The sequence below is a fragment of the Leuciscus leuciscus genome, assembly GCF_965113295.1.
Source record: "Leuciscus leuciscus genome assembly, chromosome: 11".
NCBI classification, from domain to species: Eukaryota; Metazoa; Chordata; class Actinopteri; order Cypriniformes; family Leuciscidae; genus Leuciscus; species Leuciscus leuciscus.
Window position 1 is genome coordinate 31,329,594 of NC_138735.1, and position 72,089 is coordinate 31,401,682.

The following is a 72,089-nucleotide window of genomic DNA, read 5'->3' on the forward strand; positions in this document are numbered from 1 at the left end:
AATATGTATGCGGAGTATATTTAAAAATAATATTCAAAATCAAATGTCAGTGCAAATGCATGCTTCTGCTGGAGTTCTGTGTATGTAGCAGGTTTAATGTTCAGTGCTCTTCTAGGTTGTACGTGACACGCATCACACACATGACCAGCGTTCGGCCAATAGTGAGCCTACGTGTGACGTACAACCCAGAAGTGCTACGCAGTTATACTACGTGAAAAAACTCGAGGCCCAGAGAGAAGGAAATGAATAGTGGAATAAAGTCGTTATTTTTGTTGTTTTTTTGCGCACAAAAAGTATTCTCGTTGCTTTATACTTATACTTCACTTATTACTAACCAGATTGACTTTATTTCATACGTGTCCAAAAGTTCTTATTGAGAATTAAAGAAGGTTTAATGCCAATTTGATGTTTTGTGGAACATAAGTTTTGTTTAAAAAAAATAAAAGCAGAGAATAACAAGACAATTCAGCTGAATAAATTGTTCTTTATGCATGCTGGGAGGTATGAATGAGTTTTGTACTCTGCACACAGCATCATTGTAGCAAAAAGGTTTTTATTATTTTATTTTTTATTGTTGATTGGTGATGTCTCTGTGTGTATAACTGGAAACAGCAGTTGAAAGTTTTTTGCATATACGTTTTTTTTTTTTTTTTTTACTTTTTACTTTCAGATTATATGAGTCACAGCATTGTTGGGTCTCACCCTGTTTTATCAAAGAGATGGTAGTACAACTACTCTGAGTATATTTGAAATGTTATAATTAATATTCAAAAACATATGCCAGTGCAAATGCATGCTTCTGCTGCAGTTCTGTGTATGTAGCAGGTTTGATGTTCAGATCTTCTAACCACATCCTGTGGGTTTTGCAGAAGAACAGACATTTTCTCAAGAGACGTGCCATTGGCAGGTTTGGCAAAAAGTTTGTTTTAGGCCCTATACTATGTCAAACCGTTTGCACTTAAAATATTCCCAGCGTTTTACTAGTAAATTCAATTCAAAATTCAATTAGAGGGCTCTACAACTAAATTCTTACTAGTAACAATTATGATTAGAGAGCTCTCAATACACGAACCGCAAACTTTTTGCCAAACCTGCAATGGCACGTCTCTTGAGAAAATGTCTGTTCTTCTGCAAAACCCACAGGATGTGGCTAGAAGAGCACTAAACATCAAACCTGCTACACAGAACTCCAGCAGAAGCATGCACTTGCACTGACATATATTTTTGAATATTAATTTTAACATTTTAAATATACACAGAGTAGATCAAATGGAAATATTTTGCATTCATCTTGGTCTAACATTAAAATAGGGTTGAAATTCAGGAAATTCATCTTGACTTTTGGTGATCACAATACCTGAATATATTCCTTAAGATTTAACTGGAATATTATAAAAAGAGGGTAAAGCTATTAACTCACATTTATTAGTTTAACTGAAAGCCTGAAGTCTCAAAAACAATTTATATGATCAAAAAGTGAAAAAAACAAAACAAACAGCTGTGGTTGCCAGTACTTTCGGGGGCAGTTCGATGCGGCATAGAGATCACGCCGGCCGGATCATGTTTCTCACGAACACAAACTTGTCAGTTCTGACTTTGCTAATACCTCTTAAGTCGGTTGCCTACTGCTCACTTGTACAAAAAAAGTGTAGTTTATTTTAGCCACTGCCATAACTTACTAAATCAGTGATAGACAGAAATCAAAAGGTCTTCAGATGATGTGTATCCGTTCATACATGTGCCTTTAGTTTGACCTACCCTAACTAAGATTTGCGGTAGCACCAGCCTCCTCATAATCTACTAAAATAATGATTTCAGAAAACTTCAGAATAAATCAAGATGTAACATTTATTTGTCAGGTAAAAATGTATCATGCTAATTACACAAGTAAATGATTAAAAGCCAATTCAGAAATAATAAATACATGACATCATTTACTCAAAGATAACTCTAAAAGTAAGTAATGTTTTCCTGACAGACACATACAGTGGTGTGTGAGTGTTTTCCAAGTGTAAGACTTGAGAAAACACTGAAACATCACTGTATGGTTTTTTTTCCCTGGTTACAGGTTCCCAAAGACTGCTCTGTCACTTCCCCTTAAATACCCAGACCAGAACAAAAGGGTTATACCAATATTTTTTAGAGTTGTTTTGGGTCTATTCATGTACCCCAGGGGGGTAGCACCTGGTTTCGGGGGAGATATCTTGAAGAGACATCACCCAAAGAGGAGAACAGGTCTCCTAAGTTCTCAATCTTTCTCATTAAACCAATGACTGCAATGAAATTAAGACCATTTTACCAATCGCACTGAGACACTTAAAATGATACCAAACATGAAAAGGAAAAACAATAGATTCACAAGATACATCATATGTGATATATAGACATTCTTAGTGAACTTTTGGTGACTTGACTCAGGGGGAGAGGAAGAGAGGAGGCAGAGGGGGATGCGGAAATAAGGAAGGAGAAAAGTTTGGACAAGACAATGTCCTGTGCTCTTTCTTTGAGATCTTCTGTCCAGGGTGCGTTTTATTGCTTTATTGTAGGGTGAGTTTTATCTCAGCTTTTGTCTTAGCAGGAAAATCAATTGTTACATGATCACTGTACAGTGTGCACAAAGAAGCAAAAATATATGTAACAAAGACAAAGGAGAAGAGAACATATGAAGATTTAAAGCAGAAATACGAAGACAAAATAAGGCACAGTATGTCTGTGGTCAGTAAATAACTGCGAGAATTAGAGAAAGAGAAAGTAAAGCTTTTGATGGGAGCTTTTGACTGTGTGGAAACACAGATAAGAGATATTCGCACTCAACACTGATTCTCTGATCACACTTCTGTACGTTTTTCTTTTCTGATTGAGAAGTTGAAGGAAAAAAACAAGCCTGAAAAGGCTGAAACACTGGAAAACATCAAGAAGAGAGGAGGAAAGAAAGGAGCACTGGGATTCAGCCTGCTACGCCCTGGCTGCCTGCTACCTCCGTCTCCAGTCTTTCCTCCTCTCCACAGACCTGGCCCTCCATCCTGCCCCCTGTTCCATCTCTGCTCTGCCTCCCTCCTGGACTTTTCTATCTATATTAGGAGCGTCTGGAAACCACTCCTTAGGAGGGGGGCTATGTAACAATCACCAGTGAGAGTGCCCGGGATTATCATCAGAGGGCACTCCAACCCAGACTATTACCACACCTTCACAGACTCCAATCCCCATAATCGTTTGCATGGATTTATCAGCCATGATTACATACAGCTGTTAATCATTAGCCTCATTAGCTCTGCATATAAAAGCCTGGTTCAACCTATCACTCACTGCAAAGTTTTGTATGTTGTTGTGCTGCATTTCTCTGGTTCTATGTATTTTGGTATTTGGACTCTCTGCCTGCCTTTGAATTACCCATTTGCCTTGTTCCCAGCCTTGTGTGTTTTGTTTGTTTGGATTGTCTACCTGTGTTTTGGCCTGTTGCCTGTACATTGAATTACGTGTCTGGATTGTCCCATTATTAAAAGCTGCTTTTGGATCTCCAACCTTTTGAGTCTCGGAACAGTTCATAAACACCTATACTGACAAGCCGTTTACGCTTAAAATATTCCCAGCGTTTTACTAGTAAGAATTCAAAAACAGGGCTCAATTAAATTCTTACTAGTAACAATTATGATTAGAGAGCTATCAATACATAGTTCCCACAGGCCAAGTCACGTGACCTCCCGGGAGACGCCATCTTTGAGGGCATAAGCTGCTGTGTTTACAAAGTTTTAACATAGACAGTATAGAGTTTTACAAGCAAATTTCGAATATTTCTTTCTATTTATAATGTTACGAAAATCATGAAGAGACAAAGTGACAGAGATTATAAAGAGACTCTATTAACACAAGACAGAGAGAGGTACAATGCGAACATTTCAGTCATAAATGGTGTGGATCCGTATGCGCTAAACTGAGCACTGATTTTGCAGCTTTGCCTCAGATACAGTATTATCCATGTGTACCATTATCTGGTATTGGCTAGGAGTTTTAACACATGTGAGCAATTCCGAGCCTGGATATATGTGCATGAATATGAATACACGGCATGAAAATAAACAAAACTCGCGTGCAAATTAATTAATGTAACGGTTAATGCGGAACTACTTTATACGCGGGTTCTTTAGGGACATAATCTGAGATTGCAAGGCTGGAATGTGTGTGTGCGTCAGGTGTGTGTGTGTGTGTGTGTGTGTGTGTGTGTGTGTGTGTGTGTGTGTGTGTGTGTGTGTGTGTGTGTGTGGCAGAGTGAAAGAGAGAGTCGCGGGCGCGATCGAACAGTGGAAACAATGTTGTTTTTGTATGTTTTTAATACCTCGTCATTTTGTATAGAGGACATCATTCAAACTGCAAAGTGTTAACTTATATTTGTGTACACTCGCAATAAAACACAACAAATTCTTGCGTGTTTTGAGGGAGTTTCTTTCCTGTTTATCCTCGCCAGCCATAACCTCCATCGTTGTTCTGACGCTTAACGTCACATTCATGAAGTCTAATGACGGGTATACTGTAAAATCCAAATTTAACTGAATCTCCGGCACGATTTGAACATCCATTGACCCAGCAGGAGATGACCATTTTCACTTTTTATCACGAAATTAACTCTTTTCAGCTTCTTCTTCTAATGTTCTGCCCACAGCATGCCCACAGAAATGGCGCCGGGTTGGCAAATGCCCGTATGTTGTGACGTCATGTAGGAACTATGTATACACGGACTGTGTATATATCAAAGTTTTTGCCAAACCTGCCAATGGAAGGATGTGGTTAGAAGTACATTGAACATTAAACCTGCTACATACACAGAACTCATGCATTTGCACTGACATATGTGTTTGAATATTAATTTTAACATTTTAAATATACTCAGAGTATATAAAATGTTTATATTTTGCGTTCATCTTGATCTAACATTAAAAAAGGGTTGAAATTCAGCAAATCTTGATTCTTGGTGATCACAATAGTCACCTTCAAGTCAAGTCACCTTAATTTATATAGCGCTTTTAACAATATAGATTGTTTCAAAGCAGCTTGCAGTGATAATAGTAAATTACAGTAACAGAGATTGTTTTGGGTTTACAGCAGCTCTAGAATAAAGTTATTGTCCAGCTAAAGTTAGTTTTGATTGATTGATTCACTTACGTTTTTTAAAGATCATTAGTTATTAACTTAGGGGCCGCTAAAACGACACTGTTCTAACAGAAAACACTCAACGCGCTCCGGCCCGCTCATCCGCACGAAACAGTACCTGGTGGCTCGAGAATGCAGACCCTGAAAATACGTTCCAAGGTGCAAGCCTTAAAAAGGTTATCATGTGTTTGAATATACTGTATATGTGCGCAGACGTGTAGTCCTTCTTTAAAAACCAACCCATCAACAAACTACTTGTCTGGCCTTAAAAAATTATAATACAGAATTATTTATCACGCACAGCCACGTGAACCGGAATAATCCCGACAACGTTTTATCTTTACAGAGGTAAAGGGAAGGGAAGGAGGCCTTCACAGGGGAAAGACTAGTTGACACTTCAGGATTGCGTTGTTGTCATGTCCAGGCGCAGGCCCTTCATCAGATCTGGATACGGCTAGAGACTGCGGTAAACCTCGGGATAAACAGAGAGAGTAAATTATTAGCGTAGACGCCATCCTTCTTATGATGTAACAAGTACATCAGGATTGTAAGGAGTGTAAGGAAGTGTTCCCGGGTTCTGGCTGACCTAAACTATGCATCCTAACATTGAATTATAGAAGTCTATAATGTGTTGTGTGTATGCTACTGTAGGTCAAAGAGATGTGTTTTTAGTCTAGATTTGAACTTACAGAGTGTGTCTGCTTCCCGGACAATGTTAGGAAGACTGTTCCAGAGTTTTGGTGCTAAATAGGAGAAGGATCTACCGCCAGCAGTCGATTTTGATATTCTAGGTATTATCAGCTCGCCTGAATTTTGAGATCGTAATAGACGTGAAGGACTATAAAGTGTTAAGAGCTCGCTCAAGTACTGCGGAGCTAAAACAGTTAGTGCTTTGTAAGTAATCAGCAATATTTTTTAATTTATACAGTGTTTAATAGGAAGCCAATACAGTGTTGACAGAACAGGGCTAATATTGTCATACTTCCTGGTTCTGGTAAGAACTCGAGCTGTTGCGTTTCGGACCAGCTGTAGTTTGTTTATTATGGGTGCAGGACAACCGCCCAGTAGAGCATTACAATAAACTAGCCTTCATGTTATCAACGCATGAACTATCTTTTCCGCATTTGTCATTGACAGCATAAGTCGTAATTTAGATTTGTATTTTTAAGATGGAAGAATGTGGTTTTACAGATACTAGACACGTGACTTTCACTGGCCATGTTCTAGGTTATTACGTGTAGAAGTTTTTGGTCCAATAATTAGAATCTCTGTTTTTTCGGAATTTAGAAGTAGGAAATTACTAGTCATCCAGTTTTTTATATCAGCTATGCATTCCGTTAATTTTGTGAATTGGTAAGTTTTGTCGGGGTGCGAAGAGATATATCATCAGCATAACAGTGAAAACTAATGCCATGCTTCCTAATGATATCTCCCAAGGGTAGCATGTACAGAGTGAACAGCAACGGTCCTAGTACTGAGCCTTGTGGTACTCCATACTGAACTTGTGATCGATGAGACATCTCTTCATTTAGGAACCGTTCGGTATTTATGGAAGGGGCCACCGGAGGAAAATAGGGGAGGGTCATGTCTTTTTATTCTTTGTTGAGGGGAGGGTCATTCAACTTTTTTTAGTCTAGGGGGAGGGTCACCCAACTTTTATATACATGAAAACAGCAACATTTCAAAGTGGCTTGTTTGGTGATATTTTTTTCCATTTAGCTCCATGTTGATCTCGCGTTATCAGCCCCCCTTCGATATCAGATGGGTCTGACCCAACAAAAATCCAGTTTGGCGCTGTTTGACAGTGCGCGCGCACTTCAGTTCGCACTTAGAAAAAATGCATCATGTCAGAACAGAATGCCAATGAAATGTTTACCCGGCAAAGCTTTAAAGCACGAGCAAATAATGAACTTTTGTGATTGCGAATAAGTGCACAGTGTCCTGTGAGTGTAACTCTACCACTGCATTAACATGTGATGTGAACGTCGAGTTTTACAGTATTGCGACTGAGGCGCCAGAACTGCTGCTGATAGAATGTGCGCTGTAGCGCGATACTACCATATTTTAGTTCCATTCTTATTTTGTTTCCACGATGTGTAAGATGTAGGGCTACCACATCTTTAAATTACTATTAGTATTATTTAAGTTAACATAATAAAATACGTAGACCTACACCACAAAAACTAGTTGAGGATAAATTCGTTAAAATTGGGCGATTCCAGTGTTATAGACGTAACATTTGCAGTCAAAACTTGAAATATAAATTCTCAGAAAATGCATTTAATACCAATATTTTGGAGTCAAGACATTAGAAAAATAAAGGAGTCAAGACATTAGAAAAATATCAGTCTACACATTAAATTTTATATTTAATATGAGGGAAATACACATGTGACGTGACGTGACACAAAAAAATCTTTAACTTTTAGGTGGCAAAATATGTTTTAGTAATTCTTCTATAAATTACACTGTGCAAACCAAAAGATATATACCCACAGGATGAATAAAGATCGGCCTCCACAGAACATAAAATATTATTTTTATTTTATTTTTCGTGTTCGCATTTATGTAAAAAAAAAACAACAAAAAAAACAATGTTACGGGCGTGACAGTTCTCCATTACGGCATGACTGCTCTGAAAGCGACTTTAAAAATTTCACAGAGACCTCAAACAGAAAGCACAAAGCCTTTCTTTAAAGTGAATTTCGTTTTTTTATTAATTGTATCTTAATTTCAATCAATGTTTCATCTGGATTTAATAAATAAGAAGTAAATATAGTAGAAAATAGATAATCACGGAGGCGCGGGCGAGTGAACTGGACTCTTGTCTCATAAATGAATCGAAACTCAGCGTAAGGTATGCTACTTGCCTCACAGACCTGAGAAATATATAGAAAGCTTGAAATGTCTACTTTTAAACAGAACAATTCAAAACGAAGGAAAACAGACTGCTTTCTGCTTATGAAATGTGCATTTCTCTCTGGCGCGTTCTGAGAAGATCGCGACGCATCGTCAACTTCATCTTTGCAGTCGACACAGAAAACACTTGTTTATTAATAAACAATTAAAATGTTTCCTTGCTATATTTGACATATTAATAATCATTACTTTTGCTGGTTCTTTGTGACAGCTTTTAGATGCTTTATTGGCAGCCCCACCCACATGTTGAACGAGTCACAAACATCAGCACCGAAAACATGATTTTTTTCAAATCTAAAATCAAAAATCGTGATACGAACCGAATCGTAGGTTTGGTCTATCGTTACAGCCCTAGTAAGATGAGAAAGCAAGAGTTTATGGTTTAAAAACAAAACAAACAAAAAAAAAACAATGGCTATCTGAACATCTTTGCCAAGCGCAAACCAGTACAGAAGTAGGCTAATTAATAAATTATCGGGGAGGGTCATGCCTTTTTTCACAAACATTTTGGAGGGTCATAGAAAAAATTATTGCTGGCGAAGGGAGGGTCATGTCTTTTTTGACAACAGATCTCAAAACTCCTCCGGTGGCCCCTTAAATAAAAAACGAACAGTCCCTTATTGCTACAAACTGATAACGGTCAGATAAGTATGATTTAAACCATGCTAATGCAATTCCACCAATGCCAACATAATTTGCGAGTCTATTTAAAAGAATGTTGTGGTCGATAGTGTCAAATGCAGCACTAAGATCGAGTAACACTAATAGAGAGCTACAACCACGATCGGATGATAAGAGAAAATAATTTGTGACTCTAATGAGAGCAGTCTCGGTACTATGGTATGGTCTAAATCCTGACTGAAAATCCTTGCAGATATCATAGATAGATTCGAGATCGGCCTGTAATTGACTAATTCTGTAGGATCAAGTTGTGTTTTTTTAATAAGCGGTTTAATCATAGCCAACTTAAAAGTTTTTGGTACGTATCCTAATAACAAAGATGAATTAGTGATATTAAGAAGAGGATCTATGACCTCTGGAAGCATCTCTTTCAGTAGCTTAGTCGGTATAGGGTCTAACATACATGTTGTCGATTTAGATGATGTAACGAGTTTAGCAAATTCTTCCTCTTCTATAGCAATGAATGGATTGAATTTCTCCTTAGGGAGACTACAATGCACTGCCTGATGCGATACTGTAGTAGACGGTTGCATAGTTATAATTTTCTCCCTGATATTATCAATCTTATGAGTAAAGAAGTTCATTAAGTCATTACTGCTGTGCTACTTGGAAACTTCTGGGCTTGAAGCTTTATTTTTCGTTAGTTTAGCCACTGTTTCAAATAAATACCCAGGGGTTTGTTTATTTTCTTCTAATAGGGTTGAAAAATAAGCAGATCTAGCAGCTTTTAAGGCCTCTCTGTATGCAATCGAGCTCTCTTTCCATGAAATGCGAGTTTCTATTGTGCTGCCCTGGTTCACATCTGGTTCAATGACCACCCCAGGTACACCATTCTTTTTTTGCCAGCATATTCCCAATTTCTGAATCCGATTGAGGAATTTTTTTCAACATGGCGGTGGAGAGTGTATGACCAGTCCGCAACCCCTGCGCACACCAAAACCTCCTGGAAGCAATGCTGGATGCCTGTGGTGATATGTCTGTGGAGTCTATCCAGGGTTAAATAAATGCACACAATGGCATTTTTCCCACACTCCCTGGCAAGAGCAAACTTGTGACGTTGATGTGATATTATGGCCTGACCCAGACCTGAGATGAGATGAGAACGTTGATGCTGAGTAACCTGTACATTTTCTCTGTTTGGAAATAAAGCTTTTGAAAATGTAAGTATTTGACTGTGCATGGACTCTTCCTTGCATGTTTTGTCAGTGTAACATTTCAAAGGTCAGGTTTTAATATTATTTAGCAAATAAACAGTCAAGTAATTTGTGCTTTTGACAGGTTTGACCGTTGGTCAGGGAGTTTTTAAAATTGTGTGTGAAGATTTGACAAAAATGGTGAGTTCCCAGAATTGTGTCAAAGCAATTCAGATTTTTTTTTTTTTTTTATTCAGATTAGCAAGTTGGTTTTAAATTAATATTGTTTATTTTTGTTCAGGACTCCATAGTCCAGGTGTTAGTAATCTGTGTTTCAGAAAGCCTTTTTTTTTTTTTTTTTTTTTTTTTTTTTTACTACAATTAACTATTCTATTTTAAGGCCTACTCCTGCCTTAATTTAAACCCTGTTCGGGAAACCACTCCTCAATGTTTAGTTTAACCATATGCAATTAGAGTTTACATTGTGATGTGTTAAACCTGTGTAAAATGAGAGCATTTTTGTGTTTTGCAGAAATCATTAAGAAAATTGGAATGTGTGTCAAAACAATGTGTTAAGCATTTTGAGAAATGTGTCTGTTTTAATAACTGAATGCATGATTTGGGAAATTGTGCCAAATGAATCAATTATAGTGTGTTAGCAACCGAGAAAAACTGAGCACTGCCACCTAGAGGTCATATGAGAAAACACAGAGTACCATCCTGCAGGGGGAAGAAAGTCAAATGCTTCATCATTCCTCCTTGCATTGTGATTGCAGACATGTCTTTACACTGGTTTTCCTAAAAATCACATGTCTTGAAGAAAATGGGTGTTGACTTCAGAACCCATAAATAAGCGAGCTGTTCCAATTATTTGTCCAGTTCTCCTTATCAGCTGAAGAAGGACAGACTGTTTATCGGATCATATTGTAAGTAGATCCATTTTACTGAATTATAATCTTCAACTGAATTATGTCTGACTGTCAAGACACTCTTTGTATATGACTTAAGGACATACCATTGTATACAAAGTAGTATAAATATAGTAGTATAATATAATATATAACAGTGTAACTATATGTGTATGCTAAGAATTAGCATTTCTCTTCATAGTGTATTATTAAATTACATTTATTGATGTTGATCAATAATGAAGTACTACAAATATAATATTTGCTAATGCCAACACCTTTAAAATAGCATTAAGGTGAGTGGGAGCTGTAATGTTCCCATCCATTTAAAATAAATATTTATTTTATGTTATGTCTATTTTGGTATTATTTAGCATCAAATTGCCTTGTAAACTGAAAGACCCACACACCGTGAACCAGTTAAGACAGAATCTCAGTTGTTATCAGAAAGGTAAGACTATATTCAGTGTCATCTGTCTTAAATTGTAACATACTGTTCCTTTTGCTTTTTCTGTTATTTATTCATCCTGATTCAACCCATTCCAATCCCTATGTACACCATCCTCTTTTGCTGACAGCAGAAGCCTAGCCTAAATAATTTTGATGAGGGCTATAAAAAAAATCAACATTTAAATTCTGAGTTATAATTTGATTTGCAATCATGCCACCACTTTTTGAAACATCTACCTAATATAAAAGAAACAGGACATACTCAGACCTCAGCCATATGAAGACAAGGCATCATGCCATATAAGCCAGTCTCAGGAAAAACAATGTCAGGTGTCAGGTCTCATTAGGCATCAGACGAAACAGCCTCAGACAAAAAGGCATCAGACATAAACAGGGACGGACTGACAATCTGTGCGTTCTGGAAAAGTCCAGAACGGCCGTCCAACCGAGGGCCGTCGGCACAAAAAATAAAGTCTAATAAAGCAATATGAACAGCCAACAGCAGGGGCACTAAAACGATCACTTATATGCTACGTTTAAAAAAAAAAAAAAACTGAGGAAGAAGAGTAGGCCTACTAGCCACTGACAGAAAGTTCGTTTAAGGCTTACCTATAGCCTACTGCATTTTTAAATTTGCTTACATTATATTTGAATAGTTAAGTTATAGTAGCCTATATAGCAGTGGTCTCCAACGTGGTGCCTGTGAGTTGCCCGCTAAACACATTTTATTAAAAGCCCCAACTTGCCAATAGCGATCCACTGTAATTCGGGGCTCCAGACTTCGACTAAATGGTATAATTTTGCGTATAGTCAAGTATGAATCTATTAAATGTAATGCAGTAATGTTTTTGTTTAGAAGTTATGGAAGTTTATTTATTTATTTTTGCATTTCTAAATACTAAATGTTTGGGCTACTGTTTTTGATAACACATACAATAGGTTTATAGAAAATCCAAAAAAAGATCAATAAATATTTTCATTATTTTTCAGGAATTGTTGATTTAAAAAAAAAAAAAAAAATGTAACGCTTGTAAGTCTGAACCAGAATATGATGGTGAAAAGTAAAAAAAGCACCACCATGTTATATGTATAATAAATATTTTAGAGTATACACACACTCGCACACAAAAAGGTTGGAGACCCCTGGTATATAGTAACTATATGTTTTATAATTACAAGTTTGTGTAATTTGGGGTTTCTGTAGCCAGTGACATTTCATTATTTGTATTTGACAGAGGTGGGAGTAAGTCACACATGTGCAAGTCACAAGCAAGTCTCAAGTCTTAACCTTCAAGTCTCAAGCAAGTCCGAGTCAATTTTGTGAAAAGCAAGTCAAGTCAAGTCAAGTCACTGCTTTATGTCAAGCAAGTCAAGTCAAGTCGTAGCTTGGGTCACAAGTCACTGGCAAGTCATACAAACGTTTGATGATTTCACTGAATTTATATATTAAAATAAGTTAAAACTACATAAGCTGTGGACTATGGTTTTATTTGCAACATTTTTTTTTAAATATGCATTTCCACATACAGCTGAGTGGTTACTACAATAAAAAATTAAAAAATAATAAAAATTTAAAAATTTCAAACTACATAGCCTAAAATGTAAATGTAACTGAAATTAGGCCAACATTAAAGCATGAAAAATAAATATGCCTCAAACATTGCAGAAGACCATTAAAAGGTATTAAACAATTCACAATTCAAGTATAATGGTTCCTATGCCACCAAATGGCATTCTTCAAACTGGCATCCCCTTTATGGAACATGAACACATCCCAACAAGTTAGATCTTTCCTTTTTAACAAAAGAATAACAAGAAAAAAACAGTAATAATTGAATTGACACAAAACTTACACCTGTCAATCAGGTGGATTGACTATTGTACATTATTAATCTGTGTGAGTGAGTGATTTATTAATATTTGTGAATGAATGTGTGTGCATGTGTATGTGTGAAAAGTGTATTGTTTGCATGTCCATGGTTGTGTTTGACTGTGTGTGTGTGTGTGTGTGTGTGTGTGTGTGTGTGTGTGTGTGTGTGTGTGTGTGTGTGTGTGTGTGTGTGTGTGAGAGAGAGAGAGAGAGGTGATTTGATTGAGTGTGATTGATTCATTAATATTTGTGAGTGAATGTGTGTGCGTGTGTATGAGTGAAGAGTGTATTGTTTGTTTGCATGTGTGCATGGTTGTGCTTGCAAGTTTGAATTTTTGTTTTGTGTATTTGTGTATGCATGGTTCGGTTCGAAAGTCTGTATGTTTTTTTTCTTTGTGTGTCGGTGTCTTTTTACAATCTTTTAGTGGTATTAACTAGCGATTTCTTTTTACTTACTCTATGCCCTATATACTAGGGTTATAAGCTAAACAGTTTTTACAGATAAAACTCTTTACATTCGATTATCATGAAAACAAATCCCAGAGAACGGTAGACTGTACCAATGCATTATTAATTATTATTAAATTACAGTTACATTTTTTTTATATTTCTTTTAACATTCAAGTCAACCCTGGGATCATAGCAGACTATATTGGTAGCATATAACTAGACAGTACAAAGGGATGCATGCAGGTAAGAAAAACTGGAATATGGCATATTTTAACATATTTTAACCCGATTTTAATTTTAATTTTCAAGAAAATATTTTTTCTCTGTGCTTTTGTATGTAAGGGATTATTCAGATCATTAAAAAAAATCATTAACCCAAGGCACTCGAATATTATTAAAAATATATAGAAAGCCTTTATTTCATCATGGCTTTAATATTTTAAAATCAGGTGACAAGTACTTGCACAACTATGCGTTGTGGCTAATGAGCCTTTGTCAGGGTGTGTGACCAAAGCCCCTTTCACACAGAGATTCCGGAAAATACACGGATAAAGTGAACCAAGATTTGACCCGGGTTCGTTTGATTTAGGTTCATTCACACTGCCAGTTTGGCAGTGCCAGTGATTTCCCGGAATCAGAGATTGCGTTCACACACAATCCCTAAAGACATGTAATCAATGTCTTAGCAGCGTCTTAAGTTTGCTTATGAGCTGCGATCTCTCTCTCTCTCTCTCTCTCTCTCTCTCTCTCTCTCTCTCTCTGTCGAGAAACCACGCTTGTGCATTTTTTTTCTTCTTCTCTGATTCGATCATAAACTTGCGCATTACGTACCATTTCAAAGCTGGCGAACGATCCCGCGCTTCAGCGTCATCACTACGACACTGCATTATCACGGCTTTTGTTCACACAGCGCGCGTTCCTGCTGCGTCACGTGATTGTTGCGGTGCGTTCAAATACAGATATTTATTTTTAAAAAGACAAGTTATTTCGAGTCATTTACCTCAAGTCCGAGTCAAGTCTCAAGTCATGAATATCAAGTCAAAGTCAAGTCAAGTCTTTTATTAATATTTGTCAAGCAAGTCTCAAGTCCTAAAATTTGCGACTTAAGTCTGACTCGAGTCAAGTCATATGACTCGAGTCCCCCATCTCTGGTATTTGATGGCATTACACATTTTTTATTTTTTATTTGAAGGCTGAGGCTTCATTAATAAACACAACCCCAATTATCATCATTGTTTTGAGATGTTAATTACTTGTCTGATAGGCTACAGTATGTGGAATAGTATCAGAATCAGAATCAGAATCAGAAAGAGCTTTATTGCCAAGTGTGCTTGCACCCACAAGGAATTTTTCTTGGTACTGAAGCTTCCAGTGCACATATACAAATACAAATACAACAAGAAACATAGTAATACAAATTCTAAGAATAAAATATATTAAAAAAATAAAATAAAATAGTATAAAAGTAAAAAAGGGGTCACAGTTGGGTTTAGTCCGAATAAACATTTACAGATTATGAACATATTTACAGTATTTTGAGTAGTATGAATAATATAAATATAAATATCACCTGAGTTAGAGAATATTACACTAGACAGTGGGAGTCTAGTGCATGTTACAGATTATGAACATATTTACAGTATTTTGAGTATTATGAATAATATAAATATAAATATCACCTGAGTTAGAGAATATTGCACTAGACAGTGGGAGTATTGCACTTACAGGCATTTGCCTTGGGGGGCATGTTAAGTGTTCAGAAGGGAAATGGCCTGTGGAAAGAAACTGTTCCTGTGTCTGGATGTTCTTGTGGCCAGTGATCTGTGTCGCCGTCCTGACGGTAACAGTTCAAACAGGGGGTGTCCAGGGTGAGTGGAGTCTGTGATGATTTTACCTGCTCTCTTCCTCACTCTGGAAGAGTACAGGTCCTGGAGGGTTGGCAAGGGGGCACCAATAATCCTCTCTGCAGTCCGGACTGTCCGTTGTAGTCTCCTGATGTCCGATTTGGTAGCTGAACCAAACCAGACAGTGATAGAAGTGCTTAAAACAGACTCAATGACGGCTGAGTAGAACTGGATCAGCAGCTCCTGTGGCAGATTGAACTTCTTTAGCTGGCGAAGGAAGTACAGTCTCTGCTGGGCCTTTTTCACAATGGAGTCAATGTGATTTGCCCACTTCAGGTCCTGAGAGATGGTAGAGCCCAGGAACCTGAATGACTCCACTGCTTCCACAGTGCTGTTCATGATGGTGAGAGGGGGGAGTGCTGGGGATTTTCTCCTGAAATCCACAATCATCTCCACTGTTTTGAGCGTGTTCAGCTCAAGGTTGTTATAGCTGCACCAGACAGCCAGCTGTTCAACCCCCAGTCTGTAAGCAGACTCGTCACCATTTTGGATGAGACCGATGACGGTGGTGTCGTCTGCAAATTTCAGGAGCTTGACAGAGGGGTCTTTAGAAGTGCAGTCATTAGTGTACAGGGAGAAGAGCAGTGGGGAGAGAACACACCCTTGGGGGGCGCCAGTGCTGATGGTGAGGGTCCTGGATGTGAGCTTCCCCAGTCTCACTCGCTGCTGCCGGTCTGTCAGGAAGCTGGAGATCCACTGACAGATTGAGGATGGCATGGAGAGCTGAGTCAGTTTGGCTGTGAGAAGATCAGGGATGATGGTATTGAAGGCCGAACTGAAGTCCACAAATAAGATCCGTGCATAAGTCCCAGGTCTGTCAAGATGTTGCAGGATATAGTGCAGTCCCATGTTGACTGCATCATCCACAGACCTGTTTGCTCTGTAAGCAAACTGAAAGGGATCCAGCAGGGGTCCAGTGATGTCCTTCAGATAGGCCAACACCAGTCTTTCAAACGACTTCATGACCACAGACGTGAGAGCGACAGGTCTGTAGTCATTAAGTCCAGTGATTTTAGGTTTTTTGGGAACCGGAATGATAGTGGAGCGTTTGAAGCAGCAGGGAACTTCACATTGCTCCAATGATCTGTTGAAGATCTGCGTGAAGACTGGGGCCAGTTGGTCAGCGCAGGCTTTTAGACAAGCAGATGAGATGCCGTCTGGGCCTGAAGCTTTCCTAGTCTTCTGTTTTTTGAAGACTCGGCTCACGTCCTCCACACAGACCTTAAGCTCAGGTTGGATGGCAGAAGGGGGGAGGAGAGGGGTTGCAGGAGGTGATGGTGGATGTGTGAAGTGCACATCAGAGCGGGTGTGAGGTGTGAGTCTGGGCTTCTCAAACCTGCAATAGAATGCATTGAGAGTGTCAGCCAGTTGTTGATTCTCCACAGATGGGGGGGATAGTGATTTGTAGTTGGTGATGTTCCTCAGGCCTCTCCAGACTGATGCCGGGTCGTTGGCTGAAAACTGGTTTTTCAGCTTTTCAGAGTAGCTTCTTTTAGCAACTCTGATCTCCTTTGTCAGTCTGTTTCTGGCCTGGTTATACAAGATTTTATCCCCACTTCTGTAAGCATCCTCTTTGGCATGACGAAGCTGTTTGAGTTTCCCAGTAAACCATGGTTTATCATTAGTGAATGATAAGAATGTCCTGGTAGGAATGCATGTATCCTCACAGAAACTGATATATGATGTTACAGTATCTGTGAGCTCATCCAGATCGGTGGCTGCAGCTTCAAAAACAGTCCAATCAGTGCAATCGAAGCAGGCCTGTAGATCCTGCTCTGCTTCGTTGGTCCATTTTTTTACAGTCCTTATTACAGGTTTAGCTGATTTCAGTTTCTGCCTGTAGGTCGGTATAAGATGAACCAAACAGTGATCAGAGAGCCCCAAAGCTGCCCGTGGGACGGAGTGATACGCATTCTTTATCGTGGTGTAACAGTGGTCCAATATATTACTGTCTCTGGTAGGACATGTAACATGCTGTCTGTATTTTGGCAGTTCACGGGAGAGATTTGCTTTGTTAAAATCCCCAAGAATGATTAAAAGAGAGTCTGGGTACCTTTGTTCCATTTCAGCTATATGTTCAGCCAGCTGTTGTAGCGCCGCGCTCACACACGCGTCTGGAGGAATGTAAACATTCGCGAGAATGAATGAGGAAAACTCCCACGGCGAGTAGAAAGGTTTACAGTTTATGAAATGCGCCTCTAAATTAGGAGAGCACATCTTCTTCAGTGTTGTTACATCTGAACACCAACTTTCGTTAATGTAGAAACACAATCCACCACCTCTCGTTTTCCCCGTTAGTTCCGCGATGCGATCCGCTCGGAACAGCTGGAAGCCCGGCAGATGTAGTGCGTTGTCCGGTATGGCTTCACTCAGCCAGGTTTCAGTGAAGCACAGAGCAGCGGAGTTTAAAAAATCCTTGTTAGTGCGGGTGAGGAGAAGAAGTTCGTCCATTTTGTTAGGAAGAGATCGGAGATTCGCAAGATGAATACAGGGGAGTGCAGTGCGGAGGCCGCGCTCGCGGAGTTTAACCAGCGCGCCGGCGCGCTTCCCGCGTTTGCGTCTGACCGCGCGTTTGAACAACACCGCTGCCCCTCCGACGAGAATGTCCAGTAAAACGTCTGAGTAATTAAAATCTGTAAAAGAGTTGTCCGGTGTGTGTTTCCTAATGTCCAGTAGTTCGTCTTTGGTGAAACTGATAGGAAAAGAATGACTAAACGCAGAACAAACCAACAAAAACAACACAATAACTGGAGAGCTCCACACCGAGGCAGCCATCCGCGGCGCCATCTTGATCAGGACATCCTGGCTAGTGTCTGTCGCACACAGCTAGAGGCGAATGGCCGGATGATGGGCCTATTTGGGAGAAAGTCCAGGGCTGTTTTTTAGCCCCAGTCCGTCCCTGGACATAAAGGCGTTGGACGGAACGGCCTCAGACATAAAGGCTTCGAATGAAACGGACTCAGACTAAAAGGCATCAGACATAAAGGCATCAGACATAAAGGCTTTGAATGAAACAGACTCAGACTAAAAGGCATCAGACATAAAGGCATCGGACAAAACAGCATCAGACATAAAGGCGTCAGACGGAACAGCATCAGACATAAAGGCTTCGTGTAGCGGTTGTTCCTCTGCGTTGTGTTATTTTGAATGTTGTAAATAAAAGGATTTTCCACTCAAAGCTGGTCGTGCAAAAGATGAATTTAATTACAATACCTGTGTGATAAAACACATAAACAGACAGGCACTGTTAAACCGCAGCTCTTTTAACGTTACCTCTCCTCAAGAGACATTGCAGGAAAGAGGACACACACACATACACAATATATGTAATAATAGCAATAGTATAATAATAATAATAATAATAATAATAAAAATAATAATATTATTCACAAAAATGTCATTGTATGCAAATAATTCAAAACAGCATTACAGTGTTTCTTAGATCCCAATTAACATACCTGTGTGATAAAACACATAAACAGACAGGCACTGTTAAACCGCAGCTCTTTTAACGTTACCTGTTAAGCACAAAATACATGTTTAAATACACCAGTAAGTTAACTACAGAAACCAGTAAATGCAATATACAATATATATATATATATTAATAAACTAGAATATATTATTTAGTATGTGTACCAAATATACACATCTATATATAATTTAATCAAGACGTTAGCCGCTTAGCCATTAACACATCTCTCACTTGTGACGCACACACCGAGCCGCCATTTCACGCAACACACTATTCACTCATTAACAGCGCAAAAATAAACTTAATTTAACAAGTTAATGACTCGAACTAGTAGTCAAATATAACATCTCAATGAACACTCTTGCACAATTGATTATTTAAACCTGACATGAACACTTATAACTCAATTTAACATCAAGTGCACGGAGCTCATGAAATCGTACCTCTCCTCAAGAGACATTGCAGGAAAGAGGACGAACCTCCGATTGCACTGCCGTTTGAAGCTCGCTCCTACGCATGACGTCAGCCGACGTGCATACTGTGATGATTACCCTTAGTAAGAGCACGCAAACTTCTTTCAAAATAAAATGCCCCAAAACAAATAATAAAAATAAATAAAAATATAAATAAAATAGTTTATAATCTGGTGTAACAACATATCCCTGCTACATTCGGATGAAACGGACTCAGACTAAAAGGCATCAGACATAAAGGCTTCGAATGAAACGGACTCAGACTAAAAGGCATCAGACATAAAGGCATCGGGTGAAACTAACTCAGGTGGAGTTTAGAGGTTCGCATTGCCCTGCCCCATGTGACGTCACATGTACGCGGATAATTTTACATTAACGTTTGTTTAATGGCTTGAACACTATTAACTTTCAAGTTCAAATGTCTACTACTCGACGATCACACTTAGGCTATGTAGCTTATTTTTAATCAAAATCAAATAGTATTATTACTGCATTATTGCATGTCCCAGTTTCCTACACCTCAATTAAGTGGTAGTTCTAATGTCTTTGTGTCATGGTGACAGGTAGTAAATCATCATCATTCAGACTCTGGGGTATTCCTTGCACAAATTTAATGTCATACAATTTAAGTAAATCATCGTACAAAGTCTGCCAACAATCATACAACCAAACAATGTTTTAAATTTTCTTGGAAATGATATTCAAACCTTTTTCCACCAAAAGTTTTACAAAATAAGACTTTCCAGAATTGGACGGTCCGCTTATAAGACAACTAAATGGATGTTGAAGTCTGAAATCAAAATCGTAAACATCCTGAGGCCCTCTGTGCATCATCTGATCAGTAGCCATAAGGAAGCGTGGTGAAATCGGGCAAAAGTCTGCGTTTATTATAGACCACCTTAAACCTTTTAACGACTGATTTGTTGTGCAATGTGAGAGACTTCTTATTTCTGACAATGTCTTCCGTCTGAGCCAGGATGTATTTGGTTCTATCATGCGACGTCGCATAGCTGTCAACCAGACTCCCAGTCGCCGTCCATAGACACGAATACGACGCTATCTGTGTCAGAGTATAGCAGTCGGTCGCCGAGTCTGTCCATCAATTCGTACAATTCCAGTCGGGCGTGCGCAGTGGTAAACGCTCCTATAAACAGGTTAACGCGAGCCTTGCAAACATCCTCTTTGGGGGGTTTATGCTGGACGAGAGCTACGTCGTCTGAGACGAATGAGAAATACGTCAACGTGTCGGTATTGCCAAAAACGATTCTGGTGAAATCTTCAGGGTCGTTCACCAGAGTCGTTTGAGGTAAGTTCTGTCTTAAAGAGAAGCGTCCCAACAAACTATTCAAAAGTAGTTTGTTGATTGCCCTCTGGGCAGCGTTGTACTTGATCTTTTCGTGGTCGAGTTGAATCCCCTCTTTTTCAAAATACTCGCGAATGTAAGTCTCTTTCTCAGCGTCCGTGACAACATTTGACGGGTAGCCCGACACTTGTTGTTTCAAACGCAAAAACGTTTTTACGTATTCGACAAACAACGTGTCTGACCACGCATCAAACTTTTCTCGGTCTTTATCCGACATGTTATCATAGGCGTAGAACTTTTTGTCGGGGTAATTCTCATTTTCCACCCTATTGAAAAGAGCCTTTTTCAGTTGTCGTTAAGTCTAACGCCGCGGACATTTTGGCAAGAGCCATAGGAATGAAAGAGTAACTATCGATGTATCGTTGTGCAAACGAATCGTCGTACATGTAGATTAATTTGCAGCCTTGCATTATAATCTCAATCGCAATCCCGGCTTTGCAAAAATACTCCAGAATTAGAAAGGCATCAAATCTGGAGGCGTAATGCGCGATGAAGCAATAGCCTTTAAATCGGAGTTGTCTGAAGCGGTTGATTAGCTTAGCGATGCAGTAGGTACCCTCAGCCGTAAATTTCTCCCCTTTGAATGTGATTGCGCAAACAAAATTAGCCACGTGCCTACCATTTTCAAAATCATAGAAGATGTATTCTCACACATTTCCTTAGGCGCTAGGGGTTGTATGAAGCATTGGTGTACCCCATCATCCACCAGACGTTCTCGACAATGCAAGCATCTGTCCGGGGCGCATATGTGTTGGGTTTTCTTGTCACCCGGTTTGACGCTGTAACGTCTGTTACATAGTTTGCAGTATTTAATAGTATCACAAGAGGGGTATTCCTGACCGGGAGGTGGTTTTTTATGCATTTCGAAGCAATAGATCGATTTACAGTAACGCAAACAGTCGGGGCAATGTATGATTCTTTTAGGGAACCTTTAACAATCAGCGTCGAAACACACATTGCATGCATGCTTACATCGGTGGTCTCTGCGACTGGTGTAACTTTTATAACAAAATGGACAGACGTAATCCGAACCGTTGAATGCCGTCAATTTCAGTATCATGTAGTAATGATCATTGTGGAGTTGGGAGGAAAACCGTTTTTGGATGGGGTTCATCACAATTTTTGTACGTTGCTAAGACCATGGCATTAGATCTGTGAAATACAATGATTTTAATGTCTAGCGATAAGTCTGAATATTTCATCGGTCACATTTTGAATAAAGCGATCCTGTGCGTCAAATCGGCTACGTGTCTCGAGGTGTGAGGCACGAAGCTCACCGCGCAATGCGTCTAATCTGCTACGCGTTTTGGTTTGTGTCTCACTGCGCAGCGCAATCAATTTGGTGTTTATATCATCCTGTACGTCACGCAGCTCAATGTATTTGTTGTTTATATCAACCTGCGCGTCACGAAACTCTTGGCCTAATGTCTCTATTGCATTAATGAGCCTACACATCAGAGGACTATCGTTTTCCTCTCAGGGAAAATAGTTTTCCTCTCAGGACTACTCTCAGGACTGATCACCAGGGGAAAACAAACAGTTCTCTTACGAGAGGTCTCTCGTACTGCGTAAGATATCTTACGCTAGGGGAAAATCCTTTTCCGCGAGATATTGAAGCCAAAAATTATCCTTAATTTTGTAATAATGCAAAACGCGTTGCAGCAGCAATGCAGACATAGGCGAGACAGCTCGCGCGCCTATTGGCTGCTCTGCGGCAACTGCAGCAGCCTATCGAGCGAGGCCTGGCGTGACGTCAGACCCAATCAGGGCACTTCGCGCCCGCTGCGTCACGTCCCGCCGAAATGGGCGTGGTCTAGGCCTATAAATATCGCTCGCAGGCAGCTATTATCTGATTTTTCATCCTTCAAGCGAAGCACACGCATCGCTGGAGCTGGATAAGAAGCCGCGCCGTCTGAAAGAGAGCACCTTCAGCGGGACGAGTCACTGAAGTCGCTGGCCGCGCCGCCTTCCTTGCCTTCCTGCTGCGCTTTCCGGCATTATATCCTTTCTCTGCTACTGTGTTTATGTATGTGTGTGTGCTCGCCGCCGCGACACACACTCCCATTGCACTAAAAGAGCTGGGCGTCTTTTTCAAGACGCCCCTTTTTCCTGATCACGCAGCTCTCGCTCTGCCTATGGTGACTCTGAGGACTCACCTGGCATCCTTCTCCGAGACTGCTCCTCCAATTTCTCATACATATTCCCAGTTCCCTGATCATGCGACTGGAAATATCAATATTGCAGCAGGCGAGCCTGTTTTAATACCTTTGCGTTCCCCCCCTGTGGCTCAGTGGCTGAATCATTGGTTTTTCTCACGAGAGACCGGAGTTCGAATCCCGGTCTAGCGGCAGTTAAAATTATGCCGCCAATGCTTCGCTCTGTCAGTTCCCTGAAAAGCGACTGCAGACGTGCATTTTGCAGCCAACGAGCGCGTTGCACAACCCGCTCGCCTGCACCCAAACACCGTTTCTATGGTTTCCGTGCGTCACTGGCGAAAGGAGAAAAGAGCGTTTTCTGGTCCCCCCGCGGACGGACCGACCTCCTCTTTCTCGTACATTTCTCATTCCCCTCTGAAGTTCGGGCGACTGGAAATGTCAGTATTGCAGTGAGCAAGCCTGTTGTAATACACGCATGCCTGCAAACAAACGCCAGCACGTTGATGCTCTCTTATGCCGTCAATGCTCGCTCTGTCAGTTCCCTGAAAAGGCGACTGCAGATGTGTATTTTGCAGCCAACGAGCGCGTTGTACAACCCGCTCGCCTGCACCCAAACACCGTTTCTATGGTGTTCCGTGCGTCACTGGCGTAAGGAAAAAAGGGAGTTTTTCTGGTCCCGCTGCGGACGGACCAACCTCCTTTTTCCTATACATTTCCCATTCCCCTCTGGAATTCAGGCGACTGGAAATGTCAATATTGCAGTGAACAAGCCTGTTGTAATGCACGCAGGCCTGCAATAAACGCCAGCATGTTGACGCTCTCTGTTTCTATGGCAACTTCTCGCTCGTTCAGTTCCAGTAAATGTGACTGTTCCAGTGTATCCTGCAGTAAACAAGTCGGTTCTGTCACCCGCTTGCCTGCACACAAACGCCGTTTTTACGGCTACCCAGATAAATCCCATAAGTGTGAATTTTTCTGGTGTCCCGGCCACGGCCGATGGTGCTTTATGTGTAAGAAGAATGCCCACTGCCCAGTGCCCATCTCTACACACAAGCACAGCCCGTCACACAGGGCTCGCGCACATGAATCGACTCAGACCGATTGCGCTTCAAACATGGTGAATGTGCCCACTAACACCACGTTATGCATGTCTCACGGTTTCTGTAAAAACGAAACCAACGTGCACTCGCTTCACGCAAGCGAACGATGCTTTCGGTTTGATAAATGTGCCCGCTGTCCCGCGCCCACATCCACACATAGACATGACAGTTCCCACGGGAACCGCCCAGCCCTCCCCCTCGCGGTTAACCACCGCAGAGGAGTCGAGCGCGGGCAATCTGCCCGCTGTCATCAGCGCGCCCCATGCCTCAAATGTCACGAGCGCCACGCTTGTGTTACAGCACACCGAAGCTTCTCCATCGCTGAGCGAGCGGAGCGCGCTTCGTATTCAACCCCTAGCGATCCATGCAGACGCATGGGCAAAGCTACCCGGGGTTTCGAAGTGGGTGCTGAACATTATAGAAAGAGGCTATTCGCTGCAGTTTCGCCGACGCCCTCGCCGCTATGTGGCGCGCGTCGAGACCACGGTAAAAACAGAAGTAGCACATCTACTTCGAGCCGAAGTGACGAAACTATTGAGCAAAGGGGCCATAGAGCCTCTCTCTCAAGTTCAGAGCGAAGGAGGGCTATACAGCAGATACTTCCTGGTACCGAAAAAAGACGGGGGTCTCAGACCCATACTAGATCTAAGGCAACTGAACAAAGTGCTTGTGAAGCGACAGTTCAGGATGCTCACGACCAGGCAAATCCTTGTGCAGATTCGCCAAGGAGATTGGTTTGTGTCAATAGATCTGAAAGACGCGTATTTTCAAATACAGATAGCGTCACGTCACAGGCGATATTTGAGATTCGCCTTCGAGGGCCAGGCATATCAGTACACAGTCCTGCCGTTCGGTTTGTCCCTAGCACCCCGTACATTTACGAAGTGCATGGATGCGGCGCTCGCACCCCTCAGAATGAGAGGCATGCGAGTGCTGAACTATTTGGACGATTGGCTGATTCTAGCGCAATCTCGCGCAGTGCTCATAGAACACACGACCATTTTACTCGATCACCTCGAGGATTTGGGTCTGAGTGTCAATTGGGCGAAGAGCTCCCTGTCACCCAGTCAGAAAATATCTTTCCTGGGCACAGAACTGGACTCACTATCCATGATAGCGCGACTATCACAACAGCGCGCGGTAGACATTCGACGCACAGCGAACTCTTTTCGCTGCGGCGCGTCTGTCCCGCTCAAGAGATTTCAGAAGATGCTAGGTCTCATGGCCTCAGCATCGTCAGTGCTCCAGCTGGGTCTGCTCCGCATGCGCCCGCTGCAGTTTTGGCTGAAAGCGCGAGTCCCACGCGAAGCGTGGGCACCCGGTTTACTTCGCCTCAGGGTCAATCAGAAGTGCATCACAGCTCTGAAACCCTGGAAAGCGAACGACTGGTACCAATCAGGTGTAAGCCTGGGGACTTCCTCGAGGGTGAAAGTGGTGTCCACGGACGCGTCCACCTCGGGATGGGGAGCGCTGCTCGAGGGCAGACCGTTCTTCGGCCAGTGGTCAGAACGGGAGAAGCTCCTGCACATAAACTGCCTCGAAATGCTGGCAGTAGACAACGCGCTGACGCGTTTTTGTCCCCAAATAAAAGGTCACCACGTCTTGGTCCGTTCGGACAACATGTCTGTGGTGTCCTACATAAATCGCCAGGGCGGCATCAGATCCGAGAAACTGTACAGGCTGGCAGAACGCCTCCTGGTATGGGCTCAGTGCAACCTGCGCTCGCTCAGAGCAGCGCACGTGCCAGGGATCTTGAATATAGGACCGGACAGACTGTCCAGGAACAATGTTCCGGCAGGCGAGTGGTCTCTACACCCACAGACAGTCCATCTGCTGTGGGAGAAATTTGGCAGAGCGGAAGTGGACCTGTTTGCGTCTCAAGAAAACGCTCACTGTCAAGAATTTTTCTCCAAGAGCAGGAGCGCGCTGGCCCATGTGTGGCCCCGCCGCCCGCTCTATGCTTTTCCCCCCGTCTCTCTCCTGCCTCAGGTGATGGAACGGATCAGGGAAGAAGGATGCTCAGTACTGCTGGTAGCACCGTTCTGGAAAAAAACAACCTTGGTTCCCAGTCGTGATGCAGTTAGCAAGTACTGCCCCGTGGCCAGTACCAATGGGGAGAGATCTCCTCTCACAGGCCCGCGGCTTGATCTGGCATCCTCACCCGGAACTATGGTCCCTTCATGTCTGGGCCATCAACGGGTACATGTTGGACTCCCTAAAGGAGTATTAAACACGATCACGCAGGCTAGAGCTCCGTCTACAAGACGACTCTATTCTTCGAAATGGTCGGTGTTTTCGGGCTGGTGCACAGCCCGTGGTGTGTCACCCACAAACTGTGGTGTGACGGAGGTGCTTTCCTTCCTACAAGAGCTGTTGGATGGGGGCAGGGCCCCCTCCACGCTCAAAGTTTATGTGGCGGCTATAGCAGCGTTCTCAGAAACAACGCTTGGTCAGTCAATAGGAAGGAACGATTTAGTCATCCGCTTCCTTAGAGGAGCTAAGAGACTGAATCCTCCCAGACCTCCCTCAGTCCCCGTATGGGACCTTTCTACGGTTCTGGAAGCCATGAAAGGTGCGCCATTTGAGCCTTTACAGTCAATCGATTTGAAACACCTGTTTTTCAAGACGGTGTTTTTGCTGGCTCTCGCTTCAGTGAAGCGCATAGGGGATCTGCACGCGCTCTCTGTGAGCGCGGCGTGCATGGAGTTTGGGCCCAATGACTCAAAAGTTATACTCAAACCTAAGCACGGTTATGTTCCAAAATCCCTCAACACACCGTTTAGGGCGCAGGTTATCTCCCTGTCAGCCCTACCGGTCCCTGATGAGGAAAGAGACGCGAGCCTCCTTTTGCCCAGTCAGGGCATTACGAGCTTATGTGTCTCGCTCGTCTGTTTTCAGACAGACGGAGCAGCTTTTTGTTTCGTTTAGCGGACGTTCTAAGGGACTAGCCGCGTCGAAACAGAGCCTATCCAGATGGATAGTTGATGCTATAGCGCTGGCATACGCCTCCAAGGGCATGCAGTGCCCATTGGGTGTCAGAGCGCACTCCACGAGAGGCATGGCCTCTTCGTGGGCCTGGTCAAGTGGGATTGCCTTGCAAGATATTTGTATGGCGGCAGGCTGGGCCTCCCCGTCTACATTTATAAGGTTTTATAACCTAGAGGTTCCCGCCCTGCAGGCCAGGCTGCTGTCGGTCTAAATTTACCAGTATTATCTGACCTGATGCGATCAGCTCAGAATGCTGCGTCTGCTGAGCACAGCTCAATGTTCGACAGTATAAAGCTGGGCAAACTGTGTAAGACCCACATTTTCCCCATCAGTTCAGGCCGTACCCCGCCCTGTCTGTATGATGAAATTTGCGTCCCATCGACGCTACTATATGTGGAAAAGTGAGGCTGCACCCCTCCCTCTTCCCGGACTCCCTGTGAGTTCCCTGAGTGATTGTGCACTATATGTACCCCGGGTTTTCGCCCTTGGGTCTTTGGTGTCAGATCTCAGCATGCACGGCGTTTTACATTGGGTCCCCTAGCGTAAGATATCTTACGCAGTACGAGAGACCTCTCGTAAGAGAACGTACTCGGTTACTAACGTAACCTCGGTTCTCTCTAGAAGAGGGAACGAGTACTGCGTATCTTGCCGTGCATGCACACGCTCTGGTTGCTTCGATGATGAAAAACCAGATAATAGCTGCCTGCGAGCGATATTTATAGGCCTAGACCACGCCCATTTCGGCGGGACGTGACGCAGCGGGCGCGAAGTGCCCTGATTGGGTCTGACGTCACGCCAGGCCTCGCTCGATAGGCTGCTGCAGTTGCCGCAGAGCAGCCAATAGGCGCGCGAGCTGTCTCGCCTATGTCTGCATTGCTGCTGCAACGCGTTTTGCATTATTACAAAATTAAGGATAATTTTTGGCTTCAATATCTCGCGGAAAAGGATTTTCCCCTAGCGTAAGATATCTTACGCAGTACTCGTTCCCTCTTCTAGAGAGAACCGAGGTTACGTTAGTAACCGAGTACGTTTTTCTCTCAGGACTGGTCGGTGGGGTAGAACGATCCATTTTTCTAGTCTTCTTTCTCAAAGACTCTCCGCTTGGTCCGGGGGTCTGGTCTAGAGCCGAGTTGGTAGGAACTACTTGATCCTCAGCATGCGTCGGAGTGGGGTCAGGTACGGAGTGGGGTCTATCTGTTACAAGGACGGTGAGGTCTTCATTCTCTTCTTGAGCGGCGTCGTCAAGCGGGGAGCCAGGTTGCGTAATAAAATTAATGAAATCTAAAATAAATAAATAAATTAATTAATTAATTAATTAGATTTCTCATAAACGTTAAGACAAACATTACATCGGTGATGGGTCTTGTTTTACCATCCGCTGCGTTGTCTGCATCAATCACCGGAGTAGCTACTGTGAATTAAAAAAGAGAGAGAATTAAAATACGTTCATTTTTTTTATTTTTTTATAAAAGAATAGAAAAAAGATCAGTCCTCACATGCATCGACAGCGTCGCTTTCAATATTCGAACCTGAGGGTAAAAAAATCCTGTAATGAATGGAAACAGTTGTGAGTCGTTTTATATGCAAAAAAAAAAAAAAAAAAATTCAACATGTTATATCACCCCGGTGCGCTAGGGGGCGCAATTTCGCTATAACAGACTGTTATATCGCCCCGGTGCGCTAGGGGGCACAATTTCGCCATTACAGGATGTAGTTTTAACTCCGGGACACCAGGTGGCGCCGGAGAGCTGATTGATTCCCGTATCAATAACATGCTTGAATGCTGTGTTTAAGACAGTGGCTAAAACAAGCTTTTATGTTTTAAAAGAATCTGCCAATATATCAAAAACAGACCGATCTGCCTTGTGAAACAGATACACATCAAAACTAGTTTTGATACACTATATCAAACAGATTTAAGAGCAGTTAGCAACGTAGCACGCGCTGCTTAGCTATGGCCATGCATTCCTAACCGGGGGCGCTAACAGGAACGCAGCGGGCGTGTCCAAGATGGCCACCTGAACTGATGCTTTTTGTCGAGCTCTTCATCACAAAAGTTATATATTAGCCTAATTTGGTTTTAGAGACTACACTTTTTGATTTGTAGTATTGTCTTGCTAGCTTTCCATCTTAAGTGAATTTTAACGTCACTTTGGATGGGTGGGAAGAAAAGAAACCGACATTTAAATTATTCTTCAAAAGACAGAACTAGCGACAGCATGCAGCTTGGCTGTGATCACGACTACAGTCAAAGCTGTACTGAAGGGAAAGTGCTAGAAGAGATGATCATGGATGAGAAGGAATTTCCGAAGTTACCGGTGACCCCGAGCGAATCACCTGCTGCGAAGAAAAAAACAGTGAAGTCCATCAAGACTGCTTGACGGGTCCGATTGGTCCGATTGCAGGTCCGATTGCATTGAAAAGTTGGTGAGTGGCAACACTGAAAGAATTGATGAGCTGAGTAAGAAAGTTGACACTGCTTTTGCTGAAATTAAAGAGATGGAGAATAAGATGTGCAAGATGGAGGGTCGCATGCTTGCCTTGGAAAAGCCAGTCAAAATGCTTGAACAGCGAATGGATGAGATGGAGTCTTACTCCAGACGATGGAATCTAAGGCTATATGGTGTTTCAGAAGATAAGGATGAGAATGTGCGTCTGCTGGCCATCAAGATCTGCAAAGCTGTTTTACCTGAAGTTTCAGGGCGGCTCTTGGAAACGATTGACATTGCACATCGATTGGGCAAGAAGAGCGCAGCTGACTCCCGACCCATTATTCTTCAGTTTACATCGCGAATGATAAGAAATGAAATCTGGAAGCAGGCTAAGACTTCTACCTTTCTCCAAGCTAATGGACGTCTCTTCAAGGAAGACTTCTCAAAAGGTGATCGTGAGAGGCGCTCGAACCTGTGGCCATTGGTGAAACAGGCTCGGGATGCCGGGAAAACGGCTTTCTTCGCGGGAGCTCGTGCATTTATTCACGTAAAGGAGAAATTAAGATATGAATCTGTTTGTCTTTAACATCCTTTTTTTTTCAGTCAAGTGATGGTTCTCGAGTTTTTTCCCTTTAAACTAAAAGACTTAAAGTGTAACTTGCAGGTTAACCACCTCAACCAATTAATGTGTAAATTAAAGTGCTCAATATGTATATATGTAAAAATTTCTGTCTTAAAATGCGTTAAAATAACATTTATTTGGGGTTTCTTCAAAGGTAGCGTGTTTTTACAGCAACTGGGTGATGACGTCATAAAAGGAAGTTGCAACCATACTCTGCTAGACAAACAGCTACTGTTTGTGGCTTGATTATAGAGAACGACTGGGAGACTGAGGAGGTGGGAAACTAGTGTTGTCAAAGTACCGGTACTTTGGTACTGAAAATGTGACGGTACCAGCATTTCTGTAGTACCGGGTATATTCGGTACCCAGTAATAGGCAGCTGCGTTAAGTCGCTTCCATGTTTATCTAAGCACGGGGCTCCAGACTAACTTTCATTACTATGAGCACTGTAGCCGATATATACCACGATATAGTGTCTGTGTATATTAAACTGCAGAAATACTATTTAAATATTAACCTTGCATGTTCTGTTTGTCTCTGTGTGAATGAATGGCGCAGACGCGCGTGTCATTTACCACACACACACACACACACACACACACACTGAAGCACGAGTGATGCTCGCGCTGTTTTCAGTCTAGCTGCTGCCAGTCACGATATGATGACATGATGAAATTCATCTCCAGAGCCACTCTGAGTCATTTTACCGTTTCATTTGAGAAAAACTATCGTCATATCATACACGCACAGAAACTCAAAGGTCTTCACGGCAACCCGTCAAAATAAAAGTTCGGTTTAATTTTGCGTGCATGCTGCCTGAACCCGTTTGTTTTGCGAATAGCTTACTCTCATTTCTGGCAGGATCACGGTCCTCTTGAAGCCAGCACACACGATTATGTTTACAATTGAGTTATTTCAATATAACTGCTAGCCTACTTGCCATTAGACTACAGTACCTCTAGGCTTGGAGTTCCTTTTATGACGTCACGCCCAGCCTAGTGGAAGGGAGCGGGAGTGCTTAAAACCACTAAAAAGTGCCAACTTTTCATATTATATTCAGCATTTTGGTATGAAAAACATACAAAACAGTGGTGGGCGGTTCTTATCTTTATGTTATTGCATTTTCTTCGAGAAAATTTTTACCTGCAAGTTACACTTAAAGTTGCTGTTTTCTTGAAGTTGCTGGTTGCAGCGCACAGAGTCTGTTACAGACTTTTCAAAGGCTTTTTTTTAGTATCGTTACAAGTGATGATGTCCAGGGTAGGGCTGGGTATCGTTCAAAAAATTTCGATACCGATACCGATACCTTGATTTCGATACCGGTTCCTGAACGATACTTTTTTCGATACCAATTTTATGAAATCCATTTTAACAAGATTACATAACACATTACCTCAGAAAAACTTGGTTTTATTTTTTCAGTTTGACTCATGCTCCTTAGCCAGTGCACAAAGGAACAAAAAAAAAGCACAAAGGAACAAAATATTCCTTATACATATACATAAGAAACAAAATATTTTTTTTATAAAGAGCTCATGCTCACCAAAGCTGAATTTGTTTGATCAAAAATACAGTAAAACTTGTAATATTGTGGAATAGTATTACAATTTAAAATCTTATTTGAATATATTTCAAAATGTAATTTATTCCTGTGATGTCAAAGCTGAATTTTCTAAATCATTACTTCAGTGTCACATGATCCTTCAGAAATATGAAAACAGTTTTTGGAAACTATGATACATTTTTTTCCATGATTCTTTGATGAATAAAAATAATTTGAAACAGAAATCCTTTGTAACATTACACGTTTTAAGGTAATTTTTGATCACTTTAATGCATTCTTACTGGAAAAAAAATTCTGACCAACCAACACATTTTTGAACGGCAGTGTTCATTCAGTAGGCTAGGTCATTATTGCAATATAAACACTGCCAGAGTGATCAAAAAGGTATTTCTTCATTTACCAGTCAAAGACGGAGCAACTTTCTGCTCTTATGTTTACTCCGTGCACTGTCAAGGTCTTCATCATATCTGTCGTGGTACCGGTCTTTGCAGCAATTGTTTTACCTCAAATACTGTATCGCGCGCTGTTGGCATCGAGCCTGGAGAAATGTAGCCACACTTTTAATCGACTTTTCCACATCTTTAAGGTATTGTGAGTGTGTGTGCTCGCGTCTCATATGAGAATGTGCGTGGACAGTTTGTGTGCGCGCGCGCGTCTCATATGAGTATGTGCGTGGAGAGTTTGTGTGTGTGCTCGCGTCTCAATTAAGTATGTGCGCGGAGTTCCGCACGTCTCGTGTGTGTAGAGTTTGCGTGTATGTGCGTGAGCGACTTTAGGTGCGACTTTTATATTTGTGAAAGAACTTGAAAAATACTTCTTATCTATTAAGTTGTCTGAGAACAAAAAATCCTTAAAAACATTATCTGTTTGTAACTCTTTTCCTTTTTTCAGTGTCATGTAATTCTCATAATTTGTTAATGTTTAATTTATATTTTTCCCCCATTTTTTTTTTGTTGTTGTTTTTTTTGTATTCTGTTGTGTACTACGGAAGCCCTGAAACGCACACTGTAAAAAAAATTACATCCCCAAGTCAAAATTTTCTAGTGACTGGTTACATCTAAATTTTTCAATTAGTCTGACGTATTATTTCTCATTATTTCTCATTGAGCCAATGTTAACAGACTATTGCAACAAGAATTGCACTTGGGCCAATTTAAAATTTTAGATGTTATCAGTCACTAGAAAATTTTGACTTGGAGAGGCTAGAATTGTTTTACAGTGCAAAATAAAAAAAAATCCCAAAAATAAAGATTAAAGTCGAAACGTTTCGAGAATAAAGTCGAAACGTTTCGAGAATAAAGTCGAAACGTTTCGAGAATAAAGTCGAAACGTTACCAGAATACAGCTTTCTGTAGAAGTTGCGTGTGTGTGCTTGCCGTTATTTCACATTTCCACAGACTTAGGTAAAGTTGGTTTTATATTCGATATTCGCACATTCGCGGACTTCCGCGTTCAATAACTCGTGAACTAAACGTTGTTGCTACAGAAAACACCTATCACATATAACTACAGATAAAACACCAGAAGCTACAACATAATTTTCCTCAAAACGATCTTTCCTTCGCACTGGACAAAATACATTGATCTCTATGCGCAGGCTGCTAAGAAGGGACCATCTGCAAAGTGCAAACCCGAAGGAAAGCTCGTTTTGAGGAAGATTTAAATATTAAAACAATGTTATTTGTGTAGTAGCCTAACAATATTCAGCTCACGAGATATTGAACGCGGAACTCCGCAAATATGCAAATATAAAACCAACTTTAACCAAGTTGCAGACTTGATCATGTAGGACCCAGAGATGGGGACTCGAGTTTGAGACTCGGACTCGAGTGCGACTTAAGTCGCACACAGCGTGACTTCAGACTCGACTTGAGACTCGTCCTCGAAAGACTTCAGACTCGACTCGGACTCGAGCTGCGGGACTCGTGAACTATGTTTATTATTAGGAAAACGTCTGACGAGCTCGCTGTTATTCCCCTCCCTCCGTTACCTATAAACTGCCTACGTAACTGCTGCGCGCGGCCACACATGAGAGGACAACAAACATGTCGACTGCACCGGCCACTGGCTGCTGTGCCATTCATCGTAAGCTTTGGGTTTAAAAACTTCAACAGAGCTGCCAACTGTCACGCATTCCACGCGATTGACACTTTAAACACGCTCTCACGCCGCACATCCATTTTCTCACGCACAGAAAAATTGCGAAGCAAAGAGGACACGGAGACCGACAGACAAGAGTAGGTTATTATGATAGAAAAAAATCTCAGCTCTCAAATTCTGTCAATTCTATTACGAAATTGTTACGCCCTGTGGCTGTATTTGTGAACTGCGCTCTTGGGAGAGTGTCACCTACTGGGCAAATTATGCATTGCATGTTTCCATCTCTTGCTCTTTCTGACTCTCTCTGTTGTAGATTGCTAATTGGATTCCAGCTGATGTCCATCATTCTTCAGTACTGAGTGAACGCTACAGAGATCCAAGGTGTATAAGATGGCAAAGAGACAATGCTGGGGTGCTGACGGCTACGCGCTCACTTTTTGTCCTGATCCAGACTGGCGTTCTTTTGTGCATTTCAGTGTGACCAAGTGTGGTCTTTATTACCTCTTAACTTTGTGAATGAACTTGTCAATTACAAACTATGAGAGAGCGTGCGAACGCTATGGTGGGTGTGTTTATGATTCTTTTGTGTTATTCTCTAATTTATGTAAATACTTTTGTTTGACTTTCTTTGGAAGCTAGAGGGAGGGAGAGGGTGCCATTTTCTTTAAAATTTAAAATTTTGTTTATGTTTATGGTAGACAGGGAGATAGGTAAGACTCTGTCATTTCTTTTCATTTTTTTTTTGTTAAGGCTAGTTAGAGTTTTCGTGTTTAGTTAGAGGATTTTTGTTTGTTATGTTGGCCTGGCCCTCTCCTGAAGATTTGCTTCCTTTGTTATTGATAAATTAAGATATTTGCTTAATTTTGTGTTTGTGCTTTTCTGGATCAGGGGATTGATGTGACCGTCAGACTTTTTTTTTATTTACATTTTGTTACGACTTCATTTAACCCCTAGACCAACAGTGAGGTTCGTAACAAAATTCAAACAATACCGTTTTGGCGCTTGTAAATGTGACGTGACAGATCCCTATATAATGGCACGTGAACCGATCCTTTCTAGCTAATAGTAAATAAACACGAACAATGTTGAAAGATGCAGTACAACTTACCGAAATATATATTCCTCATACATGATATCGATCAATCAGTGTTTTTCAGTGTTTTTCATCCACGGAAAGGGGTCAATAAAAGAATATTTTTATAATAGTATATTTCACATCATTTGGTTCGTTGCAATAGTGTTTTGCATTTAGCTACAATGTGATGTTTTGCAGTTTTGCACTAAATAGGAGTATGTCAATTTTAGTACTGTAAGTGTAAGGTATAACATTTTCTATATTTGGTCTTATAGCCCCACAGAGCCAGCACAATAGGAGCCAAGGCCTTTCATTATTTACATTTACATTTTTATGCATTTGGCAGACGCTTTTATCCAAAGCGACTTACATTGCATTCAAGGTACACATTTTACATTTTGTCAGTTCTTGCTTTCCCTGGGAATCGAACCCATGACCTTGGCGTTGCTAGCACCAACGCTCTACTGTTTGAGCTACAGGATAATTCCGCAACAGACAAGGGAGTCCTTTTTCTTCATAAACAAAATTTTTGGTCTGTACTGTATGTTCATGCTACAAGGCAAAATACAGATATTAACTTTAAAAGTAAAGCATTCTTGGTGTTTTTCTCATGTTGCAATAGCCTGTTTACATTGATTATATACCAAAATCAAAGCTGATACTGTATGCTAATAAATAAAGGAGTCATAATAACATATTAACATGCTTTCGGAATTCCTTATATATAGCTATGCAGTGTTCTAAGCAGCCTGGATGGGTCGCTGTACATGATGCAACACTTATTATAACCACAAGAGACTTGAGACTTGACTTGGACTCTAGCTCAAAGACTTGAGACTTGACTTGGACTCTAGCTCAGAGACTTGTGAGCATCTCTGGTAGGACCTCAGTGCCACATACGTGGACAGCACCATGAACATAGTCAAGTAAAAAAAAAAAAATATTGCCAACCAGGGTAAAAATAGTTTCAGGTTTGATATTTGCTGCGTATTCACCTAGACTGCTTTAGTGTACTTTTGTGTAGGCTACTGTACATACAGTACGCAAATATGTTTTATGTAAAAGTTACAGTAATTCACCAAAGGGATTTTTTTCATGTTCCAAAGGTAGTGCTTTCCTATTGACCAGACTGACTTACTACAGGTGAAATTTTGACAATACCTCCTTTACTGTACGTACAATAAACAAATAAGTTTAAGAAAAAATTACTGTAATTCACCTAAAGTATTTTTTCATGTTCCAAAGGGTGTAGTGCTTTCCTAGTGAGCACACTGACTTACTACAGGTGAAATTTTGACAATACCTCCCTTACTGTAAGTATAGTACAAACATATTATTATTAAAAAAAATACTGTAATTTGTCCTTTTTTCATGTTCCAATGGTTATAGTATGTTCCTAGTGATCACTCAATTAACTTTGATAAATGTATTAGGTAAAAGTATGTATTAGAACTGCTGTTCCTTGTACAACACAATTCTTTCATTGATTAAAAAAATGCAGATATTTTAGGTTAATCATATTTTCAACGTTATAAATAAGCAATACACCCTTATTGTAATGATTCAAGTTAAGTTTTTGTTATGAAGTCCTGAAGAAGTGGATTCTGGAACACACTGCTGCTTCAATGTATATCTAATGAGTGATTATAATCAAGGTATTAATCAATAGTTTTCCTTCTATATATCAAATGAGTTGAATGACTTCTCTAAGCTTATGAGATTTTACTTTGTTATAGAAATTATCAGTGTGATTATCGAAAATGTTATTTCATGTATCCTTTAAATGTCTGTATTTGATATCTGAGGTGTAACGTAAGGGTCTGGCCCATGCCAGAAATGCAGTAACAGTGCTTGCTCATTTAGCCTGGCTTCCAGAGATGAAATGATGAAGATGACTTCTTTAACAGGTGTCACTACATCCATCTGCTTTTCTAGGCTACCCTGATAGCAATGGTCTCAGGAGTCATTGAAACCTATAGTTGAGAGACCATTTCTTAAAGTCTTTACTTTACAGTTAGATTTAAAGTATCCTCTCCTTGAGAGAAAGAACATGTTATCTTAATGTTTTGAGAAGACTCTCCTCCTCACCAAATCCAATCTTGAAGAAACTGTGTCTGTGTGTGTTAGTATTCTTGGTTACAGGTTAAGGAACAAGTGGAAATATAGCTGCAAGCAGCGATACGGGGCCAAGCCCCTGAAGCAGCAGCAAGAGCAGGAATAGTAAAAACAGCAGAAATTGAAGAAAAAAGAGCTGGTTTAGAAGTATAGGTGAAAATGAACTCAAAATGAACAGAAGTTCAGATGAGAATGAACATAGAATGAACAAGACATACATTAATCCAAGAGGAAGAAAGATTAGTACAACGTTGAATAATAAAGGAATCGACATGACACAACATTACACACAATTTTTTTAAATCATGCCACATGGGGCTCGAACCCATTATCTCCGGGTCAGATACCTGTCACTCATATCATTGCGCCACTGGGAACTTGTGTTTTTGGAAAGATGAAGAAGGTCCAATAGTTCAAGTGAGAAGCAATTCAAAATGAATAATTTTTGTATAAATTTGCTGCATGTTGTATTTATCGAGTTCGTTCACATATAGGCACCATGTCTGGAACAGAAGCAACTTTTCCACCACTTAAGGCCACAATACCTGTTGTGATCTGGGAATGTGCCACACAGCATTCAAACCCACAACCGGAATGGTTCATGGTTCATGCTAAGCTAACTACCATAAGGCAACAAATACAGGTCAAATTTGGAGAAAAATATATCGGGAACGGTAGCAAAAATCTAAAATCTGTTCAGTCACTTCTGTGTGGCTCGGTCCAAAGATCATCTGAGCCAATTTTCTGAAAAATTGAACAAAATTTGAATGAGGAGTAGCACAAAAAATTGAACACTGTACTTTTCAAAATGGCCACTAATGTAATGGGCAGAGTCTTATTGTAAGATACTGATTGTGATTACCATAATGAGTGGAATCAGGTGTACTAAGTTTCATTTTACATCTATTTACATTCACATCTACATCAAAGGGTTCAAAAGCTATAACCCTTTTAATGTTGCATTTTTGAACTGGTGGTGGCGCTATAGAGTTGGTCCTACAGACTCAAAAATTGGTCCAATTACTATTCATTACAATCACTACAAGTGTGGAAGGTCACGACGTGCCTAAATTCAGGGTCCGAATGTCAGAACAACTTAAACCAAGAGAGGATCAATAACAGCAACATTTTGAAGAGGTGAAATTGAAATATTACTCTAACCACAAGGAATTAATTACAACTTTTATGTATAATCCCAGTGGTATTCCATGAACAATTAGAAAGATAATAGAAATAAAACAGTGCACTGTACAGTATCTTGAATGCCTCCATGATCTTGCTGTTCATTATCTGTCAGATTTGCTGCACCAATGCGTACAGGTTCAGTCACTACTGTTAATAATAATGTAGCCCCTATTAATGTACTACAACCTTAAAAAAAATAAAAAAAATAATACTAATAATACTTATTAGGTATTGTCAAAATTTCACCTGTAGTAAGTCAGTTTGGTCACTAGGAAAGCACTACAGCCTTTGGGACATGAAAAAATACTTTAGGTAAATTACAGTAATATTTTCATCAACTTATTTGATAATTGTACGTACAGTAAGGGAGTTATAGTAAAAATTTCACCTGTGGTAAGTCAGTCTGGTCATTAGGAAAGCACTACACCCTTTGGGATATATATAAAAAAAGACTATAGGTGATTTACAGTTTATTTCATAAACATATGTAATAAACATGTAATAATATGCTCATTACATAAACATATTTGATAATTGTACAGTAAGGGAGGTATTGTCAAAATTTCACCTGTAGTAAGTCAGTCTGGTCACTAGGAAAGCACTACACCCTTTGGAACACGAAAAAATACTTAGGGTGAATTACAGTAATTAAAAAAAAAAAAAACATTTGTCAACTGTAGGTACAGTTAGGGACTTTTTGTCAAAATTTCACTTGTAGTAAGTCAGTCTGGTCTGTAGGAAAACACTACAGCCTTTGGAACACGAAAAAATACTTAGGATGAATTACAGTAATAAAAAAAAAAAAACATATTTGTCAACTGTACGTACAGTAAGGGACTTTTTGTCAAAATTTCACCTGTAGTAAGTCTGGTCAGTAGGAAAGCACTATAGCCTTTGGAACACGAAAAAATACTTAGGGTGAATTACAGTAAATTTTTTTAAAAACATTTTTGTCAACTGTACGTACAGTAAGGGAGTTTTAGTCAAAATTTCACCTGTAGTAATCAGTGTGGTCACTAGGAACATGCTACAACCTTCGGATAGTAAAAAATCCCTTTGGTGAATTAATGTAATTTTATTCTAAAAATAGTTATGTACATTATGTACAGTGAGGCAGGTTTCCTAAATACAATCATTATAATGCACTTTTTATTGTTGCTAAAGTACAATCAATAGCATTAGAACACATAATGTGAGAGAGATTTGCTGGTACATCTGTACTTTGCAAAAATGTAGTTGTCTGTTTGCACACAATGAAAAAAAAAATAGAACTTTTTAGACGGTCCCTATCTTCTTTACCACACACATTGAATGTTCAACTGAATTTGTATGCCATTAAAACAATATTTGCCCATTTTGATCGATTGTGGAGAGTGTTGTAGTTCACCAATTTTTGTCCTTAAGATCATATAGCTGCTTTTATTTTGCAAAAATGTGCTTTATTGCGCTTGTTATTGAGACAGTTTTTAAGCAAAAAAGTGCGAATGTGTGAATATAAAACCAACCTGACCTAAGTTTGCCACAGGCATTCATGCGCGTGTGCGTGCGTGTGTGTGTGTGTGTAAACTGGATTTACACAAAATAATAGCTTTACTTTTATCTTGCCTTCCAACAAAAGGAACATCTACAGGTCTACCAACATGGCATTAGGCTATAGGACGTTATAAAATATACTGCGCCGAAATAGACTTTAGCCTACAGGCGAAAACACTTTTCAGACTGGATCACGATATCCAGCTTTATGAATGAATGAATGCATGAATGAGGCATTTATATAGCGCTTTCATATGTTTACTGTAGGCCTACACTTAAAAGCGCTTTACAATCATTTCAGGGAATCTCTCCTCAACCACCACCAGTGGTTATTATATTTGAGGAAATCACGGGATCCGGCCAAATGATTGGATACAGAATGATGCACTTAAAATGTATCCAGAACGGTGAAGAGGGAATCAGTACGGTTACTGTTAAGTGTTCTCGACCCAGATAGTGTTGCCTATTATAGACGAGCACGAAAACACATCAAAAACACTGCCACATAAAGCTTCGACCAGATTGTGAACCTATCTCGGCGGAGTCTGTGCTCGTCTATAGGCAATGCCATGATAATGCATGTTAGATTGGCACCTGTCGAATTTTCTTTTTGATGAAAGTCCAGATAAAAGTAAAAAGCTACTATTTTGTGTAGATCCATGTCCGAGGCAGTTCGACTTCACAAGTTCATTTCTTTACACAGACACACACACACACACACACAATTCAGAATTAGAAACACACCCTATGCACCAGTGGACGCGCGCCGTTATGAATGCACACACACGCAACTTCTACAGAAGACTGTATTCTGGTAATGTTTGGACTTTATTCTCGAAACGTTTCGACTTTAATCTCGAAACGTTTCGACTTTAATCTCGAAACGTTTCTACTTTAATCTCGAAATACTAGAATTCTTTTTTTTTTTTTTTACGGATTTTTTTTTTTTACGTTGCGTTTCAGGGCTTCCGTAGCGCCGTCTTAATAAATAGACATGGATAACGCGATGGCAAAACATCGATTTAATGTAAGCAGAATTGATCAAATATACATAGTAAACAGAATTGTAGCAAGCTGCTTAGCAGCTAAGCAACCACTGGACACTTCCTGTCAGTCTTTTCATAATAAAAGCCCATGGTTGACGCAATGGTGAAAACGCACGACATTATATTGTTTTCTGAAAAACATATACACGACAAACACAATATATATTTTTCTGAAAACATATACACGCCAAACAGAATTGATATTGATCATAAAACAGCATGTTAAGAGCAGCGAAGCATGCTACGAAAAGACAGCGGATGGCACGTGGTTTCAAAATAAAAGCCGTGGTTAGAATATTGCTGAGTCCCAATTCGCATACTATCCGTCCTAAATAGTATGCGAAACTAGAATTAGTACGTCCCAAATCGTAGTATGTTGAAATGAGTATTCCAAAGATACCCGGATGGTCTACTATTTCCGGTTAGAATTCGAAGTGCAGATCAATGCACACTCTAACGGCTAATATTGCCCACAACCCATTGCGTGCGGGAGGGAGGAGCTTTGCGGTGATGTAGACATGGCAGTCGGATGCAGCAGCGGAGATGCGCCCTCAGTTTTTAAGTGTAAGAATTCAAATGTCTAACCCTAATTAAAGTTATATTTTATTGTCTCGTAATATTAATGGGTTTATGTTGTGCCAAAAAAGTACCGTGTTTATCTTGTAGGGTCCGATGAAGATACTGAGCGCCTCATTGCAGGCTACAAAACAATAAATAAAAAGGCTCTAGTACAGAGTCATGCAAGTGTCTTTTTTATGTATTTCTTTTGATGTTTCTGTCTGACTTATTTGTAGTAATACTGTGGCTGTACAAATGTTAACTTTATCAGTCCAACCAAAGAAACATGGTTACTACACTTTTACTATAGTAAAAGCATGGTTCATTTTCATCGGGGTATTTAAGTATTATACATAAGTATAAGATTAAGTATAAAATACGTTAAACAATAGTTACACTATAAACTTTAAATCTTTCCGTGGCAGGGGCAGCTGCCACCGGCGCCTGTCACTCGACCTGCCACTGCTATATGCGCCTGTCACTCGACCTGCCACCGCTATATGCGCCTGTCACTCGACCTGCCACCGCTATACGCGCCTGTCACTCGACCTGTCACGGCTATACGCGCCTGTCACTCGACCCGTCACAGCTATACGCGCCTGTCCAGCGACCCGTCAGAGCTATACGCGGCTGTCCCGCGACCCGTCACGGCTTTAAGCGCTTACCATTCGACTCGTCACAGCTGTATGCATCTGCCTTGCGTCCCATGAGCGTTAAATGCGCCTCTCACTCGAAGTCGAACCACTGTTTGTGTGTCACGTGACCCGAAGTTACTGTTAAAAAACAAAGTTGACCTGGAAACCGCATCCCGATTCTGAAGGTTTTTTTTTTTTTTTTTTTTTTGGTCATTAAAATGCAGAGATGGGGGACTCGAGTCATATGACTTGACTCGAGTCAGACTTAAGTCGCAAATTTTAGGACTTGAGACTTGCTTGACAAATATTAATAAAAGACTTGACTTGACTTTGACTTGATATTCATGACTTGAGACTTTATCCGTGTATTTTCCGGAATCTCTGTGTGAAAGGGGCTTTGGTCACACACCCTGACAAAGGCTCATTAGCCACAACGCATAGTTGTGCAAGTACTTGTCACCTGATTTTAAAATATTAAAGCCATGATGAAATAAAGGCTTTCTATATATTTTTTAATAATATTAGAGTGCCTTGGATTAATGATTTTTTTAATGATCTGAATAATCCATTACATTCAAAAGCACAGAGAAAAAATATTTTCTTGAAAATGAAAATCGGGTTAAAATATGTTAAAATATGCCATATTCCAGTTTTTCTTACCTGCATGCATCCCTTTGTACTGTCTAGTTATATGCTACCAATATAGTATGCTATCCCAGGGTTGACTTGAATGTTAAAAGAAATATAACAAAAAATTAACTGTAATTTAATAATAATTAATAATGCATTGGTACAGTCTACCGTTCTCTGGGATTTGTTTTCATGATAATCGAATGTAAAGAGTTTTATCTCTAAAAACTGTTTAGCTTATACCGCTAGTATATAGGGCATAGAGTAAGTAAAAAGAAATCGCTAGTTAATACCACTAAAAGATTGTAAAAAGACACCTACACACAAAGAAAAAAAACATACAGACTTTCGAACCGAACCATGCATACACAAATACACAAAACAAAAATTCAAACTTGCAAGCACAACCATGCACACATGCAAACAAACAGTACACTCTTCACTCATACACACGCACACACATTCACTCACAAATATTAATGAATCAATCACACTCAATCAAATCACCTCTCTCTCTCTCTCTCTCTCTCTCTCTCTCTCTCTCTCTCTCTCTCTCTCACACACACACACACACACACACACACACACACACACACACACACACACACACACACACACACACACACACACACACACACACACAGTCAAACACAACCATGGACATGCAAACAATACACTTTTCACACATACACATGCACACACATTCATTCACAAATATTAATAAATCACTCACTCACACAGATTAATAATGTACAATAGTCAATCCACCTGATTGACAGGTGTAAGTTTTGTGTCCACCTGATTGACAGGTGTAAGTTTTGTGTCAATTCAATTATTACTGTTTTTTTCTTGTTATTCTTTTGTTAAAAAGGAAAGATCTAACTTGTTGGGATGTGTTCATGTTCCATAAAGGGGATGCCAGTTTGAAGAATGCCATAGGAACCATTATACTTAAATTGTGAATTGTTTAATACATTTTAATGGTCTTGTGCAATGTTTGAGGCATATTTATTTTTCATGCTTTAATGTTGGCCTAATTTCAGTTACATTTACATTTTAGGCTATGTAGTTTTTTTTATTTTTTTTTTTATTTTTTTTTATTATTGTAGTAACCACTCAGCTGTATGTGGAAATGCATATTTTAAAAAAAATGTTGCAAATAAAACCATAGTCCACAGCTTATGTAGTTTTAACTTATTTTAATATGTAAATTCAGTGAAATCATCAAACGTTTGTATGACTTGCCAGTGACTTGTGACCCAAGCTACGACTTGACTTGACTTGCTTGACATAAAGCAGTGACTTGACTTGACTTGACTTGCTTTTCACAAAATTGACTCAGACTTGCTTGAGACTTGAAGGTTAAGACTTGAGACTTACTTGTGACTTGCACAAGTGTGACTTACTCCCACCTCTGTTAAAATGTAACACTGTTTAGGCAAGATTTGAAAAGCAGACGAGAAGACATGCCAACAGACCAACTGCAACCAGCAATTAGAGGATTTTGGGCAAATGGCTGAAAAATCATACAGTAGCCTAACTTAAGATGGTAAATGGTAGTCTTTCACTTTCGACCAATAGGTGGCGCAGTTACGAAATCGATGTGATTTTGAAATCTTTCTGTCTTGAAATCTTTTGAATATCCTTTGAATTACAAAATAGGCTACAATAGCTTGGCCGTGACTAACGTCTCAGTCCAACAGTAGCTAGTGCAAGTTTACCTTAAGATAGCATGCGAAGTTGGCTTGATATAGCCTATGATTATTATTATTTATTATTATTATTATTATTATCATCATTATTGATTGATTATTTATATATCATCAATATGAGCATCATATTATTATTGGTATTATTATAATTATTATTAGGCTAAGCCTAGCCTACTACTATATTGCGTAGGCTACATGTAGAATTACAACTAGCCCAAGACATCTTTATTTAACCGTGAGTGACAGGCGCGCATAGCCGTGACGGGTCGCGGGACCGTAGCCGTGATGGCGGGTCGCGGGACAGGCGCGTATATGTGACAGGTCGAGTGACAGGCGAATATAGCCGTGACAGGTCGAGTGACAGGAGTAGGTGACGGGTCGCGGGTAAGCCGCATACCCGTGACCGTGGGTGGTAGGCTAGCAGGTGCTTCAGCACCCCCAAGAAAGACCAAAGCACCCCGATAGCACCCCCAAAAATAATTTCTGGAAGCAATTATATTTTGGCTGTATTCTATGGAAGCTCTGAACCGCATTTTTAAGAAATAATATCTCGTTATTTCGACATAAGAAGTCTTATTTTGACATAATGTATCGTTATTTCGACATAATGGGGACATTCTAATCTGCATTAAGCCACATTAAACGTTCTTATAATGGTTTTCTATGGGAGGAAAATGCTTAACGTGTAATTAAACGTTGCGATCATATCTGATTTTTGTACATAGCATAGCCTACTTTGTTATGATTTTAGTATCATAATGATTAATAAATGCACGCACAATTATCCATTGATTTGAACAAATGTCTTTCAACTTGACGTGCAAAATTCAGAATTAGGCTAAATGAATGTACAGCAATTTGTACAAATAGAGAGTCTATATGCCTACTATACTGTTGTAGCCATTAAATAAGCGGATTTAGTTTCATATTTGTTAAAATATTATAGTATTATGTTTTTCCATTTATGTTGATTTAAGAAAAGTGAACAGCACGAGTAAGATATGCGCCATATATCGAGACACATGGAGCGGGTCAGACATGATTTTGACTTCATTAGGCTACATTTTGTTTTGTAGAAAGCCTTTCTTTAAAGTGAATTTCGTTTTGTATTTAAATTTTAATCAATTTTTCATCAACCAATTGCCTGGATTTAAGAAGTAAGAAATATAACGGACACTATAATCATGGAGGCGCCCGCGCGGTCACTGCATTGCACGTTAACTGGAGCGCATCTCATCCTAACTTAACGAAACTCAGTGTATGCCTCACACAGACATGAGAAATACATCAAATACACAAAGCTTGAAATGTCTTTAAACGAAATAATTCAAAAGGAAAAGAAGGCTCCTCTATGATTATGTAATCCATTATGTGCATTTCTCTCTAGGCCTAATTGGCGCGTTCACTACGAATATGGCGATCGTCAACTTCATATTTGCAGCACTAGTTTATTAATAAAAATCTTGCTTGTTGCACGCACACATATTATGTCGGAATAAGGAGATATTATGTTGAAATAACATTATTATTATTATTAATACATATTTTATATTTGATTGAATGCAGAATGTTGCGCTTGTTCAATTTAATACAATTAAAACTTTAATTGTGGTCATTAAAATAATTGAATATTAAATATTTAGTGGGCAAGTTTTGCTCATTTATATAGGCTACAGCTCCCCCTGTCAATGATCTAGCACCCCCAGCACATGCGTTAAAAAATCTCTGGCGCCGTGACGGGTCGAGTGACAGGCGAGTATAGCCGTGACAGATCGCGGGACAGCCGCATATACCCGTGACAGGTCGCGGGACAGCCGCATATACCCGTGACAGGTCGCGGGACAGTCGAGTATACCCGTGACAGGTCGCGGGACAGTCGCATATAGCCGTGACGGGTCGCGGGACAGTCGCATATAGCCGTGACGGGTCGCGGGACAGGCGAGTATAGCCGTGACTGGTCGCGGGACAACCGCATATACCCGTGACAGGTCGCGGGACAGGCGAGTATACCAGTGACAGGTCGCGGGACAGGCGAGTATACCCGTGACAGGTCGAGTGACAGGCGCATATAGCGGTGGCAGGTCGAGTGACAGGCGCATATAGCGGTGGCAGGTCGAGTGACAGGCGCATATAGCGGTGGCAGGTCGAGTGACAGGCGCCGGTAGCAGCTGCCCCTGCCACGGAAAGATTTTACCCTTACTGACACATTGCACATGAACGTCAGAACCAGCCGCCTCACAAACGACCTGCGTTTGGTTGATCTACGACGACGCCCTGCTTCACTCCTCAATTTGGTAAAACACATTGTAAATGTATTGTGGAAAAAAAGATGGGAATAGTAAATAAAATTATATTGGATATATAAGAATGAATGAAATGTAAAATGTTTTGTTAACAGTCGCGGTGTGCGTAACTAGGCAACCACGTTCTCGTTTACGTTGCATGACGTCATCGAAGTATGTCCCAGAACGTGCATACTCTTTTGCTACACACTCACAAGTATGTACTTTTTCATCACAAAAAAAGTGCATACTTTTAGGTCGTAGTATAAGTAGGCGAATTGGGACTCAGCCATGTCTTTTGATAATAACTTGTGTCTGTCACAAATTATGTTTGAAATAAAACAGCATTGCAGATAGAACAATCCTGATAAAACATTTATATTAAACTGTTCTATATCTAAATCTTTCAGATGAAACAATGCAATAGCATAATGGTTAAAACAATAATGCATGCGTGTTTAAAAGACTAATGAATAAATTGCATACTGCCTGACAGAGATTATGTTTTTTAAATAAAAATGTTTAAAACACTATACCGAAGAATTAATGATTAAAAGAGTAATGTAGATTTTAGTTACAGCAGGTATAAAAATAATTTGTGATATGATTTAAAACTGATATGGATTAAAACTGCATAGCATAATAAATGTTGCAGATTTTTAAACATCATACTTTATGATAAATGAATATAGTAGATAAAAATATCTGTATCAGCAGATAAAATTACCAATAACATGTTTAAAACACTAATGAATTATGTATAAACAATATATGCATGTTTAAAACATTAATGAATTATACTACTTGTGATATGGTTTAAAAACAGCATAGCATAATCAATATTGTAGATTTTAAAATCATATTACTGTAGCAGCATAAATGAATTATATAGAGAAAAATACTCACTGTTTTGCATTTTGATGACCCAGAGAGAGAGAGCTGAGATGACGAGCTGAGATGAGCAAAAGTGTGTCCAAAACTATATGATGATTTTGCCCTGAGGGTGACACCTGTATTTATTGGCCATGACAAATATTGGAGAAAAACACTGTTGTGTCCAAAAGATGGCGCCATTGCACTATGAATTTTGGTACCTTATCTGACACCCGACCGTGACCGAAGAGTTACATCAAAGACTCATGGGCTTTATTTCATGTCAGACTGTCACACGCAGGCAGGGATGGGCAGTATTTCAGATACATGTATTTAAAATACGTATTTGAAATACAAAATACTATTTTGTATTTGTATTTAAATACATTTTTCCACACAGTATTTTGTATTTGTATTTAAATACATTTAAGATGAGTATTTTTGTATTTTCAAAATACATAAAATACTTTTTGCCAGTCAACCTCCTTATCGATATTGATTTTGTGCATCAACTAGTTTAGACATTCACTAGCTCAGCATTGGATCAGCGATTTCTTTTGGAATAAGGTGAGAATGTCATGATCAATTACTTGTTGATTAAAGTTAAAATAGTGCATTATTCACTTCAGTTAACATGAAAGAATAAAAGAGCACAGATAAGTGGGAAAATAGCGTTAGACAATCAGTCTTCTTGACCGGTAGTTGATTTTTATCAAGTAGCTTGTCAAATGTGTTTAAAGGTTGTATCAGTGATTTCAGGCCCAAACATAAATGATCACATTCATCTAATCTTTCCTAACGATCCGCTAGCTGCCCGCCCCATAAGCATGCTGTCAAAAAAACGCGTCTCTGCAGCCTAGGCTCTGAGATCTGCACACAAAAACAATTGGTTTCACCAACCACTCAAAACCCAAATAAATAGTGTTTCAACCAATCACCGACAGGGGGCAGGTGCTGTGAGGTTTTGTGCTCGCACACGGCTGCACACAAAGTCCGAGAACACCAAAACCTCACAACACCCACCCCTGTCGAATTCCCACAGTTTTACATACAGTATGAATTTTTTAATAGTGTTCACCACAGGTAATAGACTACATTGTAATCAGAAATGAGTATATAAATGGCTGCTCTTTTGCATAGGTTTATTTGTAATTGCCAGAAAGAAAGAAAGAAAGAAAGGGCAGAGATGTGGTTGTCAGTATAAATGTAAAGTCAGTAGGCCTATGTAGTTTCTTCATTCATTGTAGTTTCTTCACTCCCTGCTGACACAGACGAGCTGGGGCCTCTGGTTGAGAGACTCATTGCAATTTTTTGTGACTGCATTTTATTTCAACTGAAATGGTTGGTTCAGTGGATTTTTTTAGTAAGCTATTTTATATTCTTTTAAAAGAACTGAATGGTTTTTCAACATTTGTGTGAGATAAACTTCCACAGTTTTTTCCTTATCAGTTTCACATTACAGCCCAGATACGTTCAGGAATATGGAGGAGTATCCTGTGATACCAACTTCAAACGATCAAACTAACTGTCATAACAAGCTTCAAAAGGCTTCAAAAGGCTTCAAAAACTAACTGTCATACCATGACATATTATTATAACAGCGTCTTCAAACGATCAAAACTTTCTGTCATACCATGAATTATTATTATAACAACGTCTTCAAACGATCAAAACTTTCTGTCAAAACTACATGATCAAGGGCTAGTCGGGTCAATAGGTCATACTAACTGTCAAAACACATGATCGATGGCTAGCCGGGTCAAAGGTTAACCCCTTTGATCCCTCATATGCCAAAAGGGGCGGGGCACCTGTCAATCCCAAAAAAATTGACAGGAGGTGGGTCATAGTTACTACTTACCGCTAAACAGATAAAACGGTTCCGGTTCGCATGGATCCGCGGAAACGACTAAGGAAATTCTATATTATGCAGGCCGGACAGGTGATTTGACGATGTCACTTTGTAGACTACGTGCCTGCGCACATGTATATTAAAACGTGCATACCTGTGGACTGAACGCATGATGTGCGTGTGTACGCTGACGCCGTTTCACAGACTCGTGTTTTTGGGGTGTGCATGGATACGTTTTCAAAAAAAAAAAAAAATCTAAGCTTGCACCTTGGAACCTATTTCAGGGTTTGCATTCTCGAGCCACCAAACACTGTTGTTGTGCGGGTGAGCGGCCGGTGTGCGTTGAGGGTTTCCTGTTGAAAATAGCGCTGTGCAAGCGGCCCCTAATTTAATAAGTAGCCTAATGATTTTTACTATGGAAGTGAATCAATCAAAAACGTATTTTAGCTGGACAATAATTTTTCTAAAGCTGCTGTAAAGCCAAAACAAACTCTGTTCCATTTATTTCCTATTATCACTGTAAAGCTGCTTTGAAACAATGTGTATTGTAAAACGCGCTATATAAATGAAGGTGACTTGACTTAAACAGAACAATACATGTTCATGTACATATTTGTGGTAATATACAATTGGAAAAATCCATTTTTTTTTAATCATGTGATTTGCAAGAAAGCTTAAAATCATTTGATTTCTAATGGTGCTAAATTTAAGATTTCAGAGTTTGAGGTTTCAAGCATGCAGTCCCCATATTGAAGATATAGTCCTAATACACAGGAGTACAGTAAAATGGGAATTGCGGGTAAAGATAAATATTATTTTTTGTATATTTGAAACTTGTAGAACATACTTTTTGAAGAAAAATATGTAAAAATATACTTATATTACTATATATATATATATATATATATATATATATATATATATATATATATATATATATAACAATTACACATTGAAGAGTTTTGATATTTATTCCAACACCACTGGGTATGTTCACTGTTTGTATCATTCTTCTTCTTATCTATGTGTTTTCCTGACAGTCAGTCTTTGTATTAGAGGTGGTTTTTACTGATCTTTTTCTGTGGGTTTATGTGGGTTGTCAGAAAGTGATGACAAGGGTGTTTGTTAGATTTTTGATCACATTTCCCTTTTTTGAAGAATGTGCCACACAAAATCTCCACACAGAAGGTTCTTCAGTTCGCGTGACACACGTGCTGATAAATTGAACAACCTGCATACAAAGTGAATTTCAGTTCTGTTTATTGTTATACCAGTACACGCACACATAGTGAATCAATCAAAAACGTATTTTAGCTGGACAATAATTTTTCTAAAGCTGCTGTAAAGCCAAAACAAACTCTGTTCCATTTATTTCCTATTATCACTGTAAAGCTGCTTTGAAACAATGTGTATTGTAAAACGCGCTATATAAATGAAGGTGACTTGACTTAAACAGAACAATACATGTTCATGTACATATTTGTGGTAATATACAATTGGAAAAATCCATTTTTTTTAAATCATGTGATTTGCAAGAAAGCTTAAAATCATTTGATTTCTAATGGTGCTAAATTTAAGATTTCAGAGTTTGAGGTTTCAAGCATGCAGTCCCCATATTGAAGATATAGTCCTAATACACAGGAGTACAGTAAAATGGGAATTGCGGGTAAAGATAAATATTATTTTTTGTATATTTGAAACTTGTAGAACATACTTTCTGAAGAAAAATATGTAAAAATATACTTATATTACTATATATATATATATATATATATATATATATATATATAACAATTACACATTGAAGAGTTTTGATATTTATTCCAACACCACTGGGTATGTTCACTGTTTGTATCATTCTTCTTCTTATCTATGTGTTTTCCTGACAGTCAGTCTTTGTATTAGAGGTGGTTTTTACTGATCTTTCTGTGGGTTTATGTGGGTTGTCAGAAAGTGATGACAAGGGTGTTTGTTAGATTTTTGATCACATTTCCCTTTTTTGAAGAATGTGCCACACAAAATCTCCACACAGAAGGTTCTTCAGTTCGCGTGACACACGTGCTGATAAATTGAACAACCTGCATACAAAGTGAATTTCAGTTCTGTTTATTGTTATACCAGTACACGGCACGCACACAGCAAAATGAATTGTTGCTTTTCTACTTTTACAATGCAAACTGCAAACGTGTAAATGCATCCATGACAAGGAGATATTAGTTGGAAAAAATGGGAGTTTATTTACATGAAATACTCTTAAGCAATTGACATATCCTGTGATGTGACATGCTACATGCCACCTGAAACTATTTTTAAACAGAATTTCACCAATTCTTTTATAATTATTATTTATGCAGTTGGTATCAAATAAACAATGATTTGAAAATAAAAATAAAAGAAAGAAAGAAAAAGGTATTAAAAAAACTTCAAAATAGTAACCACCCACATAGCAAGTGTGAGGGCCACCCCTTGCCCAACGACGGAATCCAAAAGTGTGGACGAAGGTATAATGCGTGTATGTCTTTTCAGCGTTCTGTGAAGTTCACTTAATTTTTTGAATTTAGTTTTAATTTTACTTTAGCTCTGCGCTTAATCTGACTCCAATTTCAAATGATTATCAAATTTAGATTGTGTTTCATATTAGAATATAATCATAAATATTGATTATGATTTTATTTAGATCTTTGAAAAAAAGTGTCATTTTTTTATAGTTGCAAAACTGCAACTTGCTAAATCAGTGATAGTCAACACTTCCCATAACACCTGATGTACTCGTTACATCATAAGAAGAATGGCATCTCCACTAATATTACTCTCTCTGTTTATCCCGAGGTTTACAGTAGTCCGCCAGATCCAGGCCGTATCCAGATCTGAGAAAGGAGAGGCACCTAGACACGACGACAACGCACCCCTGAAGTGTTAACTTGAATCTCCCCTGTGAAGGCCTCCGACTAAGGAAATTCTATATTGTGCAGGCCGGACAGGTGATTTGACAATGTCACTTGTACACTACGTGCCTGCGCACATGTATATTCAAACATGCATACCTGTGGACTGTGGACTGAACGCATGATGTGCGTGTGTAGGGGAGAGCGGGGCACAACCTAACGCATTTTGGTTTTGGCTCAATTATTTAAAAAATAATTAGGTTAGATTAATCTTTTTTAGCGCAATTTTCCTACGGACAAAATTGCGATTGTAAACTCATGATTTCTGTTCTGTCTGTGCGCACCAATCTTGCACTTCTATCTCCTCCTCAACCAGACCACCTAGAGACTTCGGGTTTTCGGCATTATGTTAAGGAAGGTCTAATCTCGGGAACGCAAAAAAAAAAAAAAAAAAAAAAAAACCATAAAAAGATTTACTATCTCTTAGTGTTGTGATCCCATGACGTCAGAAAATTGCGCTAAAACACTAACTGAGTTTTTATTACTTGTTTTTACACAAGCAACATACACATCTCTGCTACAAATGAACACTTAAAGTTTTTTTCTAGGACCTTCCATTTTTGTACAGTTGCACTGAAAGTGACAGAAGTGCAAATGTTACAACTTACCCCATATGCTTAGTTGTAACAGACAGAGGGGTTAGTTGTAACACTTGTGTGTAACACACATAATTCAGTACTATTTTATCTGTATAGTTTGATATTGTTTGTACATCTGTATAGATCCATACATTCATCCCTCATCCAATCATCCTTCTATTATGGATCAATATCATGGATAGAGATTGATAGAGATAGAGACAGGAAAGGGCTGCACAGTTTTGCAATAAATAAATAAAATCATCAAATATTGTAATTGCATTTGAATTATATTTTTGTGTGGCAGCTGCATGCAAAATTATTATTATTATTAATAGTAACAGTAATAATAATAAAAACAAGCTTAAAATCACATTTTAAAGGGTTTATTACATGAAAACAGGCAATATTTTTAATAAATAAACAAGTGATCAATATAGTAAACAAATCCCATAGCCTACAAAGTGGGGGAAAAAAATCATACTTTGACTTTGATTTAAATTCCAACATTGTTTGTGAAAGTCCAACAAAGTTACATGTGTCAAAATAAATATATAAATAAATAGGCTATCTGAAAAGTTGTGTGTGTCCTTGATTTATCAAGACAGGTTTACAGTCATGACAAATATAACGTTCATATCCCTCAGTACACAATTCATGTGCCCATCCCTCACAGAAGACACACTTCACCCATTTCTCCCCAGGGACAGAGGACGCAAACTCTTCACCGCACACAATGCAATCTTCACAGGACTGATTTGTTTCATTTTTCTTTTCTTTCGAACTGAACAGCTTTCTCTTGGACTCTTTTACTGTTTTTCTACATTTTCTCTTCTTTTCCTCTTCTTCTATTGCTTGTTTGACTGGAGTGTCTGTGAGGATGGTGCTGATCTTCCTCTTCCTTCCCTTGGCAACACTCTTCCTTTGTCCTGCCTTTGGGAAGGGCCTGACATCAACAGGGTTGAATACAGGAATGGGCACTGAGGGGCCAGGATTCAGCACAGTAGCAGTGGCGGGCACTGAGGGGCCAGGATTCAGCAGAGTAGTGGTGGCGGGCAGTGAGGGGCCAGGATTCAGCACAGTAGCAGTGGTGGGTACTGAGGGGCCAGGATTCAGCACAGTAGCAGTGGCGGGCACTGAGGGGCCAGGATTCAGCACAGTAGCAGTGGCGGGCACTGAGGGGCCAGGATTCAGCAGAGTAGTGGTGGCGGGCAGTGAGGGGCCAGGATTCAGCATAGTAGCAGTGGCGGGCACTGAGGGGCCAGGATTCAGCAGAGTAGCAGTGGCGGGTACTGAGGGGCCAGGATTCAGCACAGTAGCAGTGGTGGGCACTGAGGGGCCAGGATTCAGCAGAGTAGTGGTGGCGGGCAGTGAGGGGCCAGGATTCAGCACAGTAGCAGTGGCGGGTACTGAGGGGCCAGGATTCAGCACAGTAGCAGTGGCAGGTACTGAGGGGCCAGGATTCAGCACAGTAGCAGTGGCGGGCACTGAGGGGCCAGGATTCAGCACAGTAGCAGTGGTGGGCACTGAGGGGCCAGGAGAAAGCACAGTAGTGGTGGCGGGCACTAAGGCAGTGGCTGGTTTTGGCCTGTCGGTTACAAAGGATGGAGCAAAGTCATTTTCACTAAAAATGTCACAATTGTAGGGCCAGATGCCTGTGCATCTAAACCCTGACATGATATTTTCAGGGGTTACCGCCTGTGGCAAGGCTTTGCCAACAATGCCAGGTAGGTCATAGATAGTCAAGTCAAGTCAAGTCAACTTTATTTATATAGTGCTTTTCACAATACAGATTGTATCAAAGCAGCTTCACAGTATTAAATAAAATAGTACATCAGTGTTTGTTTCTAGTGTAAAAGGTCCACGTTTGGTAATGCTGATCAATAGTATTGTTGATTGATTAATTAAATTAAGTATCCCCAACTGAGCAAGCCAAAGGCAACAGTGGCAAGGAACCGAAAAACTCCATCAGGTGACCTAATGGAGAAAAAAAAACCTTGGGAGAACCCAGGCTCAGTCGGGGGCCAGTTCTCCTCTGGCGTTTATTAACTAGAGACCGGATATAACTGTAAGATTAAAAATATTATATAAATGCCTGGCTGAAGAGATGCGTCTTTAATTTAGTTTTAAACTGGGAGAGCGAGTCTGAGCAACGAACAGTATCAGGAAGGCTATTCCAGAGTTTTGGAGCTAAATGTGAAAATGATCTCCCTCCTTTGGTGGTTCTGGATATCCTAGGTATGACCAAAAGCCTCGAATTTAGTGACCTTAAAGAGCGCGATGGATTATAGGGCGATAGAAGATCCGTTAAATAAACTGGAGCTAAGCCGTTTAGGGCTTTATAAGTCAGTAGCAATACCTTATAATTAATACGGAACTTTATAGGTAGCCAATGCAGTGATGATAAAATTGGTGTTATATGGTCAAATTTTCTTGATCTAGTAAGAACTCTAGCGGCGGCATTTTGGACTAACTGTAGCTTGTTTATTGAGGATGCAGGACAACCGGCTAATAAAGCATTACAGTAATCTAGTCTCGAGGTCATGAACGCATGAACTAACTTTTCTGCATCAGAAACAGATAGCATATTACGTAGCTTAGCAATGTTTCTAAGGTGGAAAAAGGCTGTTTTTGTAACATATGAAATATGATTTTCAAAAGACAGGTTGCAGTCAAGTATAACACCCAGGTCTTTTACTGTAGAGGATAAAGTAACAGGACATCCTACTATGTTAAAGTTGCATTGTGAGAGGTTTTGTGGGTGGTATTTTGAACCGATAAGTATTACCTCTGTCTTGTCTGGATTTAATAAAAATAAAATTGCGCGTCATCCAATCTTTTATATCTTTAACACACTCTGTCAATTTGGATAATTTAGCGTTTTCATCCGGCCGTGATGAAATATATAGATAGATAGTAGCATTGATACCTGGGTGAGTCTTCATCCAGTGGTCAAAATGCATGTTAAATTTACTCTTGAAAGAGCGGAACACACTTCTGTCCAGGGGCTGGAGCTTGTGGGTGCAGTGAGGAGGGAACGTCAAAAGTACAATCCCATGCTCCTTGCAAAAATTCAGTGCAGACACTGACACATGGGAAGCATGGTTATCTAACAAAAGGAGGACCTTTGACTCCTGCGATGGCTTTGTGTGGTTGGCAAAATGGCGTAGGAAAACTAAAAACTCATCCTCCTGCATCCATCCTGAACCATTTGCTGCACCAACACATCCAGTGGGTCCGTCACGGATAAAGTGCATGAAATTTCTTCCGAGGGAAGATAAAGAAAGGGGGAATATAATTCCCCTGTGCAATGACCACAACAGCAACAGTAACTAGTTTACCTCTCTCACCAGATGTCATGGCACCAATCTGCAAGTACCAGAAAATGATTTTTTCTGGTACTTGCACGGTGGAAACTCCGGTTTCATCCATATTCCAGATATTTTGTGGCTGCAAACCATGCTTGTCATACACGCTTTTCAGGTTCTTAAAAAAAGTGCCCACGCTGTGTTTGCTGAAGCTTGAGGCCCTTGCCAGACTGGTTGCTTGTGGCTTCCTGATGGACAGTGTGGGGTTACGCTTAAGTTACGCTTACGCAAATTGTATGAATTGTTTATATTATTTATATGTAATGTAAATGCATTTTAAAATGCTATTAGCAGATGGCTACTCTGAAGATGTCCAGGGAGGCCTGGGACTTATAACAGAGTAGTCCGAACCATCGTAGACCAGAAGTGTCGGGTCCCAGGATGTTATATACTGCATATAGTGATAAGTGCAGAGGGCCACTGTGGGGGAGCCTCAGATATATATGTCTGGACCCATAGGGGCCAGGGTCCTAGATGGAAAGGACTCGTGCCTGCAAGGCAGGAACCACTAAGTTATAGAATTTTGCAAATGTGGACGGAGCAGACCAGCCGGCTGCCGCACAAATGTCTTCTATAGGAACTCCACTGGACTAGAGCCCTGCACGGGCCTCAAATCTAGGCCCGAGCCCGGCCCTGGCCCGAGACGCTCAGGCCCTAGCCCGACCCGTGTCCGACAGCTCATCAGAATTATCAGCCCGAGTCCGACCCAAGCCCGTTTTTTTTTTTTTTTTTTTTTTTTTCACAGCGGCAGCCTGCCCTATTTGCAGCCATTAAAATATATCCGTTTTGTTAGTTATGTTTCTTTTATTTTCATTTCTTTATTAAGTTAATTTAGACAAATGTTTGGAGCATTAAAAAAATAAAATAAAATGACGACCAAGCAGCCGAGCCAACAGCGAGTAAAACATGTTTGATCAATTTAGCCTCTCAAATCAATGCTAATACTTTACTTGGCTACAATAAAATCCATAGATATAAAACACTTCAAGCATATCACACAGACAGTTAGTTTAATGTTTATTTATTAAACCACAGTGAGTAAAACATTTTTTGAAATACTGAGGCAGGCTCAGGCTGCTCGCAACAGCGCTCACAAACGAAATGAGCAATAGAGCAAATTAAATAAAATAAATCAAAAACAAACTTGCAGGTTATCTTACCTCAAAAATGCACCACAGAACATGGCCATTCTTTTTTCCAGTAGTTTCCAACAGTTAAACGAAAATAAAGTCCAATCAAACGAAAAACGAAAAACATCAGTAGCCTAGTTTCCAACAGTTAAACGAAAATAAAGTCCAATTAAACGAAAAGTTAGAACAGTCTCTTACAGAGCATCGTGGAGAAAAAGAATAGCATCCACAGTGGAAGATTTTAACCCAGTCCTCCTCTCTTCTATCACTCTGCGATTTTTCTCTTAATATTCTCCATTATTTGCACGTGAGGTGAATCGTTGGTTGCGCTGACGGGAAACCTTCTGTGTGTGCGCGTGCTTGCGTGCGTGAGACTGTCATGTCAATCATATGTCAGTGTAATTATAAGATTATGAAAGTTATGAGGTTATTAAATGTCTTTCTATGTTTGTTCTTCTATCGTCGACGTCAACTTCTCATATTTTTTTAATTAATGTCTAAAAATATAAAAAGAAGGATAACCCAAAAAAGGCCCGAGGCCCGGCCCGCATGTGAACTATGACGTGAAAATTGGCCCGAAGCCCGGCCCTAGGAGCGTAAAAAAGTCGGGGCCCGTCGGGCTCGGGCTGAAATGCAGGGCTCTACACTGGACCATGCCCAAGAGGAAGGGAATACCTCTTGTGGAGTGGGTTCTTACACCTATGGGGCACGGAAGGCCCATAGAAGTGTAGGCCAGAGAGAGCATCAACTATCCATCTTGACAGTCTGTGTTTCGTGACCGGAGAACCCTTGGTGTGGCCAGCGAAACGGACAAAGAGCTGTTGACGGCATGAACGGGGCAGAACGCTCCAGATAAATTTTCACAAAGCCCTAATGGGGCAGAGCATGTATGCATCACTAGCGTCTTCTGAAGAGGGAAGAGCAGATAGGAAGATAACCTGGGCTCTGAATGGAGTTGAGAGCACTTTATGTACATATCCACGTCTTGGTTTAAGGACGACCCTGTGCGCCTCGAGCACACGGCAGACACGACAGGAAAGTTTGTTTTCCTGAGTTTTATATTCTGACATATACCGTAACAACATCTCATCTGACAGAGGACTGTGCAGCGCTGCTGACTGCATTATTTATAAAAAAAATAATTGCTGCGAGATTGTTCGCTGTTCCGCGCAAATCCTGAAGATATTCTAGGCTGAAATCACTCACGTGGTGCGTCTCTGTGTGAGACAGATTTCAACAATCACCAGTCAGAGACAGCAGCAAAGCCAAAGCACAATGAAAAGGCAACTTATGATTTACATGGTTTACATCTATTGTCCGGTTTCATATTTGTCAGTCAACTTTTCAAAATACATTCGGGGCTAAACTCAAAACATTCGGGGCTGAAGCCCTGGCAAAATCGGCTGGCGCCGCCTCTGGTTTTGAGAGAGAGGGGCTTCAGATCAGCCGACTGGAGTGGCTCGAAGGGAGGTCCCTTGAGGCCCCGAAGGACTGTGGACAGGTCCAAAGCCGGCACCGAAGGTGACCGAGGCGGGTTAAGCCTTCTGGCTCCTCAATCAGGTCACGCTTACCCAGGGAGGAACCAGCCAACGGGAAGTGGAAAGCTGCTATAGCTGCCACATACACTTTGAGCGTAGAGGGGAAACGGCCTGTGTCCAGCAACTCTTGGAGAAACATAAGTACCATTGGTACGTCACAGTTATGTGGGTCCAGGTTCCGAGCTGAACACCAGCTGGTGAACACTGACCATTTGAGATGGTAGAGGCATCTAGTAGATGGCGCTCTAGCCTCCATTATGGTGTTCAGCACTCCTTCAGGGAGGTCCTGGTGAGATCCTTCCTCAGCGGGATAGGCCACGGAGCTGTCGCTGACAGCTGCATCAGCTCTGGGAACCAGATCTGGGTCTGCCAGAGGGGGGCTACAAGAAGGACTGCACACTTGGTGTCCCTGATACGTTCGATGATCTGAGGGAGCATCGAGACCAGAGGGAATGCTTAAAGGGGGCGGCTGGGCCACTCTTGGGCCAGCGCATCCCTGCTCTTCGAGAAGAAGATTGGGCAGTGAGAGTTGTCTTCTGAGGCAAAGAGGTCGACCTCTGCCCTGCCGAAGACTTCCCAATAGGAGAACCGCCTAGGGGTGGAGAGACCATTCCTCTGGGGGAACTTTGCCTTGAGGTTGGCATGAGCCCATAACAGGAGCTGCTCGGCCATGGTGTACAGGTTGCGAGACCTGAGACTGCCCTGGCGATTTATGTAGGACACCACTGCCATGTTGTCCGTCCGGACCAAGACGTGGTGTCCCGCCAAATGTGGAAAGAAGATTTTTAGGGCTAGAAAAAACGCTCTTAATTCGAGACAGTTGATGTGTAGGCGTTTCTCCAAGCTCGACCAGAGGCCGGAGGCAGGCCTGCCCTCGTACAGGGCTCCCCAACCGAGGTTGGAAGTGTCTGTTGAAATAGCCTTTCTTTTCGAAACCAGGCCCATGCTCACACCCTGCTGGTACCAGCTGGTGTCTTTCCAGGGGGCCAGGGCTTTGATACAGTGCTGGTTTACCCTGATGCGTAAGTGGCCCGAGCGCCACGCATGAGCTGGAACCTGTGGTCTTAGCCACAGCTGAAGGGGGCGCATATGCAGTAGGCCTAGTTGGGGTACTGACGATTCAGAGGCCATAAGGCCCAGAGCCCCAGGAACGTGATCCGTTGGCTGGGGGACAGATTACTCTTGGAAAAGTTCACTCTGAGCCCAAGGCGATCTAGATGGCAGAGGAGCCAGGTTTTGTGAGTAAGAGACTCCAACTGGGCCAGTATGAGGCAGTCGTCGAGGTAATTCAGAATGCGCATTCCCCGTTTTTGAAACACTCTTAGTCTGACCCATCACCTAGGACCTGTCTGCCTTGGGAGACCCTACCAGGGGCATGTAGCCCCAGACAACATAGCTCCTAGGGTCATTCGGGTACTCAAACCCCTCCACCACAGTAAGGTGGCAGTTCAAGGAGGGGGCAGTTTACTGTTTACCAGGGGCGTTGCTAGGGTCTTGATACATTGGGGGCTTAGCCCAGACACCCCCCCCCACCCCCCATCCCCCATCCCCCCCACCCCCGCTTTTGGTAACTACTTCTACTCATAGCATAGGCACATAATAATAAGCAATAATAATATAAATGGGGGGTCTGGGGGACCTCCCCCAGGAAACGTTGGGCATTAAACAATTCTTTTCCTGCATTCAGGTGCATTTTTTGTAGCATTTTAAATGATAGGTAAAAAGATAGAATGCTTCATTTGTAGAACTGTAACAGCTATTCACTGAAACACAAATAAATAATACATGAATATTAAATAATATTTTAAAAAATGAATATAAAACTATATATATATACTGTGTATATAGATATTTATCTTTCTATATTTATCTATATCTATTTATCTATCTATCTATCTATACACACACACACACACACACACACACACACACACACACACACACATAAATCACTCAAACAATCTGCTTGTATAAGTCTGGAAAAGGAACTATAGACAGTGCAGGTCCAGAGGCCATTCAACAGACAGTAAACACAGGCACTCTGTATAGGTTTAAGTTTGTAAAGAGAACTATATACATTTAAATAACATAGCTATACACATAAATAATAGGGAAGAGGGGCACTGTATCCAGCGTCCATTCCTCTGGGAGTAGGGAACTGGGGTTTTGAGGAGAGCGGCACTGTGTCCAGGGTCCATTCCTCAGGGGTTGGGGGAGCTGGGGTTTCGGGGAGAGCGGCACTGTGTCCAGCGTCCATTCCTCAGGGGGTGGGAGCTTGGGTTTCGGGGAGAGGGGCACTGTGTCCAGCGTCCATTCCTCAGGGGGTGGGAGCTTGGGGGGGGGGGGGGGCACTTCTATTTTTTCTGGGGAGGAAGCATAAGGGTGTGGCGTCTTGATTTCAGTTTGGCGAATGTGTCAATCACTTTGTCATCATCAAGGCCTCCAATCAACTCTCTCTCAATGGACAACACTGCCAGATCATTGATTCTCTGCTGGTCCATGGTGCGCCTCAACCAAGTATGTAGTCGGCGAAGAGCACTAAACGATCTCTCACAGCTGCAGCTACTGACTGGAATGGTAATGGCCACCTGTAAGATCACCTTCAATGATGGGAACATCATGGGATCAAGGATCTTGAACACACTCAGAATGTCTGGGATGGCTTCTGGCCCTTTCCTGCTCAAAAAGCTTTTTGCCACCAAGACCTCTTCTGGGACTAGTTGGATGTTGTAATGTGAGGCCAGTTTCTCTAGAGACTGCATGCACAGGAAGGTATCAGAGGCTGGGTGACATGCTTGAATGCCAATCATGACCTCTTTCCCAACACTGGAAAAACGATTTTCCAGCTCGTATGTCATCCGATCGATGCAAGGATAGAAAAGCCTCTGCTTGAGATGTTCTGAATTACTGAGCAGGTCTGAGCTGGATCCACAGGAGACTTCCACAACAAAGTCTTCCATCCTCTTCTGTTTCCTTCTTGGACCGAAAGAGGGCTCCTGGATGTTGTTCTCCTCACATGTTGTCTTTGTCATGGCATAGATGTCTTCAGCCACTTGTGTAGTTCGCTGGCTGACCAGGGTGTCATGGACAGCATTTTTGTAGTGCACTGCCTGTGCCAAGTCAATGGTTTCTTTCTGAAGAACCTTTTGAAACCCTTCAGTGATGCCAAGCAACGTTTTGAACACAACCAACAGGTAGACCACAGGGAGTTTAGATATTTTTGAAAGCAGACCCAGCGCTGTTGGTGTTTTGATCATTGTGGCGAGCACGACGAGGTCGAGGGCCGTGGGAGGACGGCGCGAGGCCGGTGGCGCGATTGATAATGAGCGACACGTGCGCGACGCACCGGTCTCGCATCTCTCACGGAGGAGCGGAAGCATAAAGGAGGAGCGACGACAGTGAAGAGCGAGAGAGGACAGGCCTGAATTTTATTTGATGTGTTTCTGTTTTGTGTTGCCAGCAGTCGTCCGTGAGGGGCTGCTGGCTTTTACTTTCATTTTTGTATTTGTTTATTTATTTATTAAAATGTTGAATGTTCGCCGGTTCCCGCCTCCTTCTTCCCATAACATCTGTCTGAACCCCGTTACATTGGTGCCGAAACCCGGGAAGAAGGAGTGACACGCTGTCGGAGAGCCCTCGCTGCTGGGGGGGATCGCGGTGCTGAGGAGGTCGGGCAGCACGAGGGAGCGACGGCCGCCGATTGCTGCCCGAGGCGATGGTGCTGGAGCGATGGAAGATCTGGTGGGACGGAGAGCTCGACACCGTGCTGCTGGATCGAGGAGGGGTGGCTGCCGTCCAAGAGGGAGCGGAGGAGTCGCTCCCGTTCGCCGTGGGCCGGAGCCTGTTGCCGTCGGCCATGATGGGGGCGGAGCAGGGAACGGGAAACTCGCTGCCGGCTGCCCTCGACAGGAGGAGTCACCGCCGGCCGCCAGGAGGCGGAAGAGCGTCGAGCCGTTCCCCAACGAATGTCCAGTACCATCGCATGGCACCGCGAGTGACTCTCAGCCGGTTGAGGACCGAGCGGCAGTGTGTCCGGGAACCGGATCATTTTTTTTTCTTTTTTTTTCTCTCTCCCCTCTCTCGTCTCTGTCGCTCCTTGTGCTTCCGTTTCCTTTCTCTCGTACCTCGTCTATCCATACCCCCAGCCCAGGTACAGCAGCCGCCGTTATCGGTCCCCCCCCGGGGAGGGGGGGGAGTAGGCGCAGTCGTGTGGGTGCCCCCCGGCCTGCGAGGGGTGATGGGGGTATGTGGCGAGCACGACGAGGTCGAGGGCCGTGGGAGGACGGCGCGAGGCCGGTGGCGCGATTGATAATGAGCGACACGTGCGCGACGCACCGGTCTCGCATCTCTCACGGAGGAGCGGAAGCATAAAGGAGGAGCGACGACAGTGAAGAGCGAGAGAGGACAGGCCTGAATTTTATTTGATGTGTTTCTGTTTTGTGTTGCCAGCAGTCGTCCGTGAGGGGCTGCTGGCTTTTACTTTCATTTTTGTATTTGTTTATTTATTTATTAAAATGTTGAATGTTCGCCGGTTCCCGCCTCCTTCTTCCCATAACATCTGTCTGAACCCCGTTACAATCATCTGGAGGGATTTCATGACGGCAGGAAAATTCTTCAGGAGTGCATTAACAGAGCGCAACTGACATGACCATCGGGTGTTTGATATTTGTGCAAGCTCTCCCTGCTCAATGTGGAGCTCTTTCTGAATGGCAGCAAACTGATCATGGTTGACTATAGACACACTGTAAAAAGAGTAGAGGTTCTCAAGCAGATCAAAAAAATCACTGGCTTCAGGAATGGCCTTGCAAGTATGGCAAAGGACCAGGTTTAGGTCATGTGCATAGCAATGCACATAGACAGCCTCTGGATGCTTTTCCCGGAAACGAGCTTGCCCTCCTCGAACAGATCCACTCATCACTGCTGCACCGTCATATGTTTGGGCCACCACTTTCAGTTCAGCAATGTCGTTTGAGACAAGAACTTGCTCGACAGCATTTGTGATTGCTTCTGCACCATAGCCATCCAGTTTCTGCAAGCAAAGAAATCTCTCCTTGATGTCACCTTCCAGTGAAACGTATCGCACACAAACAGCAAGTTGTTCTGTGTGCCCATCCTTAGCTTCGTCTGCCATTACCGCATACATCTTGGATTCCTTTACTTCTTTAATTATTTGTGCTGTGACCTCCATGGAGCAGCATCCAATGAATTCATTTTGAGAAGAAGGTGACAGGTATGGAATTAATTTTGTTCCAATAATAATGAACGTAACTTTTCAAGAAACTAATTAAATATAAATTGAAACTGAATAAAATATCTTTGAAACTGAAAAAGAATAAATCGCAGGCAAATTTTTTGACTTCGTTTTTAATACACTGCATGTTTTGCTAACTATTTCTCATATATTGCGTTCGCTGATCTGAACTTACAAATGCGCTTCCAGAGTTTTCATTTACGCTTCTGAAGTTTTCGTTTACGCTCCCAGAGTTTTCGTTTGCTGTTCTGACACATTTCTCTCGTGGGGGCGGGGCTAGTAGCAGTGCGTTCTCATTGGCTACTGAGGTTTTTATTGACAGCTTCTTGACCAGGAAGTGAAGACGTCAGTGCTGTGTTTATGTGTGGATTTGAGCGTCTTAAGCACAGCTTTCTATTTCATTTTAATGATATTAAGTTAGGTTTGTTTTTTAATTTTATCTGTATTTACCTGCTGCTACTACTTTGTCGACAGAAGCTTTTAGGAGCACAAGAGATCTATTCAGTCTATTCAGGTGTAATTGTACATTAAAGTACTGTATAATACTTAAAATATTGAATAGTGTCCAATGTTTTCGGAGAATATTTGTTTATTCCTGATGATTCTTTTGCATGTTAGGCTCTGATTAGGTTCAGCTGTTACAATTTAAAGAGAATACTAGTAAACATGTTTGATATATTCAGCCGTCAAGAAAGTCAAACCTCAACCAGGTAATCAAGGTTGGCAACCATGGCCATCACACTACTCACTGTTAGCATGATATACATTTACACCATCAAAATTAATTGTCACTTAAATAAGAGGAATTTAAACAATATGAAAATTACACTCGTGTCCTGCTGTCAGATGATACAAACCTCAAAGGGCATTTCATTACATATGTCACAGAAAGAATGTTCTTGTTGCCATTTTTTTTTTAAATTGATAATTGTATTTAGTTATTTCATTTAATTAATACTATCTTCTAAGATTTAAAATTGTAAATATATTTTAACAATCATCAACCATTTCAATTGTGACTTATACAACCAGTTAAATTAATGTAATTGAAAATATGAATTCAATTAAATTTACATTCTTTATTATCACCAAAGCATATACACAAGTATCAGAGTGAAGGTCTTGAGATGCAATTATGTTGTGACAGGAAAGACCAGAATTCACAAAACATTAACTGCATATGTAGCGCAATGACTGAGTATTGCACTTCAATAATGTCATAATGGGTAGTTAAATATAATAATGTTAAAAGTAGTGACAAATGTTAGTCTCATAGTGCACCAGCAGGTGGCAGCGATGTTGCGTAATGTTGGTTAGGGAACCGATCTCTCGGGAAGCCTCGCGTGAGTTAGAGAGCGAGACTTCCCCGTGAGTGTTGGTGTGTGATAACCACGAGAGCTGCAACTAAAACGTTTAACTCCTGTTTTGCAGGTAAGCTGGTGGATAGTTTATGAGACTTGTGTATTAATGGTTATGTGTATATTTCCGAAGTGTTTGCATAGACTGTGAATTATATATATGTTATATTAACCGTGCTATGCGTTGATTAGTGAGTTGGCACGGGTGTTATGAGTTCATGTGGCTATTTACACGAGTGTTGTTGAATATAGCAGAGATGTAGTTACAATTATTTCATGCTGAACTATAAGAGGATATTTGCATGTTTACAATGTAATGTTTAAAACGTGTTGCGTGAAGCCTTGCGTGAGTTAGAGAGCGAGACTTCCCCGTGAGTGTTGGTGTGTGATAACCACGAGAGCTGCAACTAAAACGTTTAACTCCTGTTTTGCAGAATAAATACACTTTAAATGTGCAACCCCCCGTGTGAATTCTTCATTATACACTGGGAAGTGTTACATATTTTGGCGAGCCAGCCAGGAGCTGCAAGTTATAACGGCTGAGCTCCAGAGACGAATCTAGACAGTGAAGCAGTGTAAAATGGCAAGCATGGATGAGCTGCGTGATCAGATCAGCCTAGCAATACTGAAGCTGAACAGCTCTGATCTTGTTCCAGTGTGTCAGCGTCTAAAATGTGAAGAGCCTGTCAGAGGGTTTGAAAGCAAAACACGACGTGGCCTCATCAGACTGGTGGAGAAAACGCTGGATGACATAGAAGAGACTGAGGATGATGAGGTATTTTGTCGGTGTCTGGAGGATCTGTTGCTGCAAATAGACTCTCTGATACTGCCAACCAAAGCTGCATCAAACATTACACCAGATGAGACAAATGATTTAGACATTCTGAAAGAGAAATATTCCAGATTACAGATTGAACAAGCGAAAGCCCGTCAAATATTTGAAGAGGAGATTGTCGCAATGGAGCAAAGAGTGAGGGAGGAAACAAGAGCTATCACAGTGACACCACCTGCGCTGTCTGAAGTGACTTTAAGGAGAGAGTTCCGGATCTGTGGACAAATTGGGGAGGCAGGACAGCGAGAGAAACTGTCCTACACCAGCCTCATGAACCAGATTGAGTCCGGACTGAGAAAGGGTCATATAGAGACAGAAATCATCGAAGCTGTGACACGCGCGGTGAGCCCAGGCCTCCATTTAAGAGACATGCTTGAAATAAAACGAGATCTCACTCTTCCGGCCTTGAAGACAATCCTGAGAGGACATTTCAAAGTTGATCCACCATCTGACCTGTTACAAAAGTTAATGAACATGTCACAAGACCCAAAAGAATCAGTCCAGAACTTTCTATTCAGAGGAATCGAGCTCAGAGAAAAGTTACTGTGGAAGCTGAGTGAAGAAGACGAAGGTGAGCAATTTAGCCCAGAATTAATTCAAAGGAAATTTCTGCGCTCCATAGAGACCGGACTACTAAGTGAAGCGGTGAAGCTGCAACTTAAGCCCTACCTTAGCAACCCTAGAATCAAAGATGAAGAGCTGATAGAGCGAGTGAATGAAGCTGCAAACTTAGAACAAGAGCGACAACAAAAACTGAAAAAGACTGTAATGAGTAAGTCGCCAAGACTGAGTGAAATACAAACCAACATATGTCCGTTTGAGTCTCAGCTACATTCTCAAGGTTGCGTGGGACCCAAGAGAGATGACAGAGTACCTGCAGTTAAAGCTGATTCAGTCACTAATAGCAAAAGGAGTCAAGTCAAGCGGGAGGAGGCAGATTCAAACACCAGCCAACTGATTGAACAACTCAGAGCAGAAGTCCTCGAAATGAAAAAGATGGTGAATGAGACAATGGAGACAGCTAAGCTACGGGGAAGAACAGAACGAGTAGCACCTGTAAATGCCAGCAAACTGCGAGGTTGCAGAGCCTGTCAGGAAGCTCGAGTCGGTGAGCAGTGTGAGCATTGCTTTCGTTGTGGACAGGAGGGCCATCTTTCCAGAGGTTGTCGGCGACCCAGAGAACAACAGGGAAATGGGAGAGGGCTGCTGCGTCGGGACCCTCAGTAGCCCTTGAGACAAAGTCCCCCGTCAATTACTCCAAGCAGACTGTGAAGCTGAATGAATTGAAAAAAACTGTTAATGACATCCCTCTTTACCAAAATGTGAAACTGATAAATCTCATTGGCAGAAAATGTCTGGTTCAATGTTTGCTGGAGGGGAAACCTGTGGAAGTTTTGTGGGACACGGGAGCACAGGCAAGTGTTATTAATGAGGAATGGAGAAAAGAGAACGTACCTCATCGAACAGTAAGACCTCTCCATGAACTGCTGGAGTCTGGTACCCTGGTTGGGTTAGCTGCAAACCAGACTGTGATACCGTTCCTGGGCTGGATTGAAGCTGAATTCAGTTTAGGCAGAGACTCAAGCACTACTCCGCCATTACTGGTTCCAATATTAGTATCCACTGATCCACAGGTAGCTGAACAGCCCATCATTGGGTTCAACGTAATTGAAGCAGTTCTCAGTCAAAAGAGGGGCTGTAAGTCAGAAAAAGACACCATCTGTGAAGTGAGTAAAGCTCTCTGTGTGCCATTCAAAACAGCAAAACTGGTGCTCAAGTTAATTCAGTCTACAGATTCTGGAAGTGAAGCAGGCATTGTACAGACGGGAAGGAGACAAATTCATGTAGCAGCTAACCAAGTCACAACTGCATTGGTTAAGATCAATACAGGGTCTCAGTTTAAGGGTCAAAGTCTACTATTAGTCCCAAACAAAGAGCCTGCACTGCCAGAAGGGGTCGCTATTGAAGAAGGAGTAGTTATGGTTCCCGCTGACAGATTTGCAGTGGTACCAGTGCCGATTGCTAACACCAATAACTATGCTGTTACCTTAGATCGTCGAATAGTCCTGGGTCATCTTCAAGTAATAAAATCTGCTTTATCTGTGGCTTCAGAACAGAAAAACAGGGACAACTCCACAGCCAGCAAAGACCAGAACAACATTGATAACAGTAAAAGTAAGGAAAATGTGAGTAAAGTGGATTCACAGAGACAAAAACCTAGCCAATGGGATCCTCCAGTCTCCCTGGATCATCTAAGTGGAACACAGAAGGAGATAGTGAGACGGTTGTTGAGGGAGGAATGTCATGCTTTCGGCTTTGACGAGGATGACATCGGTTGTATTCCCTCATTGAACCTGCATATTACACTCCACGATACCTCACCTGTGAAGAAAACATACGTGTCAGTTCCAAAACCATTACATCAGGAAGTGAAAGAGTACTTACAAGACTTACTGAATCGTGGGTGGATTGAAAAGTCCAGGTCACCCTATGCATCACCGATGGTCTGTGTAAGAAAGAAAGATGGGACATTGAGATTGTGCTGTGATTACAGAGAACTGAACAGAAAATCAGTACCTGATCGACATCCAATTCCAAGAATACAGGACATGCTGGACTCTTTAATCGGTAGTTCCTGGTTTTCGGTGTTGGATCAGGGAAAAGCCTATCACCAGGGGTTCCTGGATGAGAAAAGCAGGCCATTGACTGCCTTTATAACTCCTTGGGGACTATACCATTGGGTGAGGATACCTTTCGGACTCAGTTCAGCACCAGCCGAATTCCAACGGAGTATGGAGGAGTGTCTTGCAGGTCTTAGAGATGATGTGTGTCAACCCTACCTTGACGATAATCTTGTCCATAGCCCTAGTTTTGAAGACCATGTCAGTCACCTCAGAGCTGTGCTACAGAGATATCAGCAGCATGGTGTAAAGCTCAGCCCTCGTAAATGTGAGATCTTTCAGAGGAAGGTGAGATTCCTTGGACGCCTTGTGTCAGGAGACGGATATACAATGGATCCTGCTGAAGTGGCTCCCGTGCAGGCTTTAAAAGATCGAGTTCCTGCTACCGTAGGTGATTTGAGAAAGCTGCTTGGATTCATCTCATACTACCGTGCATACATACCTGATTTTTCCAGATTGGCGAAACCCCTGTATCAGCTATTGTCATCACCCCCTGAGGAAACATCACCTGTGGAGAAAAGAGTAAGAGGAAAATGTCTCAACAGACGACACAAAGGTGGTGCTCCATCAAACACACAGATACAGTGGACTCAAAGCCATCAAGAGATATTAGACTTTCTCATTGACAAACTGACCACCCCACCAATATTGGGCTATCCAGATCTCACCCAACCGTTCATTCTGCACTGTGATGCATCACAAGAGGGGCTGGGTGCTGTGTTGTACCAGAGGCAGAACTGTAAACTGGTGGTGATTGGTTATGCTTCCAGAACACTAACTACACCGGAGAAGAATTACCACCTTCACTCAGGGAAGTTAGAATTCTTAGCATTAAAATGGGCAATATGTGAACGTTTTAGGGACTACCTGTATCATGCTCCACATTTTACAGTGTATACGGATAATAATCCCCTGACTTATGTTCTCTCCACTGCCAAGCTCAACTCCACAGGCCATAGATGGGTGGCTCAGCTGGCAGATTTCAACTTCTCCATAAAGTACCGTCCTGGAAAGAGCAACGCGGACGCTGATGGTCTGTCCCGGATGCCAGTAGACATTAATCAATTCATGGAGCAGTGCACTGGAGGAGTGAGTCAGGAAGTCATCAGTGCGTCTATTCAGGGAGTGTTGGTGGGCGAAAACACCCCGCTTGCATGGGTTTTTGGAACTCAAGTACAAACCCTCCAGATGGTGAGTGATGCTGCTGTGTCGACGTCAGACAAACCGTTCACACTGAAGCAAATTTTAGAAAGTCAAAGGAAGGACCCTGTAATCGGTCGAGTTTTGGAGTATAAAGTTAATAATCAGAGACCACCAAGACAAGTATTCAAAACTGAGCCGACAGATGTGAAAATGCTTCTGAGACAGTGGCAAAAATTGTACATCAATGAGCATGGCATACTTTACAGAAAAGCCGGTGGAAGAGATCAGCTTGTTTTGCCAAAAGAGTATCACCAGATTGTATTTATTGAGCTTCATAAAGAAATGGGACACTTAGGAGTGGAGAGGACAGTGAATTTGATTCGTGATCGGTTTTACTGGGTTCGTATGCAGAGTGACACAGAGCACTTCATTGCCAATGTATGTGAGTGTTTAATGCGGAAGAAACCATACAAGGCCACAAGAGCCCCTCTTGTTTCAATCATCACTACACGCCCGTTTGAGCTAGTTTCTATAGACTTTTTGCATCTGGAAACCTGTAAGGGAGGGTACGAGTACATTCTGGTTGTCATAGATCATTATACTCGTTTTGCACAAGCCTATGCCACTAAAAATAAATCAGCCAAGACGGTGGTGGACAAGATATTTAATGATTTTGCTTTACGTTTCGGATTCCCAGAAAAGATTCACCATGACATGGGTAAGGAATTCGAGAACCAGTTGATGTACCAACTGCAGAAGTGTTGTGATGTGCGAGCGTCTCATACTACTTGCTATCACCCACAAGGAAATGGACAGGTAGAGCGCTTTAACAGAACATTACTGGCTATGTTGCGAACACTCACAGACGCAGATAAAACACAATGGAGAAAGTCATTGGAGAAGATGGTTCACGCGTATAACTGTACTCGCTGTGAGGTAACAGGTTTTTCCCCTTTCTTCTTGCTCTATGGTCGTTCCCCCCATCTGCCTATCGATCTGCTTTTCAACCTGAAGCCAACAGAAGGGAATGAGAATTATGCTGAGTATGTGAAGAATTGGCAAACGAGGATGCGTCAAGCTTATGAGATTGCCTCCAGAACAGCTGACAGGGAAACATCAAGGAGTAAGCAGGGGTATGATAGGAGAATACATGGAACTGACCTTCAGCCGGGGGGACGAGTGCTGGTCCGAAATCTATCTGAGAGAGGAGGACCCCGTAAGCTCCGTTCGTACTGGGAAAACAGAGTGTACGTGATTGTAAAGAGGAGGAGTGACGAAAGTCCGGTGTATGAAGTCATACCTGAAGGAGGAGGTAAAATGAGAGTGCTACATCGGAATCTACTTCTCCCTTGTGATAGCTTGCCATTGGAGAACCCCGAAGCAACACCACAACCAGAGACAGTGAGAGAGACAAAAGTAAGCAGAAGAGACAGAAAATGCCTGGAAGAAGTTCAGAATGATGCGTCAGAGAACGAGGATTTTCAAGATGGTGAGCTAGTGCTACAGTTTCCTACTTCCTTGAGGCAGTGCCGTAAGTCTGTTCGTCTCAATCCTGATGTAGAACCGTTCACGCCAAATGTGAGACAGCACTGGGAACGAGAGTCACAGAGGATAGAGGAGATAGCAGACAATGGAGCAGAGGAGCGGATGGAAGAGTATCTTGAAATGCCGGTGGGACAGTCGGGGGTATCTGAAGAACAAGCATCAGTTGGGACTGGGAGTGAGGATGATGACTCTATACCTTTGAATTCTTATCCAAGGAGAGAACGCCGTCGTCCAAAGATTCTGACTTATGACTCGTTGGGTCAGCCATCTGTGGTGGAAGTTGCCATTGATAGACTTAATGTGAGTAGAGAGTCTGCAGTCCAGAGACTGTGGCGACCATGGACAATGTTGGTTACCAACTAAACGTACACTGATTAGCCACACTTAATCAGGACTTGTGAAAACAAATGTTTTCATGGACAGTGGTAGATGAAAAAAACATTTAGTTGTTTTTTTAATTGTTTTGTTTTTTTTCAACTGTGTAACATAGGCAA

The 72,089-nt window shown here is 41.3% G+C and overlaps 1 protein-coding gene and 4 long non-coding RNA genes across 5 annotated transcripts; 3 read left to right on the forward strand and 2 right to left on the reverse strand.

Annotated features, from left to right (window-relative positions):
* The first annotated feature begins 10,456 nt into the window (after positions 1 to 10,456).
* Positions 10,457 to 35,482, forward strand: LOC309509001. The gene is made up of 3 exons (XR_014209763.1): positions 10,457 to 10,804; positions 11,161 to 11,237; positions 34,047 to 35,482. It is a non-coding gene; the product is annotated as an uncharacterized lncRNA (long non-coding RNA).
* On the reverse strand, positions 28,050 to 47,473 carry LOC309509009. The gene is made up of 4 exons (XR_014209771.1): positions 47,411 to 47,473; positions 28,512 to 28,561; positions 28,388 to 28,426; positions 28,050 to 28,296 (listed from the first exon to the last, which is right to left on the reverse strand). It is a non-coding gene; the product is annotated as an uncharacterized lncRNA (long non-coding RNA).
* LOC309509655 lies at positions 42,424 to 43,167 on the forward strand. The gene is made up of 2 exons (XR_014209977.1): positions 42,424 to 42,585; positions 42,621 to 43,167. It is a non-coding gene; the product is annotated as an uncharacterized lncRNA (long non-coding RNA).
* Positions 43,023 to 43,930, reverse strand: LOC309509654. The gene is made up of 2 exons (XR_014209976.1): positions 43,309 to 43,930; positions 43,023 to 43,278 (listed from the first exon to the last, which is right to left on the reverse strand). It is a non-coding gene; the product is annotated as an uncharacterized lncRNA (long non-coding RNA).
* An 18,510-nt stretch (positions 47,474 to 65,983) lies between the features above and the next one.
* LOC309508792 (uncharacterized protein) lies at positions 65,984 to 71,003 on the forward strand (the record flags this gene model as incomplete). Its single annotated transcript, XM_082183263.1, has 2 exons — positions 65,984 to 67,521; positions 70,942 to 71,003. One exon carries the CDS (start codon positions 65,984 to 65,986, stop codon positions 67,451 to 67,453), a length of 1,470 nt encoding a protein of 489 aa, XP_082039389.1. The 3' UTR covers positions 67,454 to 67,521; positions 70,942 to 71,003.
* Positions 71,004 to 72,089: the final 1,086 nt, after the last annotated feature.